Source organism: Macaca nemestrina, chromosome 1 (genome assembly GCF_043159975.1).
Source record: "Macaca nemestrina isolate mMacNem1 chromosome 1, mMacNem.hap1, whole genome shotgun sequence".
NCBI classification, from domain to species: domain Eukaryota; kingdom Metazoa; phylum Chordata; class Mammalia; order Primates; family Cercopithecidae; genus Macaca; species Macaca nemestrina.
This window is the reverse complement of record NC_092125.1, coordinates 155,020,977-155,093,065: the sequence shown is the minus strand read 5'-3', so window position 1 is coordinate 155,093,065 and position 72,089 is coordinate 155,020,977. Positions and strand designations below refer to the sequence as shown.

General features: G+C 37.8%; 1 protein-coding gene across 1 annotated transcript; it reads left to right on the top strand.

The window, feature by feature from the left end:
* Window positions 1-21,627: 21,627 nt before the first annotated feature.
* LOC105482694 (prostaglandin F receptor) lies at window positions 21,628-70,706 on the top strand. The gene is made up of 3 exons (XM_011742945.3): window positions 21,628-22,286; window positions 23,696-24,565; window positions 67,315-70,706. Exons 2-3 carry the CDS (start codon window positions 23,768-23,770, stop codon window positions 67,594-67,596), a joined length of 1,080 nt encoding a protein of 359 aa, XP_011741247.2. The 5' UTR covers window positions 21,628-22,286; window positions 23,696-23,767; the 3' UTR covers window positions 67,597-70,706.
* Window positions 70,707-72,089: the final 1,383 nt, after the last annotated feature.

Here is a 72,089-nt window from a genome sequence, read left to right as displayed (position 1 = left end):
TGGAGGTCCCTAGGGCAGGGAGACAAGGAGGATCTCCTGTGCCTGGGATTGCAAGGGTCCTTGGCAGAAGTTTGGGTCCCTGGAGACTCTTGCTCACTCACCACTTTCCTGCAGTGGAGAGTTTCCCTTGGCTCCACACCAATCCTGGGTGGGTAGCTGTTCTGTCTCACTCTTCTCTGCTCTCTATGGGTTGTATCACTTACTTGATGAATCCCTCCTAGATGATCCATTTGAAGAGCTAGTATTTACTTGCCACTCTATCTCCACTCTGTAAGAGCAGTACACACTAGCTGTTTCTAGTTAGCCCTCTTGGCAACTCCCATAATCCAGAATTCACCATCCTTGATCCATTAAGGAGATTTGTAATTCATAGAAGGAGGTCAAAATACTAACATTAAGAGGAATTTGGAAGAGGTTGATTCCAACCCTCATGGATGACTTGGAGGTGTTCAAAACTTCAGTGAAGGAACGAACTGCTAATGTGGTGGAAATATCAAGAGAACTAGAAATAGAAGTAGAGCCTGAAGTTGTGAGCAAATTGCTGCAGTCTCATGATAGAACCTGAAGAAATGAGGAGTTGCTCCTTATGGATGAGCGAAGAAAGAGGTTTCCTGAAATGAAATATACTCCTGATGAAGATGCTGTGAGCATTCTTGAAATGACAACAAAGAATTTAGAAGATGCCGTAAACTTAGTTGATAAAGCAGTGGCAAGGTTTGAGAGGACTGGTTCTAATTTTCAAGGTTCTACTGTGGGTAAAATGCTATCAAATGGCATTTCATGCAATAGAGAAATCTTTTGTGAAGAGTCAGTTCCTGTGGAAAACTTCATTGTTATCCTATTTCAAGAACTTGACACAGGTACTCCTACCTTCAGCAACCACCACCCTGATGAGTTGGCAGCCATCAACATCAAGGCCAGACTCTCTACCAGCAAAAAGATTATAAAACACTGAAGGCTTGATTGTGCAGTCATAGGTCACTGTAGCCTGGAACTCTTGGGCTCAAGTGATCCTTCTGCCTAAGCCTCCCAAGTAGCTGGGACTGCAGACATATACTACCATACCTGGATAGTTTGTTTGTTTGTTTTCTTTAGAGATGGGGTCTTGCTATGTTACTCAGGCTGGTCTTGAACTCCTGGTCTGAGTCTCTCAAGTAGCTGGGATTACAAATGGGAGCCACCACACCCAGCTTAAACATTACCTTTATATGCACTGGGAAACCAAAAAATGTGTGTCTTCCTTTATTGGGATAGTCACTTTATTGCTGTGGTCTGGAGCCGAACCCATGATATCCCTGAGTTATACCTTACATATATATCCTGTGAAGAAGTCCTTCTCAGATATTACAGCCTATATACAAAACATAAAGCTGGGTTTAAAAAATGGAAACAGAAGGGATCATATTTCAGTCTAGTCACTCAGAAGAGATTCAATTGAAAAAACAATTTGTTATAGCAGCCATGACACACTAATACATGCACAGAGATTTCATTCTAGAGGAGACAGCGAGTAAATAATAATTGCAATCAATCAATCATATAGTATGTTAGATGGTAATAAGTACTATGGAAAAAGAGGAAAGGGAGTACAGGAAAGGGTGAGTGAAGGTCCCTCATCTGTGGAAGGGTGCTGGAGAAGAACGTGGGGGACACTTCACATTGTAACTACCATGGTGAGAGTAGACCTCATTGAGATGATGAGATTGGAGCAAAGACATGAAGTTGGTAAAGGATTTAACTAAGTAGATATCTGTGGGAAAACTTTCCAGGCCAAGAGAACCACAGTACAAATGCACTAAAGCAAGAGTCAGCCTGGTGTGTTTAAGGGAAAAAATAACAGCTGACTAGAGTGACAGGAAGACAAGAAGGAAAATTAGATAAGTAACTGCAGGCTGATTATGTAGGCCATTGTAAAGTCTGGAAGCAGAAATCATCTTACAGATTTACTAGAAGTTATTTCCCAGATGATAATAAACATCTGGTCAATTCAAAAACTTTCAACTGAAGAAAATTATTAGCAGGGCAAACTAGAGGCTAATTGTAGACATGAAGACTTCTCCTGTATTAGTTTCAGAACACTAAATGGTTTGGAAGAATGAAATCAACCAACAGATTGATTATATATATGAGACAAAAACTGAGTATAAATTCATCAAGAATCCACTTAAAGCTAACTAAAATTCATCTGATATCACCTTCTGCTATTTTATAAATTTTTGATTATTTTAAAGACAAACTTTCATAATTTTGTTGAAATAGTTTCTTCTTAAATTTCTTTATCCTTTTAGCATATAGCTTTGAATCACAGAACCCACACTTGGTACTGCTTTTATCTGGATTTAATGTCATTGAAATTGTGGCAGATTCTGTGTGTGAGTCAGGGGTATCATAAAAAAATGACCAAATTTCAGTTGAATGGATCAGCTACAGGCCTGCATGGCAGAATAGCCTGGAATAACTGCTTTGAGCAGATGTCCTGGCAAGTTGTAGGCACAGTGACACAATGACTGCCAGCGTAGTCCTGGCTCAGCAGTTCATTTTATATCCAAGCACCTTCAGCCTTTCAGCAGCAGCAAGGTTTACCCATATGTTTTCCATTCCACACCCTAGATGTGGTTAGATTCCAAAATCACCTGCAGATGTGGTGTGATTCTGAGCTCAACTTCTTTTTCTTCTCCCCATGTTATATTTGGATCATGTTTACCATGCCAATTTTATCATAAGTCTCTTGCCCACTTAAATTTTGGCCATATAACATGATGGAAAACTCCAAACACTCCCGAAACAGTCTAGAATCATTGCATTCAGAATTTTGTTCAACCTAAACAAATAAATATTTGTCAAATAAATGACTAAGCTGATGTTATGGGAGTGTCCATAGCACTGGGAGAGTCTGCCCTTGCCTTCCCCAGCTACTCTTCATTTTAAGTGTTTGTAGATTACTGAATCTGTTCTGATATTAGATGGCAGTACATCAGCATTCTATACCAGGAGCCAAGGGGAACTGGAGCAGACTTGGTTTACAGGGTACCTGGAATGAGTCCTAGACACCTGCATGTTTGGTGAGGTGAATCTTCTCCTAATCCCACTACATCCATCCACTCTGTACAAATGGGGTTCTCTCTTGGTTTCTTATTCTCTGTTCCAGTTCCTTGTGTGACTGAAATGCTATTTCATTTGGCTGGTGACTTGAATGGTGACTTGAATGGTGTATGGGAGGGCGAATTTCACTTAGCAGGCCAAGGGATAGGATTAAGCTACTGTATAAGTCAGGGGTTTCCAGAGAAACATAATCAAGAGGACACACACACACACACACACACACACACACACACACACACACACACAAAATATCTATATTGCCACAGTAGAGATGTATTTATTTGAAGGAATTGGCTTATGCTATTGTGGGACTGGAAATTCCAAAATTTGCAGTGCAAGCTGGGAGGCTGGAGTCCCAGGGAAAAACTGATGTTGCAGTTCAGGTTCAAAGGCCATCTATTGGCACAAGTTCCTCTTCCTAGGGGGAGGTCAGTTTTCTCTTCTTTTCAGAACTTCAGCTACTTGGATGAGGGCCACCCACATTATGGAGGGCAATCTGCTTACTCAAAGTCTGCTGATTTAAGCATAAGTCTCATTCAAAACATCCTTCACAGAAACATTCAGAATAATGTTTGAGCAACTATCTGGGCACTGTGGCAAGTCCTGTTGACATATAAAATTAACTATCATATATATATTAAATATATATATATTAAAAATATATATAATATGCCATAATTATTTTCTTGTTGTTACTCTAGGTTTTGGAAAAACTTTGTGTAGTTTTTCCCAGTTCAGCTGTGCATAGGGCATTCTGTCTGTCTGATAATTAAAGCATTCAGATGAAATGCTACACATCTCAGGGACAGTGACTAACCACAATGATTTAAGTTACAGGAACTCAAGCAAAGGCTGAAAGTCAGGTGATAAAGTCAGAGATATTTTATTACTTCCAACCATTCTCCCCCACCTTCTCTCATGGGGTTCTCAATCCAGAACAAAAATGGTTAGGCTAAGTCCAGGCTCCTTATAATTTTATGTACCATTTCACTGCTGTTTTGTATTGCTTAGAATTCACCAATGCACTAAAAATGGTTGGGCAAAGCATTCTATCAGATTTGCCTAGTTGTTCAAAATGTCCACTGCATATCCACTTAAACAGATGCATGCATTCATTAAAAACATTTAATTGATGTCCCTATCATTAAGTAATTGATAGTGAGCATAAAGAGTGAGATTAGAACAAATATCCATGATGCAAGATAAAGAGTGATAACTTAAAAAAAAGAAAATTATTTCTTTAGTAATTAAGAGAAATAGCTACTCGGGAGGCTGAGGCAGGAGAATGATGTAAACCCGGGAGGCGGAGCTTGCAGTGAGCTGAGATCCGGCCACTGTACTCCAGCCCGGGCGACAGAGTGAGACTCCGTCTCAAAAAAAAAAAAAAAAAAAAAAAAAAAAAAAAAAAAAAAGAAATAGCATTCCAGCTTGGAACAAAATAGGGAGAGGAACATTTGGGGAAGGTTTGATAGAGGAGGTGATGGTTGAATGGGGCTTTAAAATGGGGGCAGGATTTGGATAAAGAGAGTGGAGGGAAGGGCATTTAGGAAAGGAGAAATAATGGGAGCACAAGTACTGGGTAAAAAATTAAGCATGAAGTGTATTTGAAAGACAGTGGGTCAAAGCGTAGGTCAAGTGTGGAAAAACTAGAAGACAGCACTAGACTGGGGAGGTCTTGCTAATTTGACTGCAGAGACTGGATTTTTACTTGATGGTTAATTGGAAGCTACCAGAAGATTTTAAGCTTAAATTTATATTTTGGGAAGACTAATCCTACAATAGTGTGTAGTATTCTTTAAAGGCAGAAGAAAGAGGAAGTAAAAGCCTTGTCTTAAGATTTTTTCCCAGTGGAACTGAAAAGAAGTAAATAGATGCAACAAATTCTATAGAGCTAGAATCAACTGGACTTGGGAACAAAACGTGAAATAATTTACATGGTAGAAGGAATATATGATGCTTAATTTTATGTGTCAACTTGAGCAATATTTTTGGATGAGATTAACATTTAAATTGGTGAACTTGGCCAGGTGTGGTGGCTCACACCCATAATCCTAGCACTTTGGGAGGCGAAAGTGGGAGGATTACCCGAGGTCAGGAGTTTGAGACCAGTGTGGCCAACATGGTGAAACCCCATCTCTACAAAAATTAGCTGGATGTGGTGGTGCACACCTGCAGGCCCAGCTACTTGGGAGGCTGAGATGGGAGGATTGCTTGAAACCAGGAGGCAGAAGCCGCAGTTAGCTGAGATGGCACACAGTACTCCAGCCTGGGTGACAGAGTGATACCCTGTCTCAATAAATAAGTAAATAAGTAAATAAATAAATAAATGGGTGAACTTTGGGTAAAGCAGGTTGCCCTCTATCATGTGGGTGGGCCTCATCCAATCAGCTGGGGGCCTGAATAGAACAAAAGGGCCAGCATCCCACAGCAAGGGGAATTCTCCAGAAGACCGATTTTCCATTGGAACTGGAACATGACCTGGGTCTCTACCTGCTGGCCATTGGACTGGGATTGCACCATTGGCTCTTCTCCAGCCTGCTGGGTCACACTTGCCGAGTTTGGACTTGCTACATTCCAAAACTGCAGGAGCCAATTACTTATAACGAACTCCTCCTCCTCCTCTCTCTCTCTCTCTCTCTCTCTATATATATATATATATATATATATAGATAGATAGATAGATGTATACATACACACAATACACTATACATATCTATCTCTCTATATATGTATAGATATGTGTATATGTATATATCTATATATATAAAAATAGATATGTATAGTGGTATATGTACCATATCTATCTATCTATCTATCTATCTATCTATCTATCTATCTATCTATCTAGGGAGGGAGAGAATCTCTGTGTGTGTATGTGTGTGTGAGTGTGTGTATGTATACCACTCACACACATCCTATTGGATTTATTTCTCTGGAGAACCCTAATAGATAATCTTGAAGATCATTCTAAGGCCTATCTACGTCTTCTCTTTTTCTTTCCTCTCTTTGCTGCTCTGCAGTGCATGGATGACATCTGAAACCTAGGGGAAGGGGGGTGAAGTGACTTGTCTAATTTAATCAGCTAATTGGTGACTGAGTTGCTGTGTTGAGATATTGATGGGGTGGGGAAAAAGGGAGGCATCAGTGATGACTAATACATTGATCTGCTGGATACCTGGAAATTGCTGATGGAAATGTCAGGAGAATTAACCTATTTTGAGGCAAAATTTACCCCTGTCAATTGCATTTTAACCATCAACTGTGGCAGAGATATGCAGAAGGTATTAGATATACAAGTGAGGTGTTCTGAAAAGGGAGACATTTCTGTCTGATGATTATCCTGTTGAGAATACAAATTTGATTATATGAAGATAAACTTCCACATGTGTTTCAAAGACACAGTGTTCTGACAACATTTTTGTTCCCTCTGGTTAGTGATAATTGACTCTGACTGGCATTTTCACAAGATGAGATCCTTCTACTGTCAGAGAAGTGACTCAGAAAGCCAAGAGTTTTTTTAAACATTTAAAAACATTTGTGACAATACAGTGCTTTTAATTTTTAATTTAATATGTTAAAAAATTCTTTAATAGAAGAAACAACATCATTCACGTTAGAGTTAGTTATCACTGGCTTTTAGAAAATAAGATGTGATGCCTCAGCTCTGTGTAGACATGAAACATGTGGAGAATGACACAATTCAGGCTGAAAATGACTTTTTTTCCTGTCCCACTGGATAATTTGAGAGTATGTTTCTGTTTTAATTTATTCAGTCTATACTTCTTATTTTCCATTTAATATTATCTAGAGAGATACAGTTTCTGAGACAAGGGAAAGCAGAAACATATATAGTTATTCAACATACATTAACACCAACAAAAGAATTGTGCTAAGTTTTATGGAAGATGCAAATATAAAGAGGACACAGCCTCTTTGTCAATTTGGCAGGCAGAACATTGTTAGTGCCATAAGGGAAGGAAAAAATGCCACAGGAGCTTATTCATTCACTAACCAAATATTTATTGATTGTATGTTGCACCGCAGGCATGATGATACGAGATATGTAGATGTCTGAGACCCAGTCACTGCTGTGAAAGATGAGAGAAATGCAAAAAGCAGAAAAAAAGTGCTGTTAAAGTATGAAAATACACAGCTGTTTACTTTTGTGGTCTCTCTCTTGACTAGTCATGATGATTTTTATTTGCTATTAACTTATTAAATAAAGTTAAAATGTTAAATTGTTAGCATGAATTTTATTGTTTATCTTTATATTGTGCAATGCCAATTTAAATGCAAACATCAGGACATTTCACTTGTGTGCAGAATCTCCAAGATTACACAATTTGTATTTCATTGCTTGTCCTGGGAGGGTGCCTCCAGCTGGTTGGAAGAGACAGACTCAAGCAAGATCAGGAAGATTGGAAGGAAGACGAAAGGATCTCCAAAGTATCTGTTGGCTGAGGGAGAACTTGGGGTATAGGAATACTTGTGGGGCTAATACGGACTCTTATAGGCACTCAAGGGCCCTGCTCTGTGATTTGGGTTACATTCGTGCTTGCTTGGGTCCAATGGCTACTAAGTTCCTCCTCCTACCAGCCAAGGAATCTTTGTGTTGCCCCCTCCCAGACAGAGGGCTAGGGCGAGAGTTGAGTCAGGTCCCTTCCATTTCCTTGGGCCACCACCACACAATAGATGGGTCCCCTCTAAATATCTTTAAACCTCAGTGCCAGGATGTGCTCAGTGCCTGGATGAGGGTGAGTGAGAAGGTTGTCCCTCCCTCCCTAGACACTTCTCACTTGGAGTGAGAATGGCAGCCACCAGGTGCCATCCTGAGCAAGATACAAGGTGTCTGTGCTGGACCACAAGCATATCCAAATTTGAGACCAGGCCCCTTCCCTGGTGAAGGGTGGCAGCAATCACTGAGCAGGGCATGTCAAAGAGGATGGGGGAAGAGACAGGGGTTGGGACGTGGGTAAGGGTACCTGAGAACCCATTACACAGAGGCTCTTCCCACGGAGACAGGTCAGTGCAGGTAGTTCCAAGATCCTGGCACATGCTCCATTGTTCTACTGGATTTCATTTACAAAACACAAATTCAAAGATACAATAATTAAGAATTCCAAACCCCTACACTTTGGGATCCCGAGGCAGGTGGATCACTTGAGCCCAGGAGTTAGAAAGTAGCATGGGCAACAGGGTAAAACCCAGTCTCTCAAAAAAAAAAAAAAAAATTAGCTGGGCACTTGCTTGTAGTTCCAGCTACATGAGGGGCTGAGGTCAGAGGATCATTTGAGCAAGAGAGTTTGAAGCTGCAGTGAGCCATGTTTACCCCTCTGCACTCTGGCCTGAGTGATAGATTGAGATCCTGTGTCAAATAAAATAAAATAAATAAAATAAAATAAAATAAATTTAAGAATTTCAAGATGGCAGCTGCAGAGCATTGACCCTAAGTGTGAAGTCTAAGTTCCATGCCTTGTGGGATTTCATTGGTTGCAAGCCCAAGGAGTCAGCTCTACTCTCAAGATCAGCTTTTTTGATGTTATTGTTTCCATTGTTTTCACAGCTGTGATGGCTGCATCTCTCAGAGAAAACTGTTTTCGCTTTGTGCTAAGTTAGAAGTACAGCTAGCCTATCAATATTTTCCCCTTCAGGCTCTCCTCACTTGAATTACAGTTCAGGAGACTAATTTTTAATGGTTTTTAAAGAGGTAATTTTCTTTACTTTTCTAAGGATGATCTCATCATCTTTTATGGTGGTCCCAGATTTGCTTTGGATGTAGATGCTGGTATTTTGAAACCTCACTAAAGTGAAATTCATGTGAAAATTGCAGGCAAGTATTGATTGCATGCAGTCAAGGACTCAACATGACTCTCAATACTCAGCTACAAGAAAACATGCCATGATAGTTGCAGATATGCAGACAACCCTCTGTGTCCAGATACAGTGTGCAGGGGAGTTTTGGCTGCTTGTCATTTTCAGTGAGGCAGTGTGGGCCAGAGGTTAAGGTCATGGGGCTTGGGAACTCAGCAGGTCTGGGACTGTGTTCCTCCTCTACTGTTATGTCATTTAACCCCTTCATCTTTCTGTGCTTCATTAGACTCATGTACAAAATGGGGATTACGGTTTTGCCTTTTCTCATGGAGTTTTTATGAGAGTTAATTAAATAATACATGTGACATAGTATTGAATAGATGTAAACTTTATACCTTTTAATATGCAAGCATGAACAAAAAAGTGAAGGAGAGAAAGTGTTTCCACAGTACTGCCTCATTTTTATCACCCGCCCTAGGGGCCCCAGTGCTCTCAGGCATTTCTGTGATGCTGAAGCTGATTTATTCCCTTCCTTGCAACAAACTTTAGCTTGTTACTTTCACCCTTGCTGAACACTATTTGTGTTATGTCCCACTTGCTCAGGGCCATTAGGAAAAGTTAGCTGACTAGATTAAACTTGTTTCTTAGTTGGCTGGATCATGATTTCTATTTCAAACATTGAAGTGAGATAAGTCGGAAGATAAAGTTCTAAAAGAGTGAACGTAGACACAGGGAGGGGAACATCACACTCTGGGGCCTGTTGTGGAGTGGGGGTCTAGGAGAGGGATAGCATTAGGAGAAATACCTAATGTAGGTAACGGGTTGGTGGTTGCCGCAAACCACCATGGCACGTGTATACTTATGTAACAAAACTGCACATTCTGCACATGTAACTCAGAACTTAAAGTATAATAATAAAAAAATTTAAATAGAGCAAATGGGTGTCTGGAAAATGATGATGATAAAATAAAAGTAAAGTAAAAAGCAGGAAATGTTATCAAGAACTATCAGGTCACTCCAGATTTTAAGTTTCTTTGAGGGCACAAACTGGGGCTATAACATTTCCGTATCATCAATATCCTTAGCACAATGTCTCACTCACTTTAAGAACCCAACGAATTTGCAGAATTTACAGTGCACAGCGTTCGGCCTCCAGGGTTCTGGAGGGAGTGGTCAGGAACAGGGTCCCGGCTGAATGAGAGATGTGGAAATAGACAGGAAGTTTAAGAGGGTCTGTACTGTCTGCTGATTCCCTGAATGAAGCAGAAGGAGCTGAGCACTTCATGGTTTGGGCTGTATCTCACTTTCACCATAGCTGTGTAATCTTGGGCAAATAAGTTACACTCTCTGAGCTGCAGTTTCCTCATCTCTTTTCTGTATAATGAGAATATAACCACCTGATGGCATTAATGTGTGCATTACAAGAGCCTCTCACAGTGCCAGGAACAGGGTAAGAAGCCAAGAACTATTATCTTTCCAGTCAGCTTCCTCCTAACCTTTCCTTTCTTTCTGCCTCCTAAAATTTCTATGTTGTTCTTGTCATGAAGAGTTAACCAAAAAGTGCCACTGTTGGTCAGGGATATTGTGAAAGAATGTTGATGCGCTATTGCAGAACCTTCTGCAGTGAATGAAAAACAATACAAGCATCTGTCCTTCTGGCGGTAGAGTGAGCAGCAACAACCTTGTGAATAAAGGACAATAACTTTATTATATTTTGTTAAACCCAGAAGTGGTATGAAGACTTAGTAAGAGTATAGGTTTTGTGGTCAGATGGATGCGGTTTTGTCACATGTGCTAGCCATTCCAACCAGCTAAGTTACTTAACTTCTTTGTGTTAGGATTTCCACATCTGTGATATACCTACTTCATTTGTTCACTTATTCATTCATGCATTCTTTCCTGAGCACCTACCGTAGTATGTGAAGGTGCTGGAAACAGTGATGATTACAGGCTTGCAGCTATTGTGGGGTACAGAAAGCACACAAACTTGTGGGGTGCTGAAGGCTGAGGAAGAGTCAGGCAGTGTGTGATTGTTAAAGGAAGGAAACCGACTGCATGAAGGCCGAGAGATGATCTCATCTCTCATCTCAGGAGCAGAGAATGCCAGTGTTGCTGAGGCATTTACCTCTGAGAGTTCTAGGAGTGATGAAAGAGAGTTAAGTGCTGAGGATGAAACAGCTGGATAGATTAGGAAGGGCCTTGAATGCCACTTTAAAGAATTCATAGTTTATTCTTCCTGAACAGTACTTTCTGATGAGACCAGAGTACCCACTGGGACCCGCTGAACATTCTCTTCTTTCCAGAAGATTCACAGTCACATTAGTATCTATTAATTTTCTACAGTAGTCTATTTAAGGTTTGTTTAAAAGCTTCCCTAAACCTAATTAATATTTAAAATATGTATTACCCTCTTATGAACTGAGGCTCCAAAAAACCTGCTTGGGGAGAAATGATGAGAAATGGGAAGACATTTCAGGGTTGTAAGTTGGGAACCAACATAATCATACTTGCAGTTTACAAAGATATAATAATATCTACCTCTGTGGAGCTCTGAGTACTCTTCAGAGTACTTAACTAATCTAATTCTTATAACAAGTCTATGAGGTAGGAAGTATTACTTTTGCATTATGAAAATGAGCAAACCAATGAATATAGGACTTAATTTCCTAAGGTTACAGAACTGGATATAAGTGGAAGGGCTTAAATGTGAGTGAGCTTGGTCAGCCTGTTTTAGAGACTCTACTCAACAGAGGATTGCATGAGAACAATGGACTGGAGTCAAACAAGATGGGAGACAACTAGGAGGAGGTTACTCTAATTTAGATAAGAGATGATGTTCACTTGGGCTTCATACGTTTGTTTAGAGAATTAAATACTATAATATGCTTAAGTCACCTATTTAGTTTCTACTATATGGTAGGCAGTAAAAAATGATAGTTTTCCTATGCATATGTGGAAAATTGATATATGAAAGATGCATAATACAGATTAGTGGAGAAGGCAGGGTGTATAAGGCTGCCATAACAAAGTACGACAAATTGGGTGGATTAAACAACAGGAATTCATTGTCTCACAGTCTGGAGGCTAGAAGTCTGAAATTAAGGTGTTGTAAGTTTGGTTCCTTCTGAGGGCCATGAGGGAAGGATCTGTTACTCCTTACTTTGACTTGTAGGTGGGTACCTTCAGGTTTGCACTGTGTTCTCCTCTATGGGTATCTATCTCTAAATTTCCCCTTCTTAGAAAGACATTAGTCATATTATTTTAGGGTCCACTGTAATGACTTCATTTTAACTTGATTATCTCTTTAAATACCCCATGTCCAAATAAAGTTATATATTCTGAGATACTAAGCATTAACACTTCAACATATAAATTTTGGAGGACAAAAATCAATTCATAATAGAAAAATTCTTTAATAATGGCACCACAAAAATTGGTTATCATATGAAGAAAAAAATCTAGATTCTTACTTCACATCATATTAAAAATCATTATCTTAAGGACTCAAGATTGAAATGCAAATGACAGAAATGGTAAGATATTTAGAATATACTTATAATCTAGTATCTGGAAGGACTTTTAAAATGCAACACAAAAATGCTGAACTGTAACATGAAAGATGGGGTTTAAAATATTTAAATGTGATTACTTTAAAATTGAGGACTGTAAAAAAAGAGAGCATTAAGAAAATGAAAAAGCAAGCTGTAATTTGGATAAACATATTTGAAAAACATAATCTACAATGGATTAGTATCCAGAACATGTAAGGAATCAATAAGAAGACAACCCAATAAAAACTGGACAAAAGAAAACAGACATTTCATAGAAGAAGAAACAGGAATGGACAGAGAAATGTAATTTATGCCTATTATGTGATATTTTATAATCATCTGGTTGGTAAAAATTAAAAAACTAGACAATTTTAAGCATTGTCATGAATGTGAATGAAGGGGAGCTCACATACACAGCTTGAGGGAATGTGAATTAATACAACAGCTTAACATTATCTTGTAAAGTTGAACGCTATGACTCAGTAATTTCACTCTAGGTATATATTCTAAACAAACTCTTCCACAAGGTGATGGGTGCAAGACCATTCATAGTATAATATTTCATAAGAACAAAACCTGGGGAAATAACTTCATAGCTATTAACAGAATACTATTTTAAAATTTGATTGTCCTAACATTGGGATATTATAGAACTTTGTAAATGAGTAAACTACTGCTGTGTATATCAATATACATGCATTAAAAAATTTTGCATAAAAAAGCAAGTTGCAGAAAATTTACAAACCAAAATAATTAATATATTGGCTCATCTGCATATTTATATAACAAAACAATATAAAATGCAAGAGAATTATGACACAATTCAGGACAGTGGTTATCTGAGGGAAAGATATATAGAAATGAAATGGAGGGAGAGGCATATAGGCAGATGTAATATTGGTAATGTTCTAATATAGTCCTTGCTATGGATTGAATTGTGACCATTCCAAAAAAGATTTGTTGAACCCCTAACACCTTGAATCTCAGAATGTGACCTTATTTGGAAATAGGGTAGCTGCAGATAAAATTAGTTAATATCAGGTCATATTGGAGTAGGGTAGACCCCTAATCTAACATGACTGAGGTCTTTATAAGAAGACAGCTACATGAAGACGAAAACACAGGGAGAAGGGTATGTGAAAATAAAGGCAGAAATTACAGTCATATTCCTCTGCAAGCCTAACAATGTAAAAGATAGCCAGAAAATCACCAGAAGCTAGGCAAAGGCATGGAACAGATTTTCCCTCACAGTTCTCAGAAAGAGCCAATCCTGTCAACACATTGATTTTGGACTTCTAGCCTCCAGATTTGAAAACAATAAATTTTTGTTGTTTAAGCTGCCTAGTTTATAGTACTTTGTTACAGCAGTCTTAGAAAATGAATACAGTTTTTAAATAAAGTGGCAGTTCATAATGTTCATTTTATAATTTAAAACTCACAAATGTGTACATATACTACTTTTTATATTTAAATAGTTACATAATAAAAATGAAAAGACAAAGTTATTATTTTTATCACTATGAAACAGTGGCACGTATTTACTATTAATCTTTTTTTTTGACAGGGTCTCACTATGTTGCCCAGGGTGGAGTGCAGTGGCACAATCGCAGCTCACTGCAGCCTTGGCCTTCCAGGCTCAAGTAATCCTCCCACCTCAGCCTCCCAAGTAGCTGGGACTATAGGCATGTACCACTACACCTGGATAATTTTTGTGTGTGTATATATATATATATATATATATATATTTTTTTTTTTTTTTTTTTTTTTTTTTTTGTAGAGATGGGGTTTCACCATGTTGCCCAGGCTGGTCTGGAACTCCTACACTGAAGCCATATGCCTACCTTGGACTCCTCAAAATACTGAGATTACAGGCATGAGCCACTGTGCCCAGCCTCCACTATTAATCTTGATGGCAAATTCCAATAAAGCTTTTCTGGGTAATTTTATTAAAACTATAAAGTCAACTTCCAGAACTCTTCTTGATTTTTATGGAGTTTTTATCTCAACCTCAGTGACATGGAGTCTCTGTTTCTCTGATTGCAATTATAGTGTGCCTATCTTCTGAGAGAAGTGTTTTGCTTGTAATCCTGAATGAAGGTGATTGACAAACACACACCTGTCATGGCATGTTATCTTCTTGTAGACAGGCTGACATCAACTCTGCCTCTATTTAACACAAAAAGGACCTCAAAATCACATCAAGATTTCCAGCATGCATGCTACAAAAGTAAGTGTTTTCTCCTAGCCTAGAAGCCACACCAGAGCAGAGGCTAAGATGCCTTATTCATACAACCGTGTTTCTGCCTCCTAGAAACGGAGTGTGGCACAAAGTAGATGCTCAATGAATTTGCTGAAGAATGTATGAATGAATGGTTCTATTAGTGTCCACTTCTTTGAAACAAGACAAGCTGCAGTACTTTTCAGAAGGGTTTATCAGGCATCTCCCACTCTCCACAACATTTTGATCTGCTAGTTCCTTTCATCTGTGGATTCCTCAGTTTTTCTTTTTGTACAAGCACTCAAGGGTTGTCTTTGGGTACTTTGAATAAGGATCAGATTTGGGGCCCATAATACCAGACACACATGTTTGTCTGTGTTTGTGAGTTTTTTTTTTCTTTTGAAGGTAGTTATTCTTCCTTATAGACTAGTAACATGCAGAGAAGAGATGGAGGCATTGTAGAGTCTTTTATTAATGCTCAGGTGAAATGTGTCTTGATTAAGGAATGGGTTCTAAAAAAGGAACATCAAGAGTACATACAAAGTAGATATTGTTTTGAAATTGGGTTTATCTAGTACATTGAAAAAGAAATTAATATTGTTTTGAATATATTACATAATGAATGTTATAATTTGACATTGTATTAATGTGATTTTTTTTTCTGTTTTTAAATACCCAGGAGCTAGAGCAGCTGATGTTAGTGAGATACTCCAGTGAGAGCCTGAACATTTTCAAAATCCTGAACTCTAATACTGGAAATACTGACTGTAGCATTTATTAATTTAAGCAACATTTGATGAATAGGCAGGCATTGTCTTAGGTGAGAACGAAGAGATGAACAAAACTACTGCAGTCATTCATTTCAGTGGGAGAGATATAAGTAAACCAATAATTACAATGTCATGTCATTAAGTGTTATTAATCATTAAAGGAAAGAATAGGAGGTGGGGCCAAGATGGCCGACTAGAAACAGTGGCAACTGGAGGCTCCCATAGAAAAGAACCATAAAAAGCATGTGATTCTTTCGCCAGCAACCAAGGTATCCAGGTTCTCTCATCAGAACTGACTAGGTGGCTGGCATGATCCACGGAGAGTGAGGAAGAGCAGTGTGGTGCAGCAGCCCACCTGAGAGCCACATGGGGCAGGGGAGATCCCACTCCCCAGCCAAGGGAGGCGGTTAGCGACTGTGCTACCCAGCTGGGGAAACTTCGTTTTCCCATGGAACTGTGCAACCCACGGACTGGAAGATCCCACTTGCAAGCCAATGCAGATTCTCAACAGCCTCTCAGCTGGAATCTGTTTAACTCTGCCAAGCTCCTGGGGGGAGGGGCGACCAGCACCACAGCTGTGACTGCCTGCTGTTTAAGTCATTTGAGCTCCTTGGGAGAGGGGCAGCAGCCAGCACTGGGACTCACAACTGCCTAACATGCTAAGCTCCCTCGGTCGGGGAAGGGCGGCATCCATCTCTATAGCTCCAGACCATACCTTTCACTTGCTGGAGTCAGTGAGGCTGGATGACTTGGTCCTAAAAGGTGTCCCCACAGCCTTACACATCAGCTGTGATAGACTGCAGCCAGAGTGCCTCTTCAGGCCTGACCCTGACTCATCCTTCCTTACTGGGTGGGGCTTCCTGTAAGAACTCCAAAAATTCCAACCAGAGGCTCAGGGATAGAACCCCGATCTCCCTTGGCCTGAGCCCCTAGGAGAAGGGGTGGCCACAGTCTGTGGACCAGCAGACTTAACCTTTCCTCCTGGTAGTTCTAAGGAATCCAGGCAGCCCAGATAAGTGGGTTTTCCCCTAGCTAAGCACACCCCCTCCACCAAGGGACAGTCAAAGTGCTTTGTTAAATGGGTCCTGTTCCCCATGACACCCAACTGGGTGAGACCCTCCAACAGGGATTGTCAGACACCCTATATAGGAGGGATCCTGCTGGCATCAGGTTGGTGACTCTCAAGGTCAGAGATCCCAGAAGAAGGAGCAGGCACCCATCTTTGCTGTTCTCCAGCCTCCTTGAGTGACATCTCCAAGAATGGGAGTGAACTAGATGAATAGGGCCTGAAGTGAATCCCCAGCAAACCACAGCAGACCTATAGAAGAGTGACTTGACCATTGAAAGAAAAACAAACAAACAGAAAGCAACAACAGCATCAACAGCAACAAAAAGTTTTCACAAAAACCCCATCCCAGGGTCAGTAACCTCAAAGGTAGAAACTAGACAAACTCACGAAGATGAGAAAGAATCAATGAAAAAACACCGCAAACCCAAAAGGCCAGAGTGCCTCTTCTCCAGATGTTCGCAATGTCTCTCCAGCAAGGGCACAAAACTGGATAGAGGACAAGAGGGACAAATTGACAGAAGTAGGCTTCAGAAGACGGGTAATAAAAAAACTATGCTGAGCTAACAGAGCATGCTCTATCCCAACGCAAAGAAGCTAAGAACCTTGATGAAAGGTTAGAGGAGCTGCTGACTAGAATAACCAGTTTAGAAAGGAACATAAATAACCTGATGGAGCTGAAAAACACAGCATGAGAACTTTGTGAAGCATACACAAGTATCAATAGCCAAATTGAACAAGCAGAAGAAAGGATACAAGAGTCTGAAGACCACCTTGCTGAAATAAGGCATCCAGACAATATTAGACAAAAGAGAATGAAAAGGAAAGAACAAAGCCTCAAACAATATGGAACATCATATATAAAGACCAAACCTACGATTGACTAGCATACCTGAAGGAGACGGGGATAATGGAAACAAGCTGGAAAACACACATCACGATATTATCCAGGAGAACTCCCCCAACCTAGCAAGACAGGCCAACATGCAAATTCAGGAGATACAGAGAATATCACTAAGATTACTCCATGAGCACATCAATCCCAAGACACATAATCTTCAGATTCTCCAACGTTGAAATGAAGGAAAAAATGTAAAGGGCAACTAGAGAGAAGGGCCAGGTCACTTACAAAGGGAAGCCCATCAGACTAACAGCAGACCTCTCAGCAGAAACTCTACAAGCCAGAAGAGCTTGGGGGCCAATATTCAACATTCTTAAAGAAAAGAATTTTCAGCCCAGAATTTCACATTCAGCCAAACTGAGCTTCATAAGTGAAGAAGAAATAAAATCCTTTTCAGGAAAGCAAATGCTGAGGGATTTCATTACTACCAGGCCTGCATTGCAAGAGTTCCTGAAGTAAGCACTAAATATGGAAAGGAAAATCAGGTACCAACCCCTGCAAAACACACCAAAATATAAAACCCAATGACACTATGAAGAAACTGCATCACCTAGTGTGCAAAATAACCAGCTAGCATCATGATGACAGGATCAAATTCACAATAATAATACTAACCTTAAATGTAAATGGGCTAAATGCCCCAATTAGAAGACACAGATAGGCAAATTGGATAAAAAGTCAAGACCCATCAGTGTGCTGTTTTCAGGAGACCCATCTCATGTGCAAAGACATAGGCTCATAGAAACATAGGCTCAAAATTAAGGGATGGAGGAAAATTTGTCAAGCAAATAGAAATCCAAAAAAAGCAGAGGTTGCAATTCTAGTCTCTGAAAAAACAGAGTTTAAGCCAACAAAAATCAAAAAAGACAAGAAAGACATTATATAAAAGTAAAGTGAACAATGCAACAAGAGGAGCTAACTATTCTAAATACATAGGCACCCAATGCAGGAACACCCAGATTCATAAAACAAGTTCTTAGAGACCTACAAAGACTTAGACTGTGATGCAATAATAGTAGGAGACTTTAATATCCCACCTTGAACTCAGCTCTGAACCAAGTGGACCTAATAGATATCTACAGAACTTTCCACCCCAAATCAACAGCATATACATTCTTCTCAGTGCCACATGGCACTTATTCTAAAATCAACCACATAATTGGTAGTAAAACACTCCTCAGCAAATGCAAAAGAACTGAAATAATAACAAACAGTCTCTCAGACTACAGTGCGATCAAATTAGAACTCAGGATCAAGAAACTCACTCAAAACCACACAATTACATGGAAATGGAGCAACCTTCTCCTGAATGACTCCTGGGTAAATATGAAATTAAGGGAGAAATCAGGAAGTTCTTTGAAACTAATTAAAACAAAGAGAAAATGTACCAGAATTTCTGGGACACAGCCAAAGCAGTGTTAAGATGGAAATTTGTAGCACTAAATGCCCACATCAGAAAGCTAGAAAGGTCTCAAATTAACACCCTGACATCACAATTTAAAAAAGCTAGAGAGGCAAGAGCAAACTAATTAAAAAAGCTAGGAGAAGACAAGAAACAACTAAGATCAGAGCAGAATTGAAGTAGATAGAGACACAAAAAAGCTCCAAAAAAATCAATGAATCCTGGAGCTGTTTTTTTTGAAAAAGTTAACAAAATACATAGACCACTAGCTAGACTAATAAAGAAGAAAAAGGAGAAAAATCAAATAGACACTGTAAAAAATGATAAAGGGAATATCACCAGTGACCCCACAGAAATACAAATTACCATCAGAGAATACTATAATCACCTCTATGCAAATAAAATAGAAAGTCTAGAAGAAATAGACAAATTTCTGGTTCGACAGTGGGTGCCACCCATGGAGGGTGAACAAAAGCAGAGTGGGGCCTTGTCTCACCAGAGAAGCACAAGGGCTAATATCCAGAACCTACAAAGAACCCCAACAAATTTACAAGAAAAAAACAACCCCATCAAAAAGTGGGCAAAGGATATGAACAGACATTTCTCAAAAGAAGATATGTATGCAGCCAACACACACATGAAAAAATGCTCATCATCACTTGCCATCAGAGAAATGCAAATCAAAACCACAATGAGATACCATCTCACACCAGCTAGAATGGCAATCATTAAAAAGTCAAGAAACAACAGGTGCTGGAGAGGATGTGGAGAAATAGGAACACTTTTACACTGTTGGTGAGACTGTAAACTAGTTCAACCACTGTGGAAGACAGTGTGGTGATTCCTCAAGGATCTAGAACTAGAAATACTATTTGACCCAGCAATCTCATTACTGGGTATATACCCAAAGGATTATAAATCATGCTGCTATAAAGACACATGCACAAGTATGTTTATTGAAGCACTATTCACAATAGCAAAGACTTGGAACCAACCCAAATGTCCATCAGTGACAGAATGGATTAAGAAAATGTGGCACATATACACCATGGAATACTGTGCAGCCATAACAAAGGATGAGTTCATGTCCTTTGCAGGGACATGGATGAAGCTGGAAACCATCATTCTCAGCAAACTAACACAAGAACAGAAAATCAAACACCGCATGTTCTCACTCATAAGTGGGAGTTGAACAATATGAACACATGGACACAGGGGAGTGGAACACCACACATCAGGGCCTGTTGAGGCGTGGGGGGCTTGGGAATGGATAGCTTTAGGAGAAATACCTAATGTAGATGACAGGTTGACCACCATGGCACGTGTATACCTATCTAACAAACCTGCATGTTCTGCATATGTACCTCAGAACTTAAAGCATAATAATAATAAAAAAAAGTAAAATAAAATATGAATGGCCTTCAAAGAAAAAAAAAGTCAAGAAACAATAGATACTGGCTAGGCTGTGGCGAAATAGGAATGCTTTTACGCTGTTGGTGGGAATGTAAATTAGTTCAATCATTATGGAAGACAGTATGGTGATTCCTCAAGGATCTAGAACCAGAAATAACATTTGATCCAGCAATCTCATTACTGGGTATATACCCAAAGGATTACAAACCATTCTACTATGAAAACACATGCACACGTATGTTTACTGCAGCACTATTTACAATAGCAAAGTCACATAACCAACCCAAATGCCCATCAATGATAGACTGAATAAAGAAAATGTGGTACATATACACCATGGAATACTGTGCAGCCATAAAAAGGAATGAGATCATGTCCTTTGCAGGGACATGGATGAACTTGGAAGCTACCCTCAGCAAACTAGCACAGCAACAGAAAACCAAACACCTCATGTTTTCACTTATAAATGAGAGTTGAGCAATGAGAACACATGGACACAGGGAGGGGAGCAACATGCACCAGGGCCTGTTAGTGGGTGGGGGGCAGGGGCAGGGAACTTAGAGGACAGGTCAATAGGTGCAAAAATTACATGTTTTTTAAAAAAGAAAAAAATTATATATGCACTCACATATTTTAAAAAAAGGAAAGAATAGTACTCTGTGTTATATTTTCAGTATAGCTTGTCACATATTTGTTTCTTGGATACTGGCCATTCATGTATAATATTTCTCTAGTAACCAGGTTATCTAACCAAAATGTTTAATTCCCTCACCATAATTGACTAACAGTTTAGTTTACAAGTTATGATCATATCATTTTTAAAAATTTCAATATCTACCACAGGGGAAACCTGCAATCATTCTTTTCTACAGTTAATGGCTAATTTATTTTATCCCACTTTTTCATTTTTTGATCCCTTCCAATTTCCAGGAATTTAGAGGTTCCTTCTGATTTTAGAATGGAGAAACAGAGTTCATTTCCATGTGGTACTGATTTTTCACATAAGTAGTAGCAACATTTTACTACAATAAAAAGAGCAAAAGTCAGTAATAGATTCACATAAGTGTTTAGCTAGAAAAATGAGACGCAGCTAATGGGTATGTGTCGAAGCAATATTAGATAAAAGCAATTACAGAATAAAATGGTTCAAATCATAATTCCTAATGAAAAAATAGATTACTTCATCATAAATGTATCTCCACGAAATTTATTAGATGCACATCTCTTGGAGTATACATATCACTAGAAATTCTCTCTCCAGTGGACTTCTAAAATCACTGAAATATTACTAATCCCTTATCTGCTCGTGTTGTTCAAGAAGGCATCTCACCCCTTTTCCTTTTCACATTCCTTAAAAAGCTGGAAACAGTCCCAGTCCTCTGTGTGACAGTGAACTCTAAGGCTGCGAGTGTTTTCATTTACTGGGCTTGAATACCTGTTTTTAACTCCCTGGAGATATTTGCCACAAAATTCTCCCTCAAACACACAACCTTCTTCTACCTGGTTTCTTTATGCGTTTCGAGCTGGACTTGGAATGAATTGTCTGCAAGCCACCATCTGACAGCCTAACACACCATCTTAGGGTTTCCCCGGCTCTCAGACTGCTGTCTTGCATCCTTAGAGATGGCTTAGGGATAAAAATGAGTTTAAAACAAAACTTTCTTTAGCTGGTCCAGCGGCTAAGGGCAGCTCTGATGCATCCAAGCACGGTGCCCCTTTTTTCCCAGTTCTGCTCTGTGCCCATGGAAAAGGGGGCGGAGGCGAGAGAGAAGACGAAGAGGCGGAGGTCACTCGCGCGCCCCATCCCTCCCAGGCTGCCAGCGCAGCTAGGTACAGAGGGATCCCAGGAGCGGAGCGCGCCCGGCAGGTTCCACGCTAAGGGAACGAGTGCGCGGAGGGGACGAGCTGCAGGACCACAGCCGGCGCCCGAGCAGGATCTCCGCGCTGGGCTCAGTGGAACTTGAGGTGGCGGCGGCCCAGGGCGCCATGGCTCACCGAGCGGCTCGATCTTCTCCTCCGCAGAGAGCCCGGTTGGCGGCCTGGGATGACAAGGTATCACCCCTCCGGAGGCTGATCCCAACGCATGGGCCTCCGTATGCTATCCAGACCCAGGTTTAACCAACTCACCCCCTGGGACACCCGGCCGCAGCTTCTGCCGGCTGCGTCTGACACTGAGTTTGGACCAGATTCCCCAAGCTAGGGAGACGCGCAGAGAAAGAAGGGTACTCGGGCTAACCCGTCCCCATTCTGAGCTGCTCGGGTGGGGACCGGGTAGAAAGGGTCTCAGAAGAGGGAAATCGGCAGAGATCCCGCTTCTTGCCGCTGCAGGGTTCCCTGCGGGCGGCACTTCGAGTTTGTCAGCCGGGGACCTCCTCACGCCTAGTGCCGGGATGAGGGAGAAAACAGCCCTTTGGCGTTTGAGCAATTGCAGAAAGTTTCAGCGAGTTTGTCAGTTTGGAGAGGATGTTGTGAGACCAGGCCAAAGGGCGGCGGGGGTAGTAACGGGCGAAAGTCGAACTGTGAGTAAGACCTGGAGGAGGTGACCGTCCTGGGGGCAGCCTAGGCAGTCCCACTCCGGCTGGGCGCAGGAAAGGCTGGCTCCGGAATTCCCAGCCTCCGGGAAAGCTAGCTGCTCGGGAAACGCCAATCGAATTAGCTCGGAGCAGAGTGGCTGTGGCCTTGTGTATCCAGTGTCTGTGACTCAGGCTTCAGCCCCCTAGGGGAAAGAGTGACAAATAAATACTTCGCCTTGGATGTTGCTACTTTGAAGCTGTAATTGGACAGTATCTTGGCGGAGGTGCACAGTGAGCGTGGCCCGCCCCCTTCCCTATGGCGAATCAGAATTTCTGCACAGGGGCAGCTAGACCAGAAAACCTTCCTAGAGACTCACCACTCTGCTTTTCATGGGTTCAACGTGTGTGTGGCTTGCTGTTATTTGATTTATGCTTAGAAACATATTCAGAAAATCTGCATTTAACATCAATGAACTTGCTAGTCTTCTTCCAAAGTTTGGAGATTGTTATGTCTGCCTGACAAGGAGGTCATTCAACTGAGGAATAATCTGCAGTTTGAGGACAAAGGTTTTTTTTTTTTTTTTTTTTTTTTAATAGACTTATGATTTTAAAAACCTTATTGGGTTTAAATCTAATCTTGGTAGCAATTTTGTAAAACCTGAAAATTATAAGGTGTCAGTGATGTGTCAGGGGGACATACAGGAGGAGGTGCTCATTTGCAGAGGGGCCACAGAAGTTAACTAAGGGGTCTCAATTTCGACAGTTTCTTCACCTTGAAAATGAAATGTGGAACCGCAGGCAGATATGAGCTGCTTTCAGTATGATGCAACCTTGCTTGTGATAGGCCAGATAAAACCTATCCCACCACAGGGTGCTGGGGCACGTCAGTCATAAACGTCAGATGAGCAGTAATGCGTTGTTCATAATTCCTCTCTCTTTAACCTACAGATGTCTGGACTGCAAGCTTGCACAGTTTTGAGAGGGAGATGACTTGAGTGGTTGACTTTTATCTCCACAACAATGTCCATGAACAATTCCAAACAGCCAGTGTCTTCTGCAGCTGGGCTTCTTTCAAACACAACCTGCCAGACGGAAAATCGGCTTTCCGTATTTTTTTCAGTAATCTTCATGACAGTGGGAATCTTGTCAAACAGCCTTGCCATTGCCATTCTCATGAAGGCATATCAGAGATTTAGACAGAAGTCCAAGGCATCATTTCTGCTTTTGGCTAGTGGCCTGGTAATCACGGACTTCTTTGGCCATCTCATCAATGGAGCGATAGCAGTATTTGTATATGCTTCTGATAAAGACTGGATCCGCTTTGACCAATCAAATGTCCTTTGCAGCATTTTTGGTATCTGCATGGTGTTTTCCGGTCTGTGCCCACTTCTTCTAGGCAGTGTGATGGCCATTGAGCGGTGTATTGGAGTCACAAAACCAATATTTCATTCTACGAAAATTACATCCAAACATGTGAAAATGATGTTAAGTGGTGTGTGCTTGTTTGCTGTTTTTATAGCTTTGCTGCCCATCCTTGGACATCGAGACTATAAAATTCAGGCGTCGAGGACCTGGTGTTTCTACAACACAGAAGACATCAAAGACTGGGAAGATAGATTTTATCTTCTACTGTTTTCTTTTCTGGGGCTCTTAGCCCTTGGTGTTTCATTGTTGTGCAATGCAATCACAGGAATTACACTTTTAAGAGTTAAATTTAAAAGTCAGCAGCACAGACAAGGCAGATCTCATCATTTGGAAATGGTGATCCAGCTCCTGGCAATAATGTGTGTCTCCTGTATTTGTTGGAGTCCATTTCTGGTAAGAGCCTGAAATTTTGACTTCTGCTTTCTTGTGTTATTCAATTCAAGGTTATCTTTTTCAAAGTTGTTAGTCTGGAAGTTCGATCTTTTAAATGCTGAGAATGACCCCTACTCAAAATTTATTTCAGCACTCAGCTCTGGCGTAGAATTACATGGGATATGACACATATGGTTATTTTCCCACAAGCCCTGAAGTAAAAGAAATGTGTTGCTAAACAATTCTAACCATAGTGTTAGCTGCTTCAAAGCAGTGTAGTTCTAACAGAAGTTACATATTTTTAATATACTGAATATGATTATTTCTAAAATGTGAACAAAATGACCAACTATAAAACAACATTTGAACAGATTGCAGTAAGTCTTGATAGAAAGTTACATGGACTTTTAACTTGTAAACAGGGCATATTAGCTACTGGGTTCTCCTAAGCATGTAATGACCAGAACTGCAAAGGGTGGTGCTGAATTGAGATAGCTGGATAGTTCAGGTGCACTGCATGGATAGTTCAAGTGAAGAAATCAGTAGTTCACTAATACAGGGACAATGCCATTAGTCCAGGGAGTGGTACGTTTGGCAGGAAGGCCAGAGATTCCTCCCTTATTGTTTCATTCATTTAACATTTTAATTTAACCAGCATCTATATGTGATAGCTTAATAGTTTAATTTGGAAACGAAAGCTAAAGTGAAGCTATTAGAAACAAACATAAATCATGTCATTTTCCAGATAGAAGACAAAAATCATATTTATCATAGATAAGTAAGACCTTGACTCTTTCTAACATTTTGCTTTATAATGTAAGAAGTGACAACATGCCATGAAAGAAAACAAAAACAAAACCCTCTGTAGCAAGCAAGTGAGGCAAAGATTTTCTTTTTTCCCTCGTCTCTAACAATGGGGAAGTGGGAGGGCATCCACAGATAGCAATACAGGTGGGGTGGAAGTGAGGCAAAGGTAGAGGTAAGACAAAGGTAGTGATTGTATCTTACCCGGTAGAATGAAGGTGCTTGTTACTAATGCAGTTTTCCAAGGCTCCAAACAGGCTGATTTCCCAAGAATTGTTGCTAGTGCAATTTTTTTTTTCTTTTTTGAGACAGAGTCTTGCTGTGTCACCGAGACTGGAGTGCAGTGATGTGATTTTGGCTCACTGCAATGTCCGCCTCCTGGGTTCAAGCAATTCTCCTGCCTCAACCTCCTGAGTAGCTGGGATTACAGGCGTGCGCCACCACACTCGGCTAATTTTTGTATTTTTAGTAGAGATGGGGTTTCACCATGTTGGTCAGGCTAGTCTCAAACGCCTGACCTCGTGATCCACCTGCCTCAGCCTCCCAAAGTGCTGGGATTACAGCCGTGAGCCACCGTGCCCAGCCCACTAGTACAGTTTTAATTAATGATCCAGATGATTTTGATACACATAAAAGTTTGTGATAGCTGCTACTGCAGACAGATTCTATGACAGAGTTGAGTTTATTTTACAAAGGGAGTTCTACTTTTCTAATATTTAAAAAATTACTATTCATATTATTGCCTCACAACCTGAATTTGGCTTCTTGAATTGTTAAGTCATTTAAATATTTTTTGTGTTGTTCCTGAGTTGGCCAGGTCACAAGAGCTTACCCAACGGGAGAGTGGGTCTATCAATGGCAAGTCAACCTTTGGAGACCTGCTTATTGTCAATTGACAATTACTTGGGTGAACCCAGTAAGAATCTGATCTGTGATTAGGGTATAGTTGTGTGAATTGAATAACAGAAACCATTTCTAACAACACTGGAACCACTTCATTGTTTATTTTTGAGGAGGTTAATGTATGTCACTTGACTAAAGAAATTTCCTGAGTATAATGCTTTTTTAGTTTTCTGTAGTTAAGCTTTGAAGTAAAGTAGCTTTTAAAACTAAAAAATGAGTCTGAATGAGTTGAAATGAATTTGGGGGTAGTGAAAGAAACACAAAGAAAGTGAGAAAAGAAGTGGCTAAAAATGTTTAAATAAACTTTTACAATGAAGGTTGTGTCTCTGGAGAATACCTCAGAACAGTGAAATAGTGAAGCATTAATAAATGAGAGACATAATCTGGACAACTGAGGTAATCACTTGTGTTTTGTTTTTTGTTTATTCTGAGGCAACTTAAAAATTCTGTTTAGTTACTGGATTTCGACTTTGAGGAATAGGAGTCATAGACTTACTCCTGCAAGACTATGGAAGGAAGCAACATTTCAGACTCTTGGCATGGATGTTTTCCCCTAATTTCTCCATTTCTGGATTTTTGGTTCGGTTTGGAATAAATATTACAATGTAATTCATATTTTGAACATATTTCCTAGTGGAAATAAAGTTTCATTTTTTACAGAACATTTTCTGAGGTCCACTTTCTCTTTAACTATGAATTACTGATATATCTATGTCACAACGTATGAATACTTTTGGCATGAAAATTATTTCTGTGTTAGATGGGTAGTAGATACACCACAGGTATTACTTAACGGGCTGATATTTTGAGTTATTTTAAGCATTCTTGGCTTCCTGGCTTCTTTTGTGGGGATTTGAGTCTTCATGAAAATTTCTGACTAAAAGATTTCATCAGAACTTTGGTGTTCTGGACACAAGTGCCTTGGGGATTAAGTTAAGGTCCTCAGACAGGTATAAATAATCTTATATAAATACAGGCTTGAGAATCTCAAAATAACATCCAGTACTAATACTTCAGTTGAAAATTTTCTCTTTTTCTCTCTCACACATCTAGGAGGATTTTAATAGATATTAATTACTGAGCCATCATTTTCCTGTCCACCTTGTATTTTAAAAGCTACTGATTTTTAAAAATACCTCTGAAACCAAGCTTCTGGATTCCCACAGATGCACTGTAATAGTGACAGCTTCCAGGTCAATGCCGCATTTCATACCATGTGCCTTTTCTCTCTGATTAAGTGTGAATTGTTGGATTTGTATTTGAATGAAAATCTGCACACACTCTTTGATCAGTGTTCACAGTCATTTTCAAGTCTCAAGCTGGAACAAAGGTAGAGGTACATACACTAAAAGGAGGAAAGGAGTAAGGTGATACTTGAATTTGTTGAGTTTTAATCAATACAAAGGTAAAATGATCATAATGTTTGAATTCTCTCTCATGTTAATAGACTCTATTTTACTTTTTTGAGTAGTTTTGGGTCTACAGAAAAATGAGTAGAAAGTAGAGAGAATTTACAAATACTCCCTTCCCCTTCTCCCACCCATCACCTTTATTATTAACATCTTGCTTTGATGTGGCATATTCGTTACAATCGATGAGTCAACACTGCTGTATTATTATTAACTAAAGTTTGTAGTTTACATTAGGGCTATCTCTTTGTGTTGTACATTCTATGGGTTTTGAAAATCTAGAATGACATGTGTCCACCATTACAGTATCATGCAGAATAGTTTCCTTACCCTAAAAATCCCTTGTGGCATTATAATGTGTTTTATTTTTCCAAAAGGGGAAAATGTGCTTTCCTCCTTCTAGTAATTGAAATGTAGAAATGTAGTACAAACATAACATTTGTTTAAAATATAACTTGTTATTTACTTAAATTTTCACAATATCTGGGTTTTGTAGTTTTTAAACACAGTTAATTCATTCACATTCAATTATAATGCTAACCAAAAAATACAGGAAACTACAACCGATGCTTATTATCTTACAGTTCCATTTAGCAACAAGTTAATTCTAAACATCTTTGAAAGTGAAACAGCAATTATAAAATTGTCTCGTGTTCTTCCTAGATGAATCACTTTTCCTTAATAAATAAATCTTGAACACATTCTCCTGATGTCTCTATTGTGAAGGGGAAAAAAGAGATTTACCAGCACTTTTGAGAAACATTTTCTCAATATTGTTTTGTTTCTACTTTTATATGGGCAATGATTCTTTGTAATGCTCCACTTCTAGAATATGCAACCCTAAAAGGAATTAATTATTAGTGCTATGTGTAGTTCACCTATTTGGCAGAGCAACAAATACTTGTTGACTGGTTGACTGTAACTTAAGTAGTATGAATGTCAAAAGATTGGAAATGATTGACCAGTATATGGATTCTGAGTTTTGTAGGTTAACAACCAAGCAAACTCTGAAACCAAATGATAATTTTAATCTGTTCCCTAATCACCAACGGTAGACCTGGGACTCTATTAAACTTCAGCTGTCTTTTACTGGAAGGCCATATGTTTGTTTTACCTTCTCTTCAGGGATACAGAATAATTTTGAATGGAAAGAGAAATATAAAGTACATGAAGAGCAAAGTGATTTCTTATGTAGGTGAGTTTACCCAAGAAATGTGTTCTCTTGCAAATGTAGAGTTGGAGCTTGATTTTCCTAAGATTACTCTTATGCTAATATTTCTAGTCAACATAGTTAAACATTGTTTGGTCACTAAGGTGTTTGTCAGATATAGATCAAAGAACAGGGTGGCTAATTGAACTTTTCCTGAAATTACTAAAGGTATTGACTTCATAATGACCAGGTCTTAAAGGGCTAATGACAAATGATGGAGTAGCATGACACATTTTGACTATTAGTGAAGAATATTTTCTTTGAAAGGCTGACCCCCATCATCATATTTAAGAATGGTGTAATGGAAATCTATGTATGTGTCTTGAGCACTTGCCTCAATACCCAAAGGATGGTGAGTGGATGTACGTTTATATGTTTTAAGTGAAGAGATAATGTGGAAAATTGCACATGTACAATATAAATGTGTACATGTGTATATGTAGTGTGTATATTGCTTATGTATTTAGGTACACACATAAAAGTATAGATGTGTACATACATACCTGTGTGTGTATGTATATATACAAATACACACATAAATGTTAAATTACTTCCCAAATTTAAAAAATTAACCAATTGCCATTGGATCAAATAAGAGAGATTCTAGTGGGTGGCATAGCTATCAGATACTGTGTTCACTACTTGGGTGATATTAGAAGCCTAAACCTCAGTATTGTGCAATATACACATGCAACAAACCTGTACAGGTATCCCCTGACTCTAAAAACAAACAAACAAACAAATAAACAAACAAAATGGACTGTTCTATAGTCTTATATTAGATCTTGGAATGTAGGTCTTTCAGGTTTAACCTTGGATTTCTGCTGATTTCAGAGGCAATATTTTCATAAATCGTTTTAGCTAGTTTTCTTTGTGAAGAGGGAGTGTCCCTCTGTTTGGAACGTGGAAGCAGCAGTGAAGTTGTCTGGATACAGGACTGATGACACCTGGGTTCTACTCCTGCGAAGTTTGTAACTTAGACCTAAATGACTCAAAATTCGTATCTAGCAGAAAAGACATATTTTAGAGATATGTTAATGTACTTTAATCATTGGAATTCAGATGGCTTTCTCACATTGGGGAAAGCATGAAGTAAGTGCCATGGGGTGAATGACCAACAATAGCTAGCAGAGGAGCTGTTCTGGGAGATCAGGGAGCACGTTCCTGTCCCTGAGCCTTGGTGTTCTCCTGCCTGGAACACTCTCCTCTTGACATCCATGTGACTCTCTCCCTCTTTCTTCTCTGTTTTCTCAAATATTCCCTCCTCTAGCCAGGCTATCTTAAAAAGTTCCTGTTCTCTTTTCCTGTCTTCCTTTCCTCTGCTTTATCTCCCTCATAGGACCTAGCAGGATGTGATAACATAATACACATTTCTCTGTTTATCTGGTTGTTGCTGGGCTTTTGCCCCTAGCACACAAGCTCCTGAGGGAAGGGCCTTGCTGATGGTTCTGTGTTCGGCTCCTAGACCAGTGCCTGGCGTATAGTTGGGGTCAGTAAGGCTCTGTCAAAGGAATCCTACGTAAAGGAGGGCCCAGTTGTTGACTACACTCATTTCCACTTTGGATTAGCTCTGCTGAGGAGGTCAGGACCTGGTTGATAGGCCCTGGGAATACTTCTAGTACTTTGAATTGTGATTCGAGCTGGAGAGGTCTGAGAGGGAGAAATTCTGTGTTCAGGAGTTCCCTAAGAATGTAAGTTGGAAGTAGTGTCCTGGAGAATCTTGGACTTTCTGAAGTTTGAGTCCAGAATGAGAATTTAGGAATTTTGTCAGCTTCTAGAGGAATTTCATGGATATACTAGGCTTGGTATTTTATTTTATGATATTACAATGATTTATTTATGTGTTTTCTCTGTTATTCCAAATGGCGCTGGGTGGCTTTACTCTACCTTATTAGTTTATGTTTTAATTTCAAATATAATGAGCCATTAATCAATGTTTGTTGAATGAATAAGATAATGAATCAAGTATTGAATGGGAAGTATCAAAGGCAAAGGAAAATATTAGGTAATAGAAATTTGGATTATTTTCACCCCAGAGTCTTTAACACTGTTATTTTCTCTACAGCCACACATTTTTTTCATAATGTATTTTTTTATTAGTATTTTATCTCTGAGAGAATGTCAGGGGACAAGAGGAGAACTTACTTTGAGTAAAGACCTCCAGATATTGCATGTGCCTTGCCATAAAATGAAAGCTCTATGGTAAATGTGGAAATTTGAAATGGGCTTGCTTACATCATGTCTTTACCAGCTGATTAAGTGAATGTATGTGCCTTAATTTGTACTGTTATCAGACTAAAAGATTAGGTAGGTTTTATATTCACAGCGGATTAATTCTCAAAAAATCCCGACAGACCTTTTTAGCAGACACTGTGGTACTCCTCCCTGATCTTCCTTTTCTCAAGGAAATTTCCTTTAGCTGAAAGTAGCTGCTTTGTCCAAGATTGTGTCCCTATCTCTTGGGGTCAGTCTATGTGCAGTGACTGGTGGATGTGGGGATACAGGGAACTTGTTCCTTTGCCTTGTTGGGATATTTCTGAAGGTCCATTCATGTTTCAGGACTTGCTGAGGCATCTGTTGAGGAGTTTCCTTGCAACTGCATTGCAGCTCCTCTCCTGCCCAATCCTGCTTCCTTCCCCACTTCACTCTTCCCCTGGGAAGCTTCCTGCATGCAAATCTCTGCCCCAAAGTCTATTGCCTCCACAGTCTACCTTAGGACAACTTTTCAGAAATCTATTTGTGTTCATGTACTATCTGCATATAAAGTGCATTACACATTGATTTACAGTATTATTTGATAAATATATGAGCTATGTATAGGCTATGTATATGGAATTGAGCTCATTTAAGTATAAAACTATCTCCCTCCATAAAAGTGTATAGTGTAAAATTGGCAAATGTCAGTCCAGTTTTAAAAGACATTGCCAGGATGAGAATCTACACAAGAATTTGTTGCTTTGGATGAGCACAGTGATCTGGAATACTTTGTTATTTTAAATTTACTTACTCTTGGAAAAACATGACCTTTTTTTTTTTAAGAAGAAAGACTTATAAAAATGCCCAAAGATATCATAGACATCGAGACGACACTTACAAAACATTACTTGAATGACTTAAGTGTAAACGAATAAGAAACGTGTATTAAATTTATACCCTCATGGATATAAAAATCTTCTGGCTTAAAGGGTTTTGGGCTTTTTATTAAGCTCCAAAACATTTGAAGAACAATTCAAGATGTTGATGTGTCCCAAAGCTCTTTGGGTTGCCAGTTTTAGCTTTATTTGCTTAAGACTTATCTATATAGGAAGTATATAAAATGCATTCCGTTTGTTTTGGAAGGCGTGTATAGCCACCCCAATTTTACCTGATACATCAGTGTCATTTATCTGTACTCAGAGGGGACTTCATCCAATAGGATAAATTTGTCTTGTGATACTTGTATCAGAGCTTGTGTAAACCTGTCTCCTGTCTGTCCTCTTTTCTGGGTGTAATACAGCTAATGCCATAGAAGAGTGAATATAGTTGTGGTTTTACATAGGTAGGGAGGTGTTTTTTCTCACTCCTCCTCAGCTATTGTATCCCAAATGAAATTCAGACTGTGGAATGCTGAAATGGAGTGTGGCTGTGGTGTGATGGTGAAGGAGACAGAGACAATTGGATTACGTAAAATGAATTATTTTAGGTTTTTGTGCATAGTCCCAAATCAAGGCTTCCTTTGAGAACAGTGTAGTTATTCAGAGTACAGGCGGGGAACATGAATCTCAGCCTCACCACTCCTTAGCTATGACCTTAGAGTTACTCTAAGACAATTGTGCCTATCTGTGATTAAAATCATAGTATACTCAGATGTACTGTCAGATTAAGTAACTTGACTTCCCTAAAATCTCATCACAGAGTGATTGGTGCATAGTAAATATACAAGAAAATCCATAAATACTCAAAAAGTTTATTGGTATTAATGCTGCCCACCATCTCAATGAAAAATAATCATCTGTGTTAGTTCAGATGTTTTCCATTTTCTCTTCCATTAAGAAAGATTGGTTGCAGTAGAAAGGAAGAGAGGAAGAAGCTCATAGCTTCAGAAAACTTGAATGTTTCCACTCCAAGTTTCAAATTATAGGTCCTTATTTCACTATCTCATCAGAAGTGAAGATGTTGCCTGCTAACCTCCTAAATATTCTAATAATTTGTAAGATATTAATTATTAGATTAGAGTTGTGAGTGGTACCAGGGAGTAAAGGATACAGATCTTTCTTCAAGGAACTTATAATTTAGTTGAAGCAAAAGATGTAAGATATTGGCCTTTGAAGAAGCAATATAGTTTAGTGGTTTAAGAATCTGGGTTCAAGTCCTGTTTCTTTCACTTCCTGACCATGTGACTGTAGCCACTCTGTGCCTCTGTTTCCTCATAATTAAGTAGTAATAAAGCAAAGTAAAATAAGTAAAATAAAGTGAAATAAGTAGTAATAGTACCCACTTTATAGGGTGGTTGTGAGAATTAAATAAATTAATGTATGTAAAGCACTTAAAATAGTGTTTGACATATAACAAGTACCATATGCTTCAGTTATTATACTATTCTCATTGTTGTTTCTGTTACTATTAAATAATAATTTTGCCTGCTAATCATTTTGTCAATGAGATGATCAAAGGCACTTTAAAATTATTTATTAAATGAATAATGAGACTTATAAAAGGGATTTGTCACTTCTAATTAGATGATCCATAAGTTATTATTTGTTTATTGATCTGACAAATATTTATTGGGCATCTAACATGTATCAGGCACTGTTCTAGATTCTAGAATAACAATCTCTGCAATTTAACTGTTCATAATGTCTATGGCCTTAAACAATTGTACTTATAAGATAAAAAGAGAAGAGATATGCAGGAAATTGAAATATAACGATTCTGTGTTTTGTTACAACAGAATAGCAGGTATTTTATTATGAATGTTTGTGGATGGGATTATTTGTGACAACTTATGAAAAGGAAAAAATTTCTCTGGGCTATCATTTACAAAGAAAAATTACTGGAAATAAATGTAATTGAAAGTCAGTTAATGTAAGCTATAAGAACCAATGAGAAAATAATGCATATAATTCCCGGAGATACAGAAGTGTGAAAATGAGAAGAGAAACTCTTTAGTATTTGGGCCAGGCTTTAACAGGATTAGAATACAGCAGGTTAATATTAAAAGAAAAATTTTTCAAGTAATAAAATATGAGTAGTAGAAAAATTAAGTTAGATAATACAAATTTAATAATTCAAATTAGTATTTTATACTATCTTTTGATAAGGAAAGTGACTCAGGATATAGAAGAGAAATAAATTTTGGGTGAAATGAAGCATTACAAAAGCTTCTAACACTTTCTAAGAATCCAAGGAAGTTTTAGAAATAAAGAAAAACAATTAAATCATTACATTGCTGTGAACATGAGTAATAGGAAGAAAACCAAAAAGTTCATTTATGCTTTCATTTACTCATGAATAATTTACTCATTGATTTACTCTTTCAGCAGACTTTGCTGAGGAAATGGGTGGGTGTCTCTCCAGGTGGAGGGTAAAGGATAGAGACAGAGACATGACCTGGGAAAATATTCCTGAGACAAATTCTAAGACTCATGCTTTCTGTCTCCTTCACTTTGTCTTTGACCTTGCATTCTCTTCTCCAAACTCCACATGCATCCTCTGCCTACTTTTTCCACTTTTACTATGGGGTAAACATAGCTATTTGTATTTTTCTGGCGTTGCTTTGTAGCAGGTCAGGGAGGTAATGTCTTAGTAATACTGAAGGAACCTCTGATCACAAAGGTGAATTAGTAAGTACTAAACACACAGCAAGAACATTGTTGTAGCAGCAGTGGCAGCAATATTTGTTGTTATTGTTATTATATCACCCTTTATTTTGCTTCTTGCATTTATGACCATGGCTGTGGACCAGAAAATAGAAGGAAAAATAAAAGTCACATGAGTGAAGGAGAAACAGAATGCAAGGGTGAAAACAAGGCAATTAGGGCAGCAGAAAGCCGGTAGTGTGAGGGTGAAGAGAGGCACTCTCATGTTTCAGGAACTCTGTTGGAAAGATGAGACCTTCTTTTATTTTCACAGACATCTTCTCCTTTATTGAGGAATATTAAATTTCATGTATTATATTCCCCAAGCTATTTGAAAAAATATAATATTTTCTTTAGCTATAAAATTTCATTGTAAAAAATTATAGCAAACTACACATTAAGGTTTTAAAAAAAATCTTCCAAATCCCACTATCCAGAGATAACTACTGTTAGTATTCTGGGTACATGTATCCTTTTACCTAGCTAATGGGGAAAATACATTATTTTAATTCCTTGATTAATAGAGTAAACATTTTTTATTACAGTTGTTGGGCATTATCCCTTTTACGAATGTACAGGTATTTGTATTTTTCTAAATGATGTTCAAGAACTCTTTGGATAGCAAAGAACAGATAATTCTGATATATAAAAATACTTATGAAATAAACTGTTATAAAAGCAGTTGCTTTTCCAGGTTTATTGTTTGCCTTTTAATTCAGTATTTGAGTTTACAACAGTAGTGAATTAATAATTTCTTTTGTGGTTACTGCTTTGTTTCATGTTTAAAAAATGCTTTTCTCAGGCTGAGATGATATCAGCATTTATCTCTTTTCTTCTTCTAGCAGTTTTCCCCATTCATCATTTGTATTTATGTTTTAATACATTTATGACTTACTTTGGTTTGATTTGCAAGTTAATGATCTGAATTTTCTATTGAATGGTTAGCCAGTTGTCCTCAAATTATTTATTGAATGATCTTCCTGCAAACTGTTTTAAATTCCTACATTTAGTATATATAACATTCTAACATGTGCTTGGATATTTTTGGATCTTTTATCTTATCCTATTGATCTTTACATACAATTAGTATTAGCTTTATGTACAATTATCATCTTTACATTTTATTTAGACTTGGGTTCAATTTATCAGTTTTAATATAGAGTGTTTCTTATCTTGATCACAATCTATCTTATTATCAAAGTCATGTTTTGAATAAAAATTTTATAATTTTCCTCATAATAGTGAGGCAAATTAGTTGTGTTAGTTTTATAACACTTTCATTCTAACTTTCTTTTTTTTTGAGATGGAGTTTTGCTCTTGTTGTCCAGGCTGGACTGCAGTGGCATGACCTTGGCTCACTGCAACCTCCGCTTCCCAGGTTCAAGTGATTCTCCTGCCTCAGCCTCCTAAGTAGCTGGGATTACAGGCACCCACCACCACACCTGTCTAATTTTTGTATTTTTAGTAGAGATGGGGTTTCACCACGTTGGCCAGGCTGTTCTCAAACCCCTGACCTCAGGTGATCCACTCACCTCGGCCTCCCAAACTGCTGGGATTACAGGCATCAGCCATTGCACCTGGCCTATTCTAACTTTTTAAAATTTTTTGTTTCTATTCTAAATATAATCATATTATTTTCTTTCACATATACAAGTATATAAGAAAGCAGTGATCTTGATACATTTGTTGTTTATTGTGGTAAAATTTGCATAATATAAAATTTACCATTTTAACCATTTTAAAGTGTACAATTCATTCACAACGTTGTGCAGTTGTCACCACCATCTTGTACAGAACATTTTTTTTTTACCCGCAAAGAAAACCCCATATCCAACAGTAGTCACTCCCCACACTCCAAAGTCCATGGCAACCACTAATTTCTCTCCTTCTGGGTTTATTATGGTTATTTTGCATAAACAGAATCTTATAATATGTCATCTTTTGTGTCTGGCTTCTTTTGGTTAGCATAAGGTTTTCAAGGTTCATCTACATTGTAGCGTGTATCAGTACATCTTTCCTTTTTGTAGCTGAGTAAATTCATTTGTATCAATATACCACATTTTGTTTATCTTTTCAGAAGTTGATGAACATTTGGGCTGTTTCCATCTTTTGGCTATTGTGAATAATAATGCCACTATGAACATTTGTGTACAAGTTTTTGAACACCTGTTTACAATTCTTTTGGGCATATAACTAGGAGTGGAATTCTTGGTAATATAGTAATTCTGTTTAACTTCTTGAGAAACCACCAAACCTTTTCACAGCAGATGCACCATTTTCCATTTCTGACAGTAATGTGTGAGTGTCCCAATTATTCCACATTTTTTTTGCCAACACTTTTTATTTTCTCTTTCTATTTTTATTTATATTTTATCATAATGGCTCTAGTGGATGTCATAGTAACTCATTGTACTTTGAGTTTCATTTTCTTAATGTTGAGCATCTTTTAATGCACTTGTTGGCTATTTGTATATATTTTTGGAAAAAATCTTTTTATTTTTGTGTGTAAAAAGTTATATTGGTCTGTAATTTCCCTGTTTTATTTTATTCTTTTACTTTTAATATTAGAATTATTCTAGTTTTAGAAACCAGTAGGGAAATTCTTATTTTTCCAGGTACTAGAATAAGTAAAATGGAATTTGGATGTTAGTTGCTTTATGATTTGACATTATTTCAGCATTTTTTTGACAGTTTTAATTTTTTTCCTAGTGATTGGTTTGTTTGATTTCAGTACAAATTTGCTACTAAATTTATACTCTCAAGGATACTGAGTATATTCTAATAAAACATAAGAACATAATAAATATAATAGCATATTTGAATAAGATATAATATCTTAATATTCTAAGAATATAAAGTTCTTTTTGGCTAATTCCAGCATTTCTGTATCCTGGAGTCAGTCTCTGTTGATTCTATTTTCTTTTGAGAGCAAGTCACTGTTTCCTGTTTCTTTGTTTATTGAACATTATTGAATTGTATCTTGGGCATTGTGAATGTTATGTTAGGGAGACTCTGCATTCTGTTATATTCCTCTGAAGAGTGTTAATATTTCTGTTTTAACAGGAAATTAACCTGACCAGACTCAAACTTCAAACAGCAGCTCAAATACCAGTTATTTTATCCTTAACTAGGTTACATGGAATCTACCCTAGACAAGCATGGTTCAAAGGTCAGCCCAAGATTTGGTCAGAGTTTATATATAATATTTGGGGCTTCCCCTCTCTGGCTCTTTTGTTTCCAGGAGAACTCTGTCCTCTGGTTCTTCAGGCTGGAAAGACTGTGGGTTTGGTATCAGAGTTTAGCTACTCTGCATGGCACAGACTGGGGTGTGTTTTCAGATTGGAAACTGTGGAATAGGAAACTCATCCTTTTTTCCAGAGAATAATTGATTATTCTCTAGAATTTTCCTGCTTTTGGTTATTCTCCAGGGTCTTCAGGTAGTGTGTTTGTTTTTGTTTTTGGCAGAGTTCATAGCTATTGAGTGAAGGTTGATTCCATAGGAGCTTATTTGGCCGTACTGGAATGAAACAGCACATTTAGATTTTAGATTTGAATTGTTATTTTTTAGAAAAATTCTAAAATTTCCATTTTAGAAATTTAGAAAATTCTCCCTTTTCTAAAATTATTTTTGACATTTTTGGAAGTTCCATAGGAATATAGTCTATGTCTGCTTTGCTAATCATTGTATTTGCAGAGCCTAATACAGGACATGTCACACAGTGAGTATTCAAGAAAATTTGTAAAATGTTGAATAAAATAAGTTTCATAACCATACTATAAACAATTGAAAAATTATGTAGAATTTGACTGATATTTTGTTTTATTGGCTTTGTTATTTCTGCAATTTCTTTTTGATCATACTGTCTCCATTCTAATGTTTGGTATTTTGATTGATTTCTGAAAGTATAAAATTAAACTCTTAATGTGAAGAATAAGGATGAGGCGTCAAACTAGAATGTTCGAAAATGTACTTATCTTGGCCAATAATTTTGCTGATTATTGAGTTGTTATATCAAAATTATTTTCCCTTAAAGACCTTGCTGACCTTATTCCATTTTGTTTTCTTCATTTACTTCTACAAAGAAGGAGTTTGAAACCAATTTAATTCTTTTCCTTCCTGTGTGGTTACTTATCTTTGGAATTTGTTTCAGTGTGGGAATACTTTTATTACATTTTGCTTATACTCAGGATACTTTTTTAACTTGATTTTTTTAACCCCACAGAAATGTTCTATTTTCTTTTTTTCTGTTTGTGCTTCTGAAATACTGAAGCTTCTGAAAAACAAAGTTTCTGCTTGTTTTTCCTTATGAAATACTTATTACAAGTGTATCAGAGCTTCTTGATTTATTACTCATAATATTTATCTTTTCATGCATCATACATATATATATATTTATTCTTTTCTACAAAAATTGCCTAGACAGATTTGGTATTCCATTTTTATTGCATTCATTATATTTTGAAATTTAATAATAGTATTTTTCTTCTAGTCTGTGGCTGGAAACTTCATGGTTTTGCCGAACAGCTTCTTTTCATGAGTATTACTGTAGTCCAAAGTTACCTGAGGCACTGCTCTCTTTTGAATCATCATGCCCTTCATTAGGAGTGTGCAGCTGTCATTACCCCCTTTACTGCACCAAGTACAGCCTAGAAATGAATGTCACTGTCCCCATAGCAAGTGCTAGTGCCCTGCTGTGCACCTCAGCGAAATTCATGTGGTTCAAACTGTCCCTTGACCTCTATCTCTGACCCACTCTCAACAGTCTGGCCTGCCTTTGCCGGCATTGGTGGGTATATGTATTGTTTCTAACTGAGTTGTTCAAATGGGAATTTGGGCAGGAAGAATGCAAAATGTAAAGGTAAAATTACCTTCTTAACCCAGAGGGATCATTATTACTTTAAAATGCATATTTCTCATCATATTCTGTATAAATTCTAAAGGCAAGCCTTAAAGTAGAAAATCAATCTAGTATATAATTTTTGTCATTTCAGTCATTTTGGCCACAAGATACTGATATGAATGTTACAGTCAATTCTTTTTACTGAGCTGATTTTTAAAATTGAATTAGTGAGATGTTTAGGTACTTTGGTATAGTCTAAGGAATTTTAGTGCCATTCTTATTAATGGAATATAGGCCATCAAATTCGAACAGACCAAATAGAGATTTTCTTTCATTCTGTCTCATGCTTGCAGTGCCTCTTGGTTGGACTCCAGAATTCTGATATTAAAAAAATTTTAACATGGAGAGTAACTTTACTACTTACCTTCTCCTGCCTGTATTCTGGTAGCTGTTTCAGTTCTACTAAATCAGAAAGGAATCAGTGGATGAAAGAGTATAGCTAAATTTCCACTATAGAAGGTAGGCCCATTCTGCCTAGTGCCAGGAATATGATGTTGACAGTGGTGGTCATCAAAACCTGTAATTGGCCTATCCCTCATCCAGACCTGTCTAGTGGTTTGGAATTGCTCAAAACCTGTGCATTCAGAAGAAACTTCTTAGAATATTTCTCCAAACTAGCATATCCTTTGTGTCTGCTTACATTAGAAATGCACCTTTTGGGGAAACGCTGGACTAGAATTGCATATAAAGAACAGTATGAGTGCTGTCTTGTTCCTTATTTCCTAGTATAAAAGCTTATTTTTAAATTGCAACAAAAAGTAGCAACTGATATCTCTGTCATTATGCTTGTATTCATTGCGGTGAAAAGATAGTTTCTGATACATCTTAATTTTTAAATGTTTCTATAATGACACTTTTTTTGTTGTTACTGAAATATAGCTTTCCTGGATAGCAGAGAAGACAGCAATCTATCTAGGAGTAATTTCCATTGTGTGCTATTGACTTTCTGTTAGTTGCCAAATTTAGATTGCCTGTATAAACTAAATGGTCATAATATAAAAGCTAGCCTGCTTATTTATATAGTTTTACATTTATGTGGGTTTCCAATTCATTGATTTAGCAAGCCATTTTATGTTTGGTGGTAAAGGTGACTGAATGACCTGTGTTACCTATATCAACACTCTGATCTTAAACACCTCCCTCAGGTATGAATTGACATTAGAATGTAACCACAGCATTGGTGCCACCTTTCTCTTGGACTTCTTGGATTGTTTTACATGGTTGCTAAAAATTCAAACTTAAATCAGTTCAACCCATGCAAAGATTACCTGCTAAATGGTATAAAGAGATAAGCAGCAACCAATTACACATTATGCATCACAGTGATGCCTCTGAAAGATGTCCTGTTCATTCAGGTACTAACCCAGTAAGTCCCGAGGGATTTCTCTACTATCCCTCTCTTCTAGAAGGCAAAAGCTCTCTTAGAAAGTACTGAGCATGCAGGATGAGTGCATTAGTGCATTTTTGTATGATTAGGAGGGAATTATTGAAACTGGGTAATTATGAAGAAAAGAGGTTTAATTGGGTCATGGTTCTGCAGGTTGTAGAGAAAGCATGGTGCTGGCATCTTCTCAGCTTCTGTTGAGGTCCCAGTGAGCTCTAACCCATGGCAGGAGGTGAAGTGGAAACAGGCACATCATATGGCAAGACAGAGAGAGTAAGAAAGAGGAAGGGAGGTGCACACTCTTTTAAACAACCAGATCTCATGAGAACTCAGAGTGAGATCTCATTCATTACCACAAAGAAGGCACGAAGCCATTCATGAGAGATCCACTCCCAGGATGCATTCACCTCCCGCCAGGCCCCACATCCAACACTGGAGATTACATTTCAATATGAGGTTTGGAGGGGACAAACACACAAACTATGTCATTCCATCCTTGGCCTCCCAAATCTCATATCCTACTCATACTGTAAAATACAACCATCCCCTCACAGTAGTACTCAAAAGTCTCAAGGCATTCTAGTGTCAACTCAAAAGACCCAAATTCTTGAATATCATCTGAGACTCAAGTCAGATTCCTTCCACCTATGAGCATGTGAGCGCAAGGAAAAGTTATTTACTTTCATGGTACAATGGTGGTATAAGCGTTAGGTAAACATTCTCATTTCAAAAGGGGGAAATAGGCTAAAAAAAAGAGACGACAGGCCCCACACAAGTCCAAAGCCCAGGACGTCAGTCACTGAATTTTAAAGCTTAAATAGTCCTTGACTCCATGTCCCACACTCAGGGCACACTGGTGTAAGAGGTAGGCTCCCAAGGTTGAGGAAAATCCATCCCTTTGGCTTTGCAGGGTGCAGCCACCATGGCTGCTCCCATGGGTTGGAGTTGAGTGCCTGTGGCTTTTTCAGGCTTATGGTGCAAGCTGCAAGTGGCTGTACCATTCCAGGGTCTGGAGGGTGGTAGTCCCCTTCCCACAGTTCTACTAGGCAATGCCCCTTTGGGGACTTGGTATGGGGGCTTCAACCCAAAACTTTTCCTCTGCACTTCCCTAGTAGAGACTCTCTTTGGGGGCCCTCCAGTGAAGCAGCCTTCTGCCTGGGCACCCAACTTTCCCCATATATCCCCTAAAATCCAGGGGGAAGTCACCAAGCCTCCTTCAGTTTTGCATTCTGTGCACCTATAGGTTTAATACCATGTGGAAAATGCCAAGACTTATGGCTCATGCCCTCAGGTGTGATGGCAGGAGATTTATCTGAGGCCCTTTGAGCCATAGCTGGAGCTGAAGCAACCTGAACATGGCGAGTAGCATTGTGAAGCTGCACAGGGCACTGGTGCCCTGGCCCTGGCTCCTGAAACCATTATGTCTTCCTAGGCCTATGGGCCTGTGATGGGAGGGAGATGCCTCAAAGACTTCTGAAATGTCTTTGAGGCTTTTCCCTCATTGTCTTGCATATTAGCACATGGCTCCCTTTTAGTCATGCAAATCTCTCTAGCAACTGGTTGCTCCCAGCCCACATAAATTCCTCTCCTGAAAAATGCTTTTTTTTCTCTATCACGTGGCTAGGTTGTGATTTTTTCAAACGTTTATCCTCTGCTTCCCTTGTAAATATAAGTTCCAACTTTAAGTCATTCCTTTTTCCCTGTATCTGATCATAGGCTGTTAGAAGCAGCCATGCCACATCTTGAACACTTTACTGCTTGCTTCTTCTGCCAGATATCCCAGGTTATTACCCTTAAATTCAAACTTCCACAGATCCCTAGGACATGAACACAATACAGTCAAGTTATTTGCTAGAGGGTAAAATGTGTGACCTTCACTCCAATTCCTAATAACTTCCTAATTTCCATCTGCTACCTCATCAGCCTGGTCTTCACTGTCCATATTTCCATCAGGTTGTGATTTTGGTCACAACCATTTAATCAGTGTCTAACAAGTTTCTAAATTTCCCTCATCTTCCTGTGTTCTTTTGAGCCCTCCAAACTCTTCCAACCTCTGCCCCTTTCACAGTTCCAAAGCTGCTTCCACATCTTCAGGGATCTTTATAGCAATATGAATTTTCAGTGTTAGCTCATTTTTTATATTGCTATAAAGAAATACCTGAGACTGGGTAATTTTTAAAGAAAAGAGGTTTAATTGGCTCGTGGTTCTGCAGGCTGTACAGGAAGTGTGATGCCAGCTGTGCTCAGCTTCTGGGGAGGCCTCAGAGAGCTTTTGCTTATGGTAGAAGGTGAAGCCAGAGCAGGCACGTCACAGGTGAGAGAGGGAGCAGGAAAGGTGAGGGGAGATGCTACACTTTTTTAAAGAATCAGATCTTGCATGGACTCAGAGCAAGAAATTACTCATTACCATCTTGCTTGAACTCAGAGTGATAAATCATAAATCATTCATTATCATAAGGAGGGCACCAAGTCATTCATGAGGGATCTACCCCTATGACTTAAACACCTTTCTCCAGCCCCTACCCCCAACATTGGATGATACGGTTTAGATGTTTGTTCCTTCCAAATCTCATGTTGAAATGTCATTCTCAACACTAGAGGTAGGGCCTGGTGAGAGGTGATAGAATCATGGAGGCAGATTCCTTACAAATGGTTTAGCACCAACTCCTTGGTAAGTGAGTTCTCTCTCATGATATCTGGTTATGATATCTGGCATGATATCTGGTTGTTTCAAAGTGTGGGACCTCCCCCTTCTGTCTCCTGCTTTTGCCATGTGACATGCCTGCTCCCCCTTTGCCTTCCTTTATAACTATATGCTTCCTAATATCCTCACCAGAAATGGATGCTGGCACCATGTTTCCTGTTCAGCCTGTAGAATCTTGAGCTGAAATAAACCACTTTTCTTTATAAATTTCCCAGTCTCGTCTTGGCTATTTTTTATAGCAATGTGAGAAAGGACTAACGCAGAAAATTTATACCAGGAGTGGAGTGTTGCTGTAAAGATCCCTGAAGATGTGGAAGTGGCTTTGGAACTGTAAAACGGGCAGAGGTTGGAAGAGTTTGGAAGGCTCAGAAGAACACAGGAAGATGAGGGAAAGTTAGAGACTGATTACATGGTTGTGACCAAAATGCGGATAGAAATATGGACAGAGAAGGCCAAGCTGATGAGGTTTCAGATGGAAATGGGGACGTTAATGGGAACTGGTGTGAAAATCATCCATGTTATGCCCTAGCAAATAACTTGGCTGCATTGTTTTCATGACCCAGGGATCTGTGGAAATTTGAATTTCAGAGTGATGGCCTAGGGTATCTGGCAGAAGAAATCTCTAAGTAGCAAAGCATTTAAGAAATGGTGTGGCTATTTCTAACAACTTATGATCAGATAGAGAAGCAAAGGAATGACTTAAAGTTGGAACTCATATTTAAAAGGGAAGCAGAGGGTAAAAGTTTGGAAAATTTGCAGTTTAGTCCTCTGGTAGAGAAAGATTCCAAGCAGTCTGTGGAGCAATCACTTGCTAGAGATATTAGCATGACTAAAATGTAGCCATGTGCTAATATCCAAGACAATGGAAAAAAGGCCTGAAAGCCATTTCAGAAGTCTTTGAGGCAGCCCCTCCCATCACAGGCCCAGAGACCTAGCAGGACCTGCACAGCCTTGCAATGCTGTTTCCCACATCCAGGGTGCTCTGGCTTCACCTGTGGCTCAAAGGGCCTCAGGCAGATCTTGGGCTGCCACTGCCAAGTGTGTAAGCCTATGGCCTTGGCATCTTCCATATGGTGTTAAGCCTGTACGCACACAGAATGCAGAAGTGAAGGCGGCTTGGTGGCTTCTACCTAGATTTTAGAGGATGTAAGGGGACAGCTGGATTCCCAGGCAGAAGCCTGTTGCAGGGGTGGAACCCCCACAGAAAGCCTCTTCTTGGGTAGTGTAGAGGGACAATTTTGGATTGGAACCCCTACACAGAGTCCCCAGAGAAGCACTGCCTAGTGGAGCTGTAGGAAGGGGGCCACCAATCTCTAGACCCCAGAATGGTACAGCCACTGTTTGCTTGCACCCTGTGGCTTAAAAAGGCCACAGGCTCTCAACCACAACCTGTGTGAGCAGCCACAGTGGCTGCACCTTGCAAAGCCACAGGTGGATCTTCCCAAGACCTTGGGAGCTCACTCCTTGCATCAGTGTGTACTCGATGCAGGATGTGGCATTAAGGGAGATTCATTTAGGAGCTTTAAGATTTAATGACTGCCTGCTGGGTTTAGCACTTGTGTGGTGCCTGCTGCCTCTTTATTTTGGCCTATTTTTCCCTTTTGGAATGGGAAAGTAAACCCAATGTCTGTACACCCTCGTATCTTGGAACTAAATAACTTGTCTTTTATTTCATAATTTTATAGGTGGAAGAAACTCATTTCCAGATGAGACTTTGGACTTGGGACTTTTGAGTTAATGCTTTGGAGGACTATTGCGAAGGCATGACTGTATTTCGAAATGTGAGGAGGACATGAGATTTGGGGCCCAGGGGTGGAATGATATAGTTTGGATATTTCTCCCCTCCAAATTTCATGTTGAAATGTGATTCCTAAAGTTGGAGGTGCGGCCCGGTGAAAGGTTATTGAATTATAGGGACGAATCCTTCGTGAATGATTTAGCATCAATACCTTGATGATAAGTGAGTGCTCACTCAGTTAGTTCATATGAGATCTGGTTGTTTAAAGAGTCTGGGACCTCCCCCTTCTCTTTCTTGCTCCCCTCCTCACCAGGTGATGCACCTGCGCCCCCTTAACCTGCTGCCATGACTGTTAGCTTTCTTAGGCCTTTACCAGACACAGATGCCAGCACCATGCTTCCTGTACAGCCTGAAAACTGTGAGTCAACTAAACCTCTTTTCTTTATAAATTACCCAGTCTCAGGTATTTTTGTTTTATAGCAGTGTAAAAATGGACTAACACAATGGGGATCACATTGCGATGTAAGATTTTGAGAGGACAAACATCTAAACTATACTGATAAAGTTTTCTCTTTTGGAATTAATCTCATTTTTCTGTCAATTGAAGCACACTGGAATGTGTGGGAAACAGTGAGGAGGCTTCTTTGTGGTGGGTAGAGGGAGAAAACTGGTTTTAAGTTTCCCTTCTCAATGACTGGCCTATACCACCCAACCTGCAGAGGGGAGGGGGATTAATGTGCTATCATGACTTTAAGAACAGGTAAATACCATTTATTAACTGATTATTTTATAATTAAAATCAGAACACTCAAATATGAATACTGGTTAAGTAACTAACATTTTCCCTCCAAATTTTCTTAAAGAAAGTCCAATATTTTGTAAATGAAATGCCAAAATTACATGACTTCACATGAAGTGTAGTCAAATGTATATGTGACTGGTGGCTAAAAATCACCTCTCTAAAAAGAATATGTTACTCTAGCACATTATACTGATTCAAATCTGAGTTTTTTTAATTAGAGAAATTACAATTCTGGACACTCTTTGTCTTTATTTATACATGTAACATTCTCCAAGAAATCTGCTCTGATTATTCTACCTTATATTTATCTCTCTTTCTGTAGATAAAATATAGCATCTAATTCTATATGATTATAGATTTTGTGCTGTTTGTATGGTGACTAATCTAATCTGTCAAGTGGCTAGAAAGCTCCTCAGTGACAGAGTGAATTTCATATGTTTCTACTCTGTTTCCTATGCTGCCTCACACACTACTTGGAAAAGTTCAAGAAAAATACAGCTCATCCTTTAGGATCCTTTAGAATCCTTCACCACGAATAAAATTGGTGAATGATACAACATCCTTATAGCTGTGGTTATGAAATGCATTTGAATGTCACATAAGGATTTTATTTTTAAAATGCTATTTCTTGTAAAAAGAGTCAAGTTTTTTGAAATGTAACTATAAAACTGTAATTGTGATGATCGTTTTAAATTTAAAGTTCTTGCTTAAGAATTTTTCTGTAAGAACCAATCAATTTTTTTTTTAAAAAACCACATGCATAACTTCTACTATATGCCAGACAAGATTCTAAGTGCTTTACAGTTGTTAACTCACTGAATCTTCAAGACATTTTGTAGAACGTAGATTTCCTTAGATGTGGAAAATATTTATGACTATGTTTGTTCAGAGGGTTCACCTAAGGGATGCAATCATATAATACAACATCGTGAGCAGTTGCACAACATTATTGGCCATATATTATATTTGAAATTTTAGTTAAAATTAAAATGTCTTCAGATATAAGTCAATATTCAAGGAGAAAAACTCTGACATGAAGAAAACACAAAGACATGAAGGTGGTTGTGATATGTAGAGAAAAGTAAACATTAAAAGGAGGATGATTTTTGTACTCTGTCGTTATGCTGACACAGGGCTGATTGAGAGCAATCTTTAAGCAAATTTGCTAAACAAGGTTGCCTTTAATAGTGTTTTAAAAGTAATTTTTGCCTCTGTTCTCCCTTCCAGAGCATTGACAATGCCCTCAGTCTCATACCCTTTTCTGTCTCCAACCTAAATAGGTATTAATTTATCTGAGTAAATTTTAGAACTCAAAATTTAAAAAATGGACAGCTATGTTAGTTGGCAATGAGTGTTAAAAATAACCTAGATTTTGTACAGAATTTTCTTTTTTTTTACCTTGGAGAAGTCGTTTTTCTCTCCTATTCTGTCATTGAAAGGTTAAAACCACATCCAGGGGAGAGAGAAGTCACTGCTGAGTGCTGTGAGGAAGCAGTCATCAGGCTTTGATTAAAATCAGAGGGTGCAAGAAGGAGCCAGTTCCAGAATGTTGATGACAACAAAACAAACTTTTGTCTTGAAAATGTGTTCATCTCTCACTGAGCAGCCTGTTTATCCTAAGTGTCTTGCAAAATCTGACGTGTTTGCTATCAGAACACTACTGTTTGCAATCCTACCTAAGCATATTTGCAGCTGCAGGATACCATAGTTCTTTATTTTTAAAGAACCAAAGATAAATGTCCTTAGTAAAAATTCACCATATGAAGGCACTTAAAATATTACCATAAATACCATACCTAGGCACTTAAAATATACCATAAAATGTACCATAAATGAGTTTAGAAATACTCATTCAATTATTCAATAAAATTTTTTATCAATGCCTTCCATGTGTAAGATACTGCACTAGATGCTAGGGCTATGGTGCTGGCTGTGTTGCTGGACAAAGCAATATCCCTCCTCTTATGGGTTACATTCTTCTGAAGGTGGTGGTCGAAGAGGGGTAAGGATGGTTTGGAAAAGGGTAGATAATATGTAAACAAATACATTTACAGGATGATTTCAAAGAGTGATAAGTGCTGTGATTGTGGGTGGGAATGGAACTATTTTAGATTAGATATTCAAGGACATCCTCACCATGAGCTTAGTCCTGGGTGAAAAAAAGGAGCCAGCCATGGGAAATTATTGGGGCAGGGTGGTTGAGCAGAGGGAAAATCCAGCACAAAAACCCAATAGCAGGGATGAACTTCTTGTAATGAGGAACAAAGCAAAGGTCATTCACTGGAGCAAGGGGAGTATAGATGAAAGTGGTAGAATTTGAGGACACAGAAGAAGGTAGGAGTCAGATTGTCTAGGACTTTGGAAGCTATGGTGAGTTTCAATTAAAAATTTTTTGGAAGCCATTGGAAGGGTTTTTAACAAGGGAAAGGTATGATCTAATGCATGATTTAAAAAGATCATTTTGGCTGCTTTGTAGAGAATGGATTATAATGGAGCAGGATATAGCAGAAAGTTTTATTTTGGAAAAATTTTTTGTTAGAAATTTCATTTAATGCATGAGTAATAAGTGATTGCTTTTCTGGAATTTGTATTAGGAAGTAAGACAAATAATAAATTACTATTATGCCAAGATTAGTTTGTAAATAACAAAGAAAATGCTTTCAACCTAGATGATGGGTTGATAGGTGCAGGCAACCACCGTGACACATGTACACCTACCTAACAAACCTGCACATTCTGCACATGTATGCCAGAACTTAAAATAAAATAAATTAAAAAAAGAAAATACTTTCAAAATAATTTTCCTTATGGCTTAAAACACAATTATGTTTTGTGGAAAAATTTCAATGGAAACATTCAGATATATCTTATCTATTCCACTTGGTTAATAATCTCAATATAACTTCTCTGTTAGTTTAGCAAAGAACATTTTGATAGACGTTCATTTGGCTGAGAATATAAAGTTATGTATCTACATTTTTCTTTTTTTGAGGTGGAGTTATTTGACTCTTTTTATTACTCTTTTATTATTTCTTTTTGGCTTTGGTTTTGCACAGCTTTGTACACACACAAAAAATTAGGCAGCTCCATGTTTTAGCTACAAATTGTTCTATTTTTTTGACCCTAGAGAAATCAGTTTTGAAGTGTCCTAATAATTATTTTAATACAAAAGAGAAAGGTTCCAACACTACAGCATTTGTAATTGCAGTATGAAAGACACACACACACATGCATTTATAGCAGAGCATGTATTCCGTGTTAGATGGACAATGAACCAGGAATTTAGACACCCTTATTTGGGATTCAGTTAGGGTTTCATTCTGGAATTAAAAAAAACATTTTTTTCACGATTGATTTTAATATCACATCTCCCATTATTTCAAATGTGTAAAACATGAGCAGGGGTTATCATTTTATTTTGCAGCGCTTTTCCATAAGGCCTTAAAATATTTTAAAAATTGAGTACCCTGCAGAAGCGAATCTTTTTGGGGAGCAAAAGAGACAGCCCTACCGTAGCTAGCCTCAGTGAATTCTGACTTGTCTGAGTCAAGGTGCTTAACTACTCTTCAGCTTCTGTCACTGGGAAAAAGGATCAGTATTCATTCCCAGTTGAATAGAATTCCTTGACTTGGGAAACTGTTTAGGTTTCCTAATTTGGCTCTGAAATCACCTATCAAATATTTATAAGGCACTTACTATATGCAAAGCTATCTTGATTTTTGTCTCTATCAATAAGCATCTTCATCATGGCTACTCCACAATATGTGACTACACTGAAACCATCTCTGAGAGTGAAAAGCTTGTCTCCCAAGTCTATATTTGAACCTCTCCTTCTAATTAAATAAGTTCATATAGCCTATTGTAGCGTGCAGAAATTTCTCACTACCTGAGTTTGAACATAGTAGCCACGTGTCTTTGGCAAATTATTAAGGATATTTGTGAGCTTCAGTAAAATATAGATATTAGATAATAGATAATAACCTCTGTAAAATATAGATGATATTTTTTATTCTATCACTGATTTAGTCAGGTAACAGTTTTCACATGATATCTGGTAAGCATCCAGTGAAAGGTGCTGTGTGATTGTTATTGTTACTGTTATGGCCATGATTCCATTTGGTACGCTAGTAAAACTCAGTAGTAACATATGAAAATGTTCAATGAGTGGCTACCACGGGCCTGTGCACATGTGCTACAGGGTATATAAACATGACTAAAATGGGATACTAACCTCAAAGGAATTTGTAGTTTATTTGGGGAGGCATGAACTGAACCAGTTTTGTTACAAAAGAATCCTGTGAACAAGTGCCCTTGGCCTTCCAAGGAACAGCTTTGCTAAGAAACTTCATTTATGTTTAATCTGTGCCAAGCAACTGAAAGAATTCTGGACCAAAGGCCTCCTGAGTTCATATACATTGTGGTGTCTGGTGGTCCCTGGGCTTAGTGGAGTAGGTTCTTACCTACCAATTATGAGAATGGATTCTCTTCTAAAATTGCAACTCTTCTCTTTTGACTTGTTGATTTATAAATTTCCTTTTTTCTTTTTTCCATGGGTTAAATTATCTCATCTTTTCTTCACAGTGATTTCTTTTCCATAAACTTGTAGTAAATGTCATTTCAGGTTTATACCACTTCCTTTCTTTTCATGCTGTGCTTCCTAATATGAATGTGTTTAATAAGGTCAATTCTCCTCCAAGATGCCAACCAGACACCATTACCTTTTGGGATTTTGGGCTTATGCCATTCTGAGTTAGGGGGTTTTGGATCTTGTGTCTTTCACTGGTTAAACAACCAGAGAAATCTTAGTTAGTTCAGCCCATCTTCTTTTTGAAACAACTTAACCGAATATAAATATATACTTGTTGGTTGTATATATTTATCTCCTCTTATTTCTTTAAAAAGTCCTGTTCCTTTAAGTGAGGCCATTTTTGTGGTATTATTTGTAAAACCTCTTAAGAATACAATATCTTCCATATAACCACAGAGAATGGGTTTGGCTTTCTGGCATTGGAAATAATACCACAAAACTTGGTAGCTTAATGGAAAAAATAAGAGAATTTATATACTGGAAAGAGAATTGTGGAATTGGAGCTAAAGTTTTACAGCAGTGCAATAAAGAAATTTCCGGAGCTTTTGCTGACAATCTCCTAAGAGCAGGACAGTCTTTGGTGGTCATTTTCAGATCTACTCTTTGGATGACTTAGAGCTTTCTTAGTTATGTGAGTGAGTCATTAGTGTAATTTGGTGATGATTTGCCATCGGTTTGGGATCGATCATGGTTAAAGTATACAGAGAATGTCTCCATTGCTTATCTTGAATGTGTTATAAAGTCAAAATAATTTGATCTAGTAAGCTGTTTTTTATGTTAAAATTCACCTACCACTGTGGTGGACTTTGTCAAGTACTTGTTAGGTAGGTAGATATGTTTTAATTGCTGTTTTTTTGTTACTTGGAGTGTGAGAATTAGTTCCATGAGGGACTTATAACCTTGTCATTTCATAATTTGAAGGCAAGTAATGGCAAGGCCCCCAGCATTCACATGCTTGCAACAACTCTGAGTTCATGTAGGGGAGGAAATCTGAGCTACACTTTTTAATCTTATCTGCTCAGGTAGGATAGTACTGTCACATGCGGCCGCCAGGCTGGCTCCTCTCTCTTAATTTCCCATTCCCCAGCTCTGTAGACACTCCACTCCCTTCTGTACCAGCTGTGATTTTTGCTCACTGCAACCTTTTAAGTAAGCCACCTTGCCTTGTTGCTTTAATTACACTCCAGAGGAATTACTTACCTTTTCCCCCGACTATGGGGAAAACAATTATTGAGAGAAATTCTCCTTGGCAAAAGTGGGTAGCTAAAGTTTGCCCTTCCCAGTGATTTCAAAAAAAGAAATATAATAATCACTTGACAATTATAAGAAATGATGCTGTTATTCATCTGGTACATACATATATGGCTGAACTACTTGATTATTGCCTGTGCCATTCTGATTGATCGATAACAATGTTCTAAATATTTTGACAATGACCATTGATAGGGCATGTACTTACTAACAAAGTTATATGTGTTCATTATATAAAATTTGAAAAATACAGAAATAATTGTTTTATTTTATTCTATAGTTGGTATTGTTAGCGTAGAGAAGTGATTTTGAGTTTTCTAAGTTGGTTGTATATTCAGCAACAGGTTGAACTCATTGGTTTCAATTGTTTATTGAGTCTAATCATTTTTTTAGGTAACAGAAGTTTATCTCTTTTCTCCTGATTCTTATACTTCATTTTTTATTTCTTATAGCATTGTCGATACTATGTTAAACAGTAGTAGTAATAGTGGGCACCCTTGTCTTGTTCCAGATTTTAAAGTGCATCTAGACTTTCTCCATTAAGTGTAACGGCTGTTGTAGGTTTTTGATCTACTGAATAGAAATTTCACTGTTTCCTAACTTTAAATCACTCATAAGTACTGTATTAGTTTTCTATCACTGCATAACAGAGTCCTATAACTTGGCAGCGTGAAACAGTGCTCATCTTATCTCACAGTTCTGTAGGTCAGAAGTCTGGGTGCATTCAACTGAGTTCTCTGCTCAGGGTCTCAACAAGTGTCTGAGATGAAGGTAGGAGCAGTGTTGGGCTGTTACCTGGAGGCTTGGGGGAAGAATCATTTTCAGAGTTCATTCAGGCAGAATCCATTTCCTTGTGACTGTAGATCTGAGGTCCTTGTTTCCTGGCTGGCCCTCAGGTTGGGGCTGTCTTCTGCTCCTAGAGGCAGCTTGCATTCTTTCTTCTGTGGCCCCTCTATGCACAAACCAGAAAATATGCAAGGAATTCTTCTCCCACTGGGAATCTCTCTGGCTTCTCTTACTACCAGCTAGAGAAAGTTCTCTGCCTTTAAAGGGACTCATGTGATTAAATTAGGCCCACTTACTCACTATCTTAAGGTCGGCCATGCCATATAATATAACACAATCATGGGGATCATATCTCATTATATTCACAGGTTCCAGAGACTAGGTTGGGCATATTAAGGGGGTCATTTTTGAAATTCTGCCTAACACAAGCACATACCCAACTTTTGTTATGTACTGTTGTATTTTTGTTCATATTCTTCTACTCCTTTCTCAAAGCATATACACATGTATTAGAGAGGCTTTATCAAGCTTGCCCAACCAGACTTATTTTGTTATTGTTGTTCTATTTTGTTTTGTTTTAGGCTTTTAGCAGCCTGAAGCCATAGTTTTTAGCTTCTGTCTCTAGTGATAAGCAGAAAAGGGGGATGAGGAAGGGGCTTTACTGGCCCAACAAGAAACAGAAACTAAGAACCCGTGACTATTCTCTCCCATGGACACCCCTGCAAATCTACTTTTTCTAAAAAAATCGGTTTGACTTTGTGAACCCAATTTATCTTTACTATCTGTTTGGCCTTACTCAGGTTAATTAAATTCCTTTTGTCTCCTTTTCCTTATCATTGAAATGGGAATATTAGTAGCACCTATCTCAGAAAGTACATAGGAATTATGCAGTAAGTTTTATCTATGTAATTATTACTATGTTAACCAAACTAAAACACTATTACTTTGTAATCTTCTTTATTTTCTTAACTACATTATAATTATTTTCCCTTATATTCAAGCATTCCTAGGTGACATCATTTTAATGGCTGCAAAGTATTTCGTTGTGTAGGTGTACTGTAATCTCTTTTTAGAAATCTCTGCTTGTTGGAGATTGCTTATATATTTTTTCATTTTATAAACTACACTGAGATGAACAACTTGTAGGTTGTTGTACACTATTTTTATTTGATTCCTTAGAATAAATTCATAGACATGGAATTGATTTAAGGAGAACTGGCTTACAAAGGCTTGTGATATATTTTTCCAAATTGCTCAAATTGCCCTATAGAAAGATTGACCTAATCTGCACATTTCCTTCCTCTTAGTCCCAGAAATATCATTTACTTTTAATGACCCTTTTTATATTGTAGAATATTATCTTTAGAGACTGAGTCATAGGTAGTCAGTACCTTGAGACAGTGGAAGAAAAAGGAGAAATAATTCAAGTCAAAACTCATGGGGGAAGTGGTCATGAAAAGAAGTCTGAGTTGAAGAATAAGTTTTGTGGGAAAGGAGAATGTGAAAAACATGTATAAATACTTTTGGACTAACCAGGAAATAGGGAGTCTGGAACAGGTAGGGTGGATAGGATCTACACGTAGCTCTCAGATACGACAAAGGTTTTGGTAAGGATTACTAACACTGCAACAGAATTTTATTTAATTTTTATACATGGCACAATATTTTAAACTAGCTTATATAATAAAGAGATGCCACATTATTATGGTGAACCATATTCTGTGGCTTAAATGATAACTTATAAATGAGTGATGTTTTAAAAGTTTGTTAGGTGGGGTCTGTCTGCATTTCATTGTTTAAAGAAGAGACCCAAAGGGTTTTTCAAGTACTCTGGTGATTACTTAATTTAAATGTTGAATGATACACTCCTACCTTTTGGGAACTATATGCCTAGCATCTAATCCAGCTAATATCTCAGTATCAGATTTCTGAAAATAAAAAAGTGAAATTTCAGCAACTCCTTTGGAATACAAAGATCTAGTGCAACTTACATAATACAACAATGTGTGGATTGCTTAATCTTAATGTTGCCTTTTGGGCAGCTGGTGTAGTTGCTCCTATTGAGTATATCTATTAGTTTACTAGAAAAGAATGACATCACATGATGAGGGCACTTGTTCAAGGGTGTGAACCTGTCTCCATCCCTGTATGCATCCTTCCTCTTTAAACCCCCATCCCTTCCACACCATACTCAACAACTGCACACACATAGGGCTTGATGAGTTGGTTGGCTTCACAATGCACTGGAGCAAGAGTAATCCATTTGGTATCAACAAAATGAGGAAGAGGATAAATACATGTTATCTAGAGGATTACTGGACTTTTATTAGTTCTTGAAGTGACTTCAGAACCAAATGTCTAGATTTGATTTATAATAGATGCCTTATAAATGCTTCTGGAATGAATATTTGCATAGGCCAACTGTTCAGTTATGTAAGTCAGCAAAAAAGTTAAAAAGACATTAAAAGTTCTATTTGGGCCGGGCGCGGTGGCTCAAGCCTGTAATCCCAGCACTTTGGGAGGCCGAGACGGGTGGATCACGAGGTCAGGAGATCGAGACCATCCTGGCTAACCCGGTGAAACCCCGTCTCTACTAAAAAATACAAAAAACTAGCCGGGCGAGGTGGCGGGCGCCTGTAGTCCCAGCTACTCAGGAGGCTGAGGCAGGAGAATGGCGTAAACCCAGGAGGTGGAGCTTGCAGTGAGCTGAGATCCGGCCACTGCACCCCAGCCTGGGCGACAGAGCAAGACTCCGTCTCAAAAAAAAAAAAAAAAAAAAAAAAAAAAAAGTTCTATTTGAATTACCAGTAAAAGAAAGGCAAGACATTTAATTACATCCTGCATGCTTTCTTTCTCACTGGCAATACAACCTGATGAGAATTTATCTACCTTAGCTAGTGAACAATGTCCTAACTAAAGGAGCTTGAGAATCACAGTGTAATTTTAGATGTTATAGATCTGATGTAGTCCCACCTCTGATACTAAATGGCTATTATCTTGGGCAAATCACTGATCCCTCTTGCCTTGGTTATTTTTTCTTCTGTGAAATGAACAAATTAGACTACACAATTTTTATATTCTTTCCAGTTCTAACCTTTTATATCTTTCTCTAATAAAATATTTGTCTTATACCAATCAGAGGGAAATGTGGAATAACTTCATCTAAAGCTCTACACTTTGGACAAATGCAAGATTTTTTTTTTTTTTTTTTTTTTTTTTTTTTTTTACTGTTAATGTATTTGACCTAAGATAACCACCTTGGCTTAATTAAAGTTCACATAAATCCTCCAACTGCTTCTTAATGGTATGAAAATTGTTACCCCATCCCCAATTCCAACATGCCAGATGAGTATCAGGAAGCCTAAACTGAAGCAGCCCAAGACTATTGTAATACTTCCAGCCTTACTTAACCTCTGTCATACTGCCATGCTCAAAGATGTAACAAGGAACCAGCAGTGCAATTCTGACACTAACTACATGGACTTAGTTCAAATTTCATAGATATACAGCCGAGTCCCCCACAACACTGCCCTGACTTCAGACACCATCTGCAAGCCTGGGAGATTCCCAACCACCTGCACTTCTGACAAACTGGCTACAAATTCAGTTTTCCCACTATCCTCTTGCATTTGATGATTTACTAGAACGACTTGTAGAACTCAGAAAAGTACTATACTTACAATTTTATTATAGAGGATACAAATTAGGACCAGTCAAAAGTAGAGACCCCCATGGCAAGGTCTGGGAGGGTCCCAGACATTGAGCTTCCATGCCCTTAGGATTAATACACCTCCTACTGTATTAATGGGTATCATCAACCAGGGAAGATCATTTGAATTGTGGGTATCCAGGGTTTTTAATTAGGTTTCAGTCTGTAGACATAATTGATTGAATAATTGATCATGTGACTGAACTCAGTCTCTAGAAGGTCAGGCTGATATTATGTGGTTCAAAGCCCTGACCCTCTAATCACATGGTTGGTCTTTCAAGTATGGCCAGTCCCCATCCTGAAATTCTTTAGGGTTCCACAATGAGTCACCTCATTAACAGAAATTGAGACATGGTCCAAGGTGTCCACCAGAACTAATAAAGACACTCTTATTGTTAAGGAAATTCCAAGGGCTTAGAGATTCCCTTCCAGGAACCAGGGACAATGACTAGTCAAACTCTATTACACAGGAAGACCTAAAAGTAGTATCAGAATGTTTTGTTTGTTTTAAAATCTTAGAAACTGTTCCAATTGGAAGTAGTCTTCTGGAATTAGCATATTCTTATATTAATAATTCTTCACGTAATGATCATACCAAGGAAACAGTTGATTTTGGTTGATTGCTGAGACTTGTTTGTACTAGATTTACAGCATGCCTTTAAAAACAAAAACAAACAAGTGAAAGAAAGGTCCTGCCCAACACTGCAAGAATTATACACAATTTATGTTATTCACTGGGACTAAAAAATTATTGCTAGATCTTTATTTTAAAGTGGTCTCCTATTCAGCAGCAGAAAATTGAAGATAATTAATGCTTTCTTTATGAGAGGCTGTGGAGTATGGGATTGCTGTGGCATCAAGTTCAACACACTGAGAGCTGAGATTTGATGCATTTCTAGAGATAGTGTTAAATGAGATCACTGGATCCTGCTAAGCATTTTCTAGTGCTCTTTTGCTGTATGTTTGGTGTCATTCATCAGCAGGGAATGGTTGAAATGTGAGGTATAAATTGGCAGAGTAGAGAGGACCTATGCAGTTTTAACACCATAGCCACAGACATCCAGGGCTCCTCACATTTTCTCCTAGATCTTCCTGAACATGGAGGGCAGGACGAGAACACCAGTGATTTTATTGGAATGAAGCCAAGACAATAACATTTTTGTATGCTCTTTATAATATAGCTCTGAAGAATGAACAAATAAAAAGAATAAGGTCACCATGTATATCATTGTTTGGCAAGTGACAAATGAGACAGTAAGCAATCCTCAGTCAGTAGCATGACAAGGAAATACTCAAGACAGACTCTGACCTGTATTGTGAATGAGGTGCCTTGATGAAGCAAAGGTTTGGGCCCAACAGTGAGTCAAGGAGCCATTTCAAAGATGGGCTACAGTCACTCATTAAAAGGGATAGAACACAACTGTGCTGATTGTAGAATTAACTGTGACTTCTCCATAAAATAAATGGAGGATACAATCTGTTTTATAGAAGGCATACTTGAAGGGCCTTGTAGCTTTGTTAAGGACAGATGATAGTCAGCAGGCTGAAATTTTCTCTGTAGTGGACTACTTTGATAAATTCTCAAGGTTTATTTGTATACATTACCACAAGACATAGACTTCAGTTACAATGGCAGCAAATATAATATGTACTACCGACTATGAATTTTTAGGTAAGAGAAAATGCTTCTTAAAAGATCGTTAGTCAGAAATCTGGAGATTGGTACTTTTTTTCAGAAAGAACGTCAGCTCAGCCTATGGCTGTATACTGCATTGTGACATTTATTTTTATTTAAAAGTTGGATTTTTGTGATTTAAAAAAGTAATGTAAATCTTCATTTAAAAGTTTAAATGGCATAAAGACAGCCAGTTTTCATATAGTAGTAAAATTGTTTGAATTTTAGACAATGATTGATGGCCTCTCTTGACTGTATCTTAAACAAAAGGACTTACTGCACTTTTTTGATTATCAGTATTATGCAAATATACCAGTAAACAACTGCCTTCTGAGATCTTAGGGAAGTAATGATTAATGAAGTATAAAAATGTAATTGTAATTGTATCACCCAAATTATGTCAATGAGATACATTAGTGACATACTTATGCTAAAAAAAAGAAAGAGAAAAAATGACTCCCTCTCTCCCCAAATCTTACAACACATTAAATCTGTCTTCTATTGCATGTTGAACATAACAGTATCAGGAACTTGATGAAAGTTGGTTATTCATTTATGATGATGATGAGGCTGCTGAAGCAATTGGTATAGTTTTGTGCATTACAGAGAAGGTTGTATGCCAGTTAACAAATAGACACGCACTATGTGCCCAACACATAGGAAAAGAAGAGTCATGGTTTGTGACCTCCATGGGTTCTAACATTTCTTCTCATTAATTAATTCCTTCACTTGATATTTACTGAATGCCAGTATGTACCAAGTATTGAGCATGGCACTGGGAATAAGGGTGTCCAGAAGACAAAATCTTTTTCTTGATGGAGTTGACGATTTAATGGAGTCATGGCATATGCTTCCGAAACAGTTGAAGGGTGAGTAATACACCGAAAATTGTCAGGAGAAAATTATGTGGGGTATAACCATTACACCAGATTGTTTTGTAGAGGAGAGAGATTGGCACTGAACTTTGTGGCTAATATTTTAGGCCATGAGATAGGAAATATATTCAAAGAGCTGAAAATTACATGGGAGAGAGTATGATCAGAGATTTAAGCCATAGGCTATTACCTAGAGAATGCTTGGGTATACATTGACTTATAATGAAGAAAGATGAATTTCAATTTGCTGCTTTGGTATGCTGAAGAAAAATTAAAAGTGTAACTCCAGAGAAGTAAGTTCAGAAAGTTAACCAAAAAAAAAAAAAGAAAAAAAAAAAAAGCACAACACTCAAGTTGTCTTATCCTCGTGACCAAACAACCAGATTGACTCAAGTACCAGCATTACACTGAACTAATTTTAATGAAATTGACTGGATTATCAGGAAGGGCTGACTCTTTTGTGCTGACCAGAAGTATATATGGATTTTATCTTTAACTAGACTCATATTATGCTTTAGGGTTAAATAGACATTTTTTATTAATTCTGGCTCAACTCTTTTCTGTGTGTTCCATGTGCCTTAATTTGTTGGTCTTCTGGTATCTTTGCATTTGGTCTACAGGTTTAGATTGGCTTTTTCAAAGACTGATTTTCTCTAAAATGTATGGGTATCTTTTATTTTTGAAAGGACACTCTTCTCATTAAAAATTTCCATCAAATAAAATAGGTAGATACCGAGGCACAGGGAACAAGCATATACATTTCAGTAAAGAGCTAGATCCCCAAACAGTGAAGCAACAAATGCATTTTATACATAGTTAGATGTCCAGGCACAGTAAGCAACACACACAACCTTCAATAAATAAGTAGATGCCAAGGCACAGAAGACCAACACATACATTTCAATAAGTAGTTGGATGCTGAGACCGTGAACTAATACACACAGTTTCAATACGCAGATAGAGGCTGAGGCACAGCGAACCAACACACACATTTCAATAATAGATAGATGCCCAGGCACAAAAAGCCTATACATATTTCAATAAGTAGATAGATGAGAAAAAACATTCTCATTAAATAATTATTGTACTACAACTTTGAGAATGCTTTGGAAAATCTTTCCAAACTACTGTAACAATAAACTAAATGGGCCAGTTGGAAATTTCTTGCTGGAAAAAACATAATGTGTTATAGGAGGGATGGTTTACTGAAACACCTAACTGGTACAGTCTGCTTTTGCTATTAAAACAACGTTGCCAGCAGTCAAATAAAGTAGTCTTTTATTCCTGAATCATTGTACCTCCAATATTACAACTAACTACTGGACTAGCTTTTTCTTTAATTCATAAATGAGACGCTAATAATTACTTCAGTCATAATAAACATTTTTTATTAGGATGAAAATGTCTTATGCATCTATTATTACCAATATTTGGAGCATAACTGATATTTTCTTAGTGTAACTCTATGTTTGATGTAGGTAATCATATCTGGAATGAGCTAGAGTTTATGATGATATTACAAGCATGAAGTAAAATGCCTCAAATTCCTTTTGTGCCAAAGCAAGGCATACATACAAATATAAGATTTCATAGATGTGTTTTCTTCTTCTAAGACTTTGAATTTACCTACTGAGTTTTTAATTTCCACCGCTGCCAAGGAATAGAAATGATAAAATAAGGATAACTCTTGGGTGAATACAAAAGCTTGGATTAAAAAAGTAAAAACAAGGTCCAAAAGGACATCTGAATATTAGTCTAAAGCAGGGGTCTCCAGTCCCCAGGCCCAGGCCTTTTAGGAAATGGGCCGCACAGTAGGAGGTGAGTGGCAGGTGAGCAAACATTACCACCTGAGCTCTGCCTCCTGTCAGATCAGTGGCGGCATTAGATTCTCATAGGAGCACAAACCCTATTGTGAACACATGGGAGGGGTTTAGATTGCACACTCCTTATGAGAATCTAATGCCTGATGATGTGAGGTGGAACAGTTTCATCCCAAAACCATCTCCACCTCCAAGGAAAAATTGTCTTCTACGAAACTGATCTCTGGTGCCAAAAAGGTTGGGGACTGCTGATCTAAAGAATGAGAGAAAAAGAACTACTGAAATGAAAATCATGCCATTCATCATGGGACAGATAAGAAGAAGGAAGATAAAAGGCACTGAGCATTGTTTTATTCCATCTATCACTATTAGTGAATCTATTGGTGATACTTTTTTACAATTACCTTTTCATTCTGGGACAGATAGCTGTCCTCTGCACATTCATTGTTTTGACGTCCATCCTTCTGAAGGACACCTTGGTTACGTGGTGTTTACTCATTTGATTTTCCTATTGGTTATATCTGTTGTTATGGGCACAGGAGATTTGGAGCAAAATATTTATTAGCACCAGATCCTAATTTTTTAAAGAGATGCTAGTAAAAATATAATCATAGAAATATTGGATGAGAGAGGGCTAGAATCAGCTTGAAAGACAACTAGACATAGGCAGATGGAACTAGAATCATGAAGAATTAAAAATGAGCTCTCCTAGTGCCACGGAGGCTCACACACAAATCCTTAGTCATCATCTCCAACTATTCAAATCTTGACTCCACCACATTTTTGTTAGGCCTGACCTAGGGCAAGTTAACCACTCTGTACCTCAGCTTCATCTCTCAGAGGTGTTAGCAGGATTAAATGAGACAATAGATGTTAATATTAAAATAGTGCCTGAAACATACTAAGTAATAAATGTTAGTTTTTAAAATCATCTTATTCGTAAATAAAACGTAGCACCACTGGCCTCATTACTGGGAATGGTGTAGTGGAAGACAGACTTGGAATCCTGATAGACTTGGGCTGAAATTTTGCCTTTGCCACTTACCAGCAGTGTGAACTTGGGCAAGTTAATGTGTCTGGGACTTGGCTTTCTTTTTGGCAATATCAGAAACACAGCAACCACCTCTGGGGGGTTTTAGGAGGATGAAATGGGTTCATATTTATAAAGTGTTAACACGACTTTCTCCTTCCCTTTCTTCCTTCCTTGAAGACACACTGGGGTAAAGAAATTCCATGATCCCTGCTGTGCCTAAGCCACGCCGGTGGACCTGGTCTTCTTGCACCACCCCTGTGGCTGGAGGTTTGAGACAGACAGGTATATTTGATGACCAGCAGTAGGTGGGTCAAAGCTTTAAAGTTGAATCAAATTAATTGATTAGTCAGTGAGTTTGATTTAAAAAGATTGAACTGACAACCTATTATGCAGAGGATGCAGGGATGGCAGAGTTTCTTTAAACAAGAACAAGTCGTCTAAGACAGAGATGTCCCTGTTGTAGCACCTCGAATCCCACCACCTCCCTCCCAGTTCCCAAACCCTTCTGGGATCTGGCTCAGGTAGGAGTCTCTGCACCCCTGCCTCCTTCTCTTCACCTGCCCCAGTGATCTGCAATTGCGGCCCTTCCTTAAGAACAGCAAAGGCTTATGGGGAGATGTAAGGTTTATCACCATAACAATTAAACAAGTTAAAACTCACTTTAACTTTACTAGGATTTCTTATCTTGAGTAAATAGAAACTTCTGTGCAGACTAGAAGTTAAAGGTTACAGAGAATCTGAGGAATTCCTTGAAACAAAAGTTCATTTAAGTTTTCTTTCTATATATATATATATATATATATATATATATATATATATATATATATATTTTTTTTTTTTTTTAACTTTAAATCCAACTTGACTCTTTTGACCTGAGGTTGCCTGGCCTACTTTTTGTGTAACCCTCCTAACTCCTGTACTTGTAATTGCCTGTTTCTTCTTGTCTTCCCCAATTCAACTGTAGGAATCTCTTCCTAAAAGATGTTGTACAAAGCAGAGGAGAAGGATTTGAGAAAGTTAAAGACATAGTTCCTACCCTCAAGACACGAGGGACTATGATACACATACTGACATTATCTCATTTCAATATGTTCTACATATTATACTGATACTATGTTTATCAATGTTAAAGAAGTGGTGTCACACATAACGGCTGTATAGAATGAGAGATTACTCAGCTACAGAGAGATCAAGAAACGTTTTCTGCAGAAGATGGGACAGGAAGGATAGGAGGATTTAGATAGGTAATTTTTAGTGAGGGACGGGCAGGAAAAATGGCATGTTTTTGGCATTTGTGAAATATTCTGTAACTAGAGTAAACAAAATGAAATAAGAAGAACAAATAAATAGAGACTAGAAAACCACTTAGGAGTCTATAATACTATGTTTGCTTTTAAAGTGATAAGACACTCAACGAGAAAGGACAGAAAAACAAGGTGTGGGTTGAGAGGCAACATGAAAGCGGATCAAACAACTTATACGTGGGTGCTGGCTCACATGTGACATCTGAGGCTCCAGAATTGGAAGTTTACAGAGTCTCACTCTGTTACCCAGGCTGGAGTGCAGTGATGTGATCTCTGCTCACTGCAACCTCTGCCTCTTAGGTTCAAGTGATTCTCGTGCCTCAGCCTCCTGAGTAGCTGGGACTACAGGCAGGTGCCACCATGCCTAGCTGCTAAATTCATTAATATCAAGTCACAGATATGTCACTGTAACTCCACATATGTATGTACAAATATTTATATATCCATATTTTCTAAGTATTTGAATAATTTGAAAAATAAGCAGGGAAAATTGAAGCTTGTTTTACTCTACATATCCACTGAGTAAAATTATTAAGAGAGTATTTTCTGTAATATACTATGAACTAGGATCAATTCACAAGGGAATATGCAAGGGAGAAAGTAGCTAATGTAGTCCTGGAGGCACAGATAGGAATAGTTTGTCCAAAAGGAAATGATCCTCCATTGAGCTTTGCAGTTATTGGACCATATATAGAGTTAGTTTATTTCTGTCCAGTGTATTTTCTTAAAGAAAGATTGAGAAACTAGAGTATAAGAGGTAGGGGTTTGCAAACCATTTTGTATGAAAAGCAGCTGAAGAAATATAAGACTAGTATTATTTTAAGGTATGTGAAAGGCTGACACTTAGTAAATGGACTGATTATCCCATGATGCTCTAGAAAACAACATTAAAATATGTTGAGTAAATTTTAGTTCCTGGTAACAGAAAACATTCTACAACTCATACAGCTCAAATGGAAAAGATTTTTTCCTGAGTAGTGCTGAGACTTTCTTCTCACATACTTAGTGGCATCCCTAAGTAATTTCTGCTTTGTATAGAAGTCTGGACTAGATAACATTTTCCTGCACCCTGTAAGATTTGTGATTCTGTCTTCTCATGAGAGGTGATGTAGACAGTCCTCTATGTGCATAATAAATGGAGCCCATTTTGCTTCCTTCTGTTCTCAGAATCCCCTCAGTTACATTTCTGTTTTATTCACATTAACTTGGGTCTTGGTGGTAGTGCCATCTAGCACAATGCCTAGATACAGTAGACACTCAAAACTACTTGCTGCTGGATTGATTTACATTTATAAATATGCAAAGGAATGGAAGCATAATTATTGAATTTACCATTGCTTTGAATAGTAAACAGCCACAGAGCCTGACTCTGGCCAACACATGTACAGACATAGGGGAGAGATGATGGGATAACATCCAGAATGAAACCTTAGCAAACATAGGCTCTATTATCTATGAATAAAGTAGGTGGCATATTCATTAACTTTAGTGACCTTAACAGTTGATAGAATTGTTTTAGGTGGCCCAAATGAATGGAGATCCATTGTATTACCAACTATTTTGTTCTATGCAACCTGGCAATAAACATATACTCTCCTTCCTCCATGCTTCTTTGACCTCATTATTTCTCTTATGTTAGTGTCCAGTGTTTTACAGTCATCAGGTGAATTAATTTTTTCATAGAATATTCAAATACTTTGTCCTGTCTACTTCTCAGAACTCTAATCATCAACAAAGATATACAACTGTAATGTGCCAAGGTTCACAGGAAGATATTTTAGAAAATAACCCATATTCCTTTAGTTCCATGTACTGGGTAGCTCTTGGAAACTCTATGAAAGGCTGTGTGTATGATGAGACTCTGTACATAAGTGTCTGGAATACAAGTGCAGGTGGGCTAGACAGACAATAATGTTCTCAAGGCTTGTCAGGAGGCTGTTGCCAGAGACCAGAGAAAACGACTTCCGACTGCTTTTGTCGAACCAACTTGCAGACATCCTTGTTCTGACCCGGGTTCCCTCATGTCCCTTGCCAGTCTTATCAGGGCTTCAGTTTTCCGGAGATTCTGTGGTAACTTCAGTGCTGCTCTACTTACATCCACAGAGATGTACACAAATAATCCACATCAGTTTTGATTCTTTAGTAAAATAGTATATTTCCACACATTTCTTAGGAAAAAACATGATTTATAAAAGTAATGCATGATCTATGTAGAAAATTAGTGAATTTGAGACAAACAAAACGAGGAAATCAAAAGTCTCTGTAGTTCTGCTGTCTAGAGTTAACCAGTGAAAACAATGACATACATGCTAGGCTTTTATCTGTGCACAAAATTACATATTTGAGTTTTTTTAAAAAATGGAACCACATAATCAATACAGTTTGGCAGTTTGCTTTTTAAAAAGTTAACACCGAATCACAAACATTGAAGTCTGCCTAAATCTCAATTATGTGAAAGTACTATAATTTATCTTCTGTTGGATACTTAGGTGGCCCTGAATTATCAATATTATGAATGTATTTGTTATTATTAATATACCAATGATAAATGATATTTCTTTTACAGAAATACTCTCCCCACATTTATTGGTGGCTAAATAATTAGTGCTTCTTCCAAGTCAGGCTGTGGAGTAACCCCTATCCAAGGCTGGGGTTGGGCGTTAAAGGTGGGGAGAGAGTAATGAGTGCTTGGGCAGTGCCCTACTGTTCTGGGGAGAAACCTGGGCACTGGGACCCCTCAGAAGAGGACTCCATGCCTTTCCATATCTGGTGACTACACTGCTGTTTATAGGGGAGAGAGGAGAATCAGAAAAGTGTGCACCATGTAACTCAAAACAAAAGGAGTTATACAAACAAAAGCTCAGAAGGGTATGGTGCATCTGGGACAGATGAGACCTTCACAGTGGTTGTATCATAGGGAATTTGCAGGGGAGATGAGAATATAGAAGTAGACTTCAGATGCATCATCAAGAAGCTAGCTGAGGAGTTTGTACTTTATTGTGTAGACAAAGAAGGTTTTGATAAAGATCTTCAACCATTGGTATCATTGGGTCAAATTAAGATGTACATTTCTTTCTAGTAATGGATCTTGATTTTCTTTTTACTTGTGTTTTGGTCTTTGTTACATCATCTTTTAATGGTGGCAAATTGACCCAAATTTCACTTTTCAGTTTTACCCTTTGTTTATTTATTTCTTATTTGTTTGTACATCCAAGATGTTTTCAAAGTCACCTTATATGTTCCACAACTGTTTGTTTGGAAGTCAAAGCTGGGACCAGTGATTTGCTTAGTTCTAACATATAGCTGGGACAATTTTATAGAACTGATTCCATGAAATGATCTCTTCAAAATCATGGGTGGTCAGGAAATGGACACATGAAACCACGAAATACATTGGTACTGTTAAGTCACAATGGTAGTGTAGAGAGAAACTCCTTTCCTCAAAGTCCTTAGAAAATTCCATTGCATACTTTCTGAAATGTTTTAGCCAAGTTAAGGCTAGGGCAAAGAGATGTAGAAAAAGAAATATAAAATTGAGGAGAGTGGTATCCTTGTAGTTAACAAGCAGAAAATCTAAAAGTAACATTCGTCATATACCATATACAAATTAATATCAGATGGTCTAAATTCATTTTGTAAAACTATTTGTTAGCTTATCTATAATTTATTTATTTAAAAATACTTCATTGAAATAAAACAGATGTGTGTTGGCTTTGCATTTACTATTCTCAGAAGTATGAGAAGGTCAGTTACTGATATCAATGTTTGTCCTCCCTTAGGTGATTCTGTTTATGCATATTTGACTTTCTATAGAATATCAATTTTGTAGTTCTAATGTCAATTTGAATTCAAATGATTCAATTGTCTCCATGAGTGTTTCTGCTATCATTCATTTCTTTCTATCAGTATTTTGCACAATAGCATCACTCTGTGGAAAGTGAAATGAATGTCATCCAGCATAGCTAGTTAAGTTTTAAAAAATTATAGGATTGAAAAAAGGCTGCATCAACTAATTTCCCTGTTTTCTTCTTTTCTAGGTGACAATGGCCAACATTGGAATAAATGGAAATCATTCTCTGGAAACCTGTGAAACAACACTTTTTGCTCTCCGAATGGCAACATGGAATCAGATCTTAGATCCTTGGGTATATATTCTTCTACGGAAGGCTGTCCTTAAGAATCTCTACAAGTTTGCCAGTCGATGCTGTGGAGTGCATGTCATCAGCTTACATATTTGGGAGCTTAGCTCCATTAAAAATTCCTTAAAGGTTGCTGCTATTTCTGAGTCACCAGTTGCAGAGAAATCAGCAAGCACCTAATTTAATAGGACAGTAAGTCAGTGTAGGGCTAGAACAAAATTAAGACATGTTTGGCAATATTTCAGTTAGTTAAATACCTGTAGCCTAATTGGAAAATTCAGACCTCATCATGTAGTTTGAAAATACTTTTGTCAGATTCAAGTTTTGAAATTTGTCAAATAAACAGTATAATTGTACATTTTTCACTTGTTTTTGCCAATGGGAGGTAGACACAATGAAATAATGCCATGGGAGTCACACTGAAAGCAATTTTGAGCTTTATCTGTCTTATTGATGCTTTGAGTGATCATCTGTTGAGGTCTAATGACTTTATTTGGCCTGTTTGCCAGAGAACATCTTATTGCGGCCTGCATAGTGAAATGGTTATTTTGAGATCACTGCTCTGTAGCTAATCCTTATAAATTAGGCTCAATAAAATAAAGCACTCTTATTTTTTGATTTTGCCCGTCATTATGTAGCCTTAATACATGCATGGTCGTGACACCCGGAAGTCATGACGGTTTATTGTAACAACCTTTGCATATTCCAGGTCTGGCAGACAGGTTGCCTGATCTTGCAATCCTATCTAGAATGGGCCCATTCTTGTCATATTTGACAAACAGGATTACTTACATTTATTATTATGAAGGTCGATTGTTGTTGGAAGTGTTTTTTGATGTCACAGATTAGCGATTTTCAAATAATCATTTTTTTCTCTGAAAATTTTGCGCATGATTGCGCAATAAATAATTTTTAGAGAAACAAAGGCTCTATCTCAGCACACTGATGGACAACTAGAATTACAGCAGTTTCAAAACTCTACCATGGATAATGCAAACAAACAGAAGCTACATGTCAGTGATAGGTGCAAATAATATTGGCAAAAGGTGCTTTACTTTGAGCCATTATTTGTGTCAGAGAACAAAAGAAACATAATCAATATACAATATTCAAAGACTATCTGCCGCTAGTATGTTTCTTCTTTACACACATATACATACAGACATCAGAAAATTCTGTTGATAGCAGGTTCATTAAATTTGTAAGATGGCATATTCTAAAGCCTGTGCTACCAGTACTAAGAGAGGAAGAATGGCAATTTGCCAAGTACTTGGGGATTATTATAACGATTAACTAGGCGATCAAGAGATAATCTCTCTCCAAATTTTCCAGTAATAATTGAGACTTTTTCTTTGCTTGTTTGTGTAATTCAACCAAAAGAATTTCAGTACTCATTCAAATTGTCCTAGGTCTATCAGAAATAAGGGTAGGTAGTCCTGCTTTATAATAGGAAAATGCATTTCTGTATAAGAGTTCTTTGCTTTCATGAACTTGGATTCATTTAAAAATTAATCTTCTCTGTTAGGCTGATTTCAGATTCTCTAGGAAATCTGTGTAATTCAATGAGACTTAAATTATTATGCTCATAAATATCTGCTTTTGATTGGTAATTTACATTGGAAGTCATGTTAACTTTTAGTGATTTCTTTGTAAATTCCCATAAGTAAATTAAAAGGAATTAAGCAAATAGCCTCACTGAAGATTTAAAGGCAATACTTTTCCAGTAAGTTTAAAGAAGAGAAACACAAACATATTGGCACATGATAGTCTGATTTTAAGGCCAGTAAATAATTAATAACACAAATTTAGGTTATTCTCATTTATAGAGCACATAGTAGATGCTTGGTAAATACTTGCCAGGTTGAACTACAGACAAGAACCTCTTGGTGCAAAATGAACACAGAATTGCAAAGTTTTGTGCAGTTTTAATTTAAACTGATGGTTATAGATTTTTGTAGTATATATGAGTGTATGTATGTATATACACAAATGAATATGTGTGTGATATGTATTTCTATAGTGCATATACTTTTAAAAAAGCTGCTGCAATTAGTGACTGTTATTACATTACATAAATGCTCTCATTTGTTTCACGAAATCTTAAAGCCCAGAAGACCTTTCAGATGGTTTATTTGCTTTCAGAGGAGAATTTATTTCATACAGTTACTTAAGAGTGTTGATATCTTGTGAACAGAGACATAAGGAACCATTCTCCATCCTTCCTCATCATGCTAGGTACAATGCTTCCATGAATATTTCCATGTATTTTGACTGGGGAGAGGCATGGAGAAGGAACTCTCATTTAGGGGCTCCAGGCTCCTTCTCCTTGAGGCTTCTAAACAAATGGCAGAATTCTTGCTGTATTGTCATGATGTCACCCTGGCCATGTGTACTGACTTGGGGAGATCTTGCAACATGACCATGTGTGAGAATGTATGAGCATGTAAGGCTTTGAGGAGTGAGAGAGAAGTGTACATATCACAGGAGGGTTATCTATGTTATCTGAGCATAGGTTTGGGTAACCAAATTGGTCTTAAAAATGATGTTAAACCCAAGAAGTAGACATAAAAAATTAAAAAAAAATATGTTTTCATTGTTTTTTTTCTTCTGAGTAAAACAAAATTAAAGAAAACAAATGCAACAATGTGCACATCTGATTTCAGAGTTTTATTTCTGTTATTATATGTGTTGCATGTAGCTTGGCAATTTACTGTATAATGTATAATAGACTGGAATATCTACCAATACCTTTCATATAAATGTTCAAAGTGGAAGTATATTTGTTCAGGTTTCTGGAAATAAACTGTAAAATAAATAGTACAAATAGTTTCAATAAATTTACCGATTTGAGTGTTTTCAGCTCTATTTCAAAACTCATAACTGATCTTCAGAGTTACTGAATTTCCTTTTGAACTGGGTAAGGCATTATCCAAGCAACTTCACATACTATTTAAACATGATTTCTGGGTAATTATATTATTCTGGACAAATAACCTAAACATGTCAGGATTTTAACAAGTGTTAGTGAATTTTTCTAAAAAGATGAGACAAAAGCAAAATCATCACACATAGGTTTTTATTACTATGAATACAAAGATAGATAATGCTGATTCACAATTAGCTATGGGTGTATCCAAAACAGCAGACATTTTACTGATGGGTTTAACTAGGTGATAGAAATGTGCGCTTAATTTTTTTTCCTAGAGACAGAAAGTTGCTTCTAATTATCTGTATAGCTAAAATGAAAAATACCTGAAAGTTAATACACACTTATGTAGATGTATTTGTGTTATGTGATAAATGTTTCTTTTTTGCACACTTTTGGACTTGAGAAATCTGCTTTTGTTTCGTGCCTACTCTGAGTTTAGAACCCAAATAAGAGCACTTGTTAAATATAGAGTGAACTTTTTGTTAAAACTCTTGCTAGCTTCACCTGTATACCATCATTGCTCCAAATTAAATAACTGTTTTGGGTCAGAATATAAATGCTGGGGATATACTTTTTATTACTTCTTAATCTAGGTGTCAAAGATTTTACCACCTGGTAAATAATGTTGGACTTCAACTTGTTACTGGCACATTTTAATAGTAGATGAAACGTGTTTTTCTTTGTTGTGTGAATAAATGTATGTTGTGCTCTTCATACTTGTTGGATTGTATAGAGATTAAATAGTGATATGTATATATTGTTGTTTGCTTTGGTATGCAATTCATGTAATTTCAGTGCTTTGACTAGCTTAAAACTTCAAATAAGTAATTTTATAATAAAGTTGGACTAATGTTTTTCAAGGGTGATTATTTTTAGGAGGGCCATATAAAACTTGAAATGCTTGAACCTAAGCTCCCGTTTTATCTGCTACTGGATGGGAAGAATTTCAACTTGTTTTCCATTACTACCTTTTTCTCTCCCACCCTACCCACTCTTCTGTGATATCTTCACTCTTTTACCTGTGTCTCAACTTACGTGGGCAAGTCATAATTTAGATATAAATCTGATTATTTCCCAAACCTCCAGGTTTAGGTATATCATTCAGAAAAGCCTAGATATGTCTGTAATAAGAAACAACCTCCAAATTACAGCGCCATAAACCTCACAAAGGTTTATATCTCATTTATGGCTCCTGTCCACTCTGAAGGGGAGCTCTGCTGCCGTAATCACTCAGAGAACTCAGGTGACAAAACAGCCACCATTATATGTGGCTGTTCCTAACGCTACAGAGCATGGTGAGTCACACACAGGCTGTTAGAATTTCCATCTGGAGGCAACACTCATTTGCATACACTTCTCCAGCTAACATAAATAATGTGGCTTTCCTAACTTCCCAGGGGACAGCTAAGTGCAATACTATGATATGTTAGGAGGAAAACAGAAACTAATTTGTAGACAGCACTAATGATTTCATTGTCTTCCTAATAGCATTTAAACAGAAGCCATTTTTAAAAGTTGTGTTTAACATTTAGGAACATCATGGCATAAAAACATTTGGGACTCACTCTTTGTAAGTACTGACAAACATGGTCTTGTAATCTGTAAAGATAAGGTAGAATAAATGAACTAAAAGAAGTTTTAGATGACTAAAAGGACAATATAATAGAAAGAGGGAAATCTTGGTTCTTAAAAATTCAGACAATTGAAACATTTCTGTACAATACCGAGCATTGTTGCAGTATTG

What these genes read in the sequence shown, in the direction of transcription:
- LOC105482694 (XM_011742945.3), top strand. Translation starts at nt 23,768, where the DNA reads ATGTCCATGAACAATTCCAAACAGCCAGTGTCTTCTGCAGCTGGGCTT. An exon ending in TTTGTTGGAGTCCATTTCTG is followed by an intron (nt 24,566 to 67,314) that starts GTAAGAGCCTGA and finishes CTTCTTTTCTAG; the next exon opens with GTGACAATGGCCAACATTGG.